Source organism: Saimiri boliviensis, chromosome 1 (genome assembly GCF_048565385.1).
Source record: "Saimiri boliviensis isolate mSaiBol1 chromosome 1, mSaiBol1.pri, whole genome shotgun sequence".
NCBI lineage: Eukaryota > Metazoa > Chordata > Mammalia > Primates > Cebidae > Saimiri > Saimiri boliviensis.
This window is the reverse complement of record NC_133449.1, coordinates 215,945,458-216,017,546: the sequence shown is the minus strand read 5'-3', so window position 1 is coordinate 216,017,546 and position 72,089 is coordinate 215,945,458. Positions and strand designations below refer to the sequence as shown.

At 38.6% G+C, this 72,089-nt stretch overlaps 1 pseudogene across 1 annotated transcript; it reads right to left on the bottom strand.

The window, feature by feature from the left end:
* Window positions 1-23,903: 23,903 nt before the first annotated feature.
* LOC101050799 (uncharacterized) lies at window positions 23,904-41,434 on the bottom strand (annotated as a pseudogene). The gene is made up of 3 exons (XR_012513160.1): window positions 37,157-41,434; window positions 36,293-36,405; window positions 23,904-25,555 (listed from the first exon to the last, which is right to left on the bottom strand). The product of XR_012513160.1 is annotated as an uncharacterized LOC101050799 (transcript).
* Window positions 41,435-72,089: the final 30,655 nt, after the last annotated feature.

Sequence of the window (72,089 nt, the reverse complement as noted above, 5' to 3'; positions counted from 1 at the left end):
CTTGCCAGAGCAGAGAAATAATGGTGCCCCCCAGGATCACTGTTAGTAAGAACAGTAAGAAAGCTACTGTTATAATGACCTTTACTATTAACTTCCATTTATTGAATCACCACTATTTTCCAGGCACAGAGCTAGGCACTTCACTTGATTTGCCAGCCTGATAGCCATGGAGCCATGGAAGGGCTGGTAGGCAGTGTTATTTATTCTATTGTTTACTGTTTACCCTGAGTGTGGACCCAGTTGAGAAATATGTCTCCAAGATCACAACAATTTAGATTAAAGTGTCAGTTTTAAGCCTGAAGAACAGAACCAGAAAATGTGACTTGGATTTGTTGTCAAATGGGCTACCTAATGTACCTCTCCAAAAAGGAAAACTTTCCCCACAATAACAAGACTATATAAATCCTATAAGCTTAGTTTACAGCAAGAAAAAAAAGTCCACATTCTTCAGGAGAGACAGAGAGGGAAAGGAAAAGAGACGAAACAAGCAAACTACCCAATCAATAAGTGACTCCCTGTTCCAATGAGCAAAATGAGAAAGGGAAAAGATGGAAAAGTTCCTCTGCCACTTTTTCCTTAAGAAGTAGAGGCCAACTTCCCCTCTTTGTATGAATGAGTATATGGGAGAATTGGGACAAATAACATTTTGGTCTTTTTATATCCATTTTCACAGGCAACTCAACTACAGTTCTGAAGCGTAAGTAACTTGACCAAGTGATAGACCTATGAGATAAAAGAGAACTCAGGATTTGAATTCAGGTCAGTCTGACTCAGAAGTCCTAATTCTGGTGAGGTGCAGTGGCTCACGCCTGTAATCCCAGCACTTTGGGAAGGTGAGGCTGGCAGACCACAAGGTCAGGTATTTGAGACCAGCCTGACCAACATGGCAAAATCCCGTCTCTACTAAAAATGCAAAAATTAGCCAGGCATGGTGGCAAATACCTGTTATCCCAGCTACTCAAGAGGCTGAGGCAGGAGAATTTATTGAAACCAGGAGGGAGAGGTTGTACTGAGCCAAGATCACACCATGTCACTCAAGTCTGGGCAACAGAGCAAGACTCCGCCTCAGGGGGAGAAAAAAAAAAAAAGTCCCAATCCTGGGGGATCCCAAGATGGCTGAATGAGAGGCAGCTTCAGAAAGCAGCTCCCAGCGAGAGAGATGCAGAAGCCAAGTGGTCTCCACAGTTCCAAACGAGGTACCCGGTTCATTTTGTGGCTCTTGTCAAACAGTGTGTATAAACCAAATAGGGCAAGTTGTGGCAAGGTGGGGCACTGTGCAACTGGCTGGAGGACTGGGGGATCTCCCCCTCTGGGAGTTTGGTTCGGATGCAGCACTCTACCCAAGCCCTCTACAACCCACAGAACAGGAGATATTCACCAGGTGAAAAGCCTTAGCAAGCTGCCCGAACAGTGCAAAACAGCAACTTTGGCCCTGGGGCTGTCATCATAGATCTAGGTGGAAGCACTGGCTGACGCTGAGAAAGCCAAAAAGCCGGTAGGATGGAGCTACCCACACCCCAGTAAGAAGGGAAATGGAAAGCAGGGAAACAGCCCAAATGGCAAGACGGGTCCCCCCACCACTGCACAAAGCCCAGCATACTAAAAAACTCTCACTCTAGAGTTTCGCACCCAGAACGTCAGTTAGAGAGCAACCAGGAATGCTCCAGCTCAGCAGAGGAAGGGAAGCAGCCATTACAGAAACCAGCCTAATTTTCCTGAGTAAATAAAAGACTCAGCAGCTCCACTGAATCTGTGGCAGCCCAGCAGCACCTCCGCAGGCAGACAAAGGAAAGGCTGCCTCCCCAAGCAGCTACCTGAAATCAAAAACTATATAAATCCAAGAGATGGGGAGAAACCAATGCAAGAAGAATAAAATCATCAAAAACCAGAATGTCTCTCCCCTACCATGAGTTCAGGACTCCCCACCAGCAAGGAAACAAAGCAGGAAGGAGAATGAATTTGACCAACTGACAGAAGCAGGCTTCAGAAGGTGGGTAATAACAAACTTCTCTGAGTTAGAGGAACATGTTCTATCCCAATGCGAAGAAATTAAAAACCTTGAGAAAGGGTTACAAGAAATGCTAAAGAGAATAACCAGCTTAGAGAAGAACATAAACGACTTAATGGAGCTGAAAAACACAGCACAAGAACTTCATAAAGCATACACAAGTTGCAATAGCCAAATAGATCAAGCAGAAGAAAGGATATCAGAGACTGAAGATAAAATCAATTAAATAAGACAAGAAGGCAAGCAAAGAGAACAAATAGTGAAAAGAAATGAACAAATCCTTCAAGAAATATGGGATTACATGAAAAGACCTAATCTACGCCTGATCAGTGTACATGAATATGATAGGGAGAATGAATCCAAGCTGGAAAACACTCTTCAGAATATTATCCAGGAGAACTTTCACAACATAGCAAGGCAGGCCAACATTCAAATACAGGAAATACAGAGAACACCACAACAATACTCCTATGGAAGAGGAACCCCAAGGCACATAATCGTCAGGTTCACCAGGGTTGAAACAAAGGAAAAAATACTAAGAACAGCCATAGAGAAAGGTCAGGTCACCCACAAAGGGAAGTACATCAGACTCACAGCAGATCTCTTGACAGAAATCCTACAAGCCAGAAGAGAGTGGGGGCCAATATTCAACTTCCTTAAAGAAAAGAACTTTCAACCTACACTTTTATATACAGCCAAACTAAGCTTCATAAGTGAAGGAGAAATGAAATCTTTTATGGACAAGCAATTGCTGAGGGATTTTGTCACTATCAGACCTGCCCTGCAAGAGCTCCTGAAGAAAGCAGTAAATACAGAAAGGAAAAACCAGTACCAGCCACTGCAAAACAGAACCAGATAGTAAAGACCAATGATGCAATGAAGAAATTATGCCAGCCAAAGGGCAAAACAACCAACCAGTAATAAAACGACAGGAATAAATTCACACATTAAATGTAAATGGACTAAATGCCCCAATCAAAAGACGCAGACTGGTAAATTGGATAAAAAGTCAAGAACCATCAGTGCGCTGTATTCAGGAAACCCACCTCATGTGCAAAGACACACATAGAATCAAAATAAAGGAATGGAAGATGATCTACCAAGCAAATGAAGAGCAAAAAAAAGCAGGGGTGGCAATCCTAGTCTCTGATAAAATGGATTTTAAACCAACAAAAATCAAAAGAGACGAAGAAGGGCATTACATAATGACAAAGGGATCAATACAACAAGAGCTAATGATCCCAAATATATAGGCACCCAACATAGGAGTACCTAGATATATAAGGCAAGTCCTTAATGACCTACAAAGAGACTTAGACTCCCGCCCAATAATAGTGGGAGACTTTAAAAGTCCACTGTCAATATTAGACAGATCAACGAGACAGAAAATCAATAAGGAAAGCCAGGACATGAATGTAGATCTGGACTAAGCAAACTTAATAGACATTTACAGAACTCTTAACCCCATCCACAGAATATACATTCTTCTTGGCACCACATCGGACCTACTCTAAAATTGACCACATAATTGGAAGTAAACCCCTCTTCAGCAAATGCAAAAGAACAGAAATCATAACAAATAGTCTCTCAGACCACAGTGCAATCAAATTAGAACTCAGGACTAAGAAACTAACTCAAAACTGCATAACTTCATGGAAAATGAACAACTGGCTCCTGAATGCAGACTGGATAAATAATGAAATGAAAGCAGAAATAAAGATGTTCTTTGAAACCAATGAGAACAAAGACACAACATACCAGAATCTCTGGGGTACATTCAAAGCAGTGGCTAGAGGAAAATTCATAGCAATAAATGCCCACATGAGGAGCAAGGAAAGTCTAAAATCAACACTCTATCATCAAAATTGAAAGAGTTAGAAGAGCAAGATCAAAAAAACTCAAAAGATAGCAGAAGACAAGAAATAACTAAGATCAGAGCAGAACTGAGGGAGATAGAGACAAAAAAATCCCTTCAAAAAAATCAACAAATCCAGGAGCTGATTTTTTGAAAAGGTCATCAAAATACATAGACTGCTAGCCAGACTAATAAAAAAGAAAAGATAGAAGAATCAAATAGATGCAATAAAAAATTATAAAGGGGACATCACCACCAATTCCACAGAAATACAAACTACCATCAGAGATTACTACAAACAACTCTATGCACACAAACCAGTAAATCTGGAAGAAATGGATAAATTCTTGGACACTTGCACCCTCCCAAGACTAAATCAGGAAGAAGTTGAATCCCTGAATAGACCAATAACAAGGGCTGAAGTTGAGGCAGCAATTAATAGACTACCAACTAAAAAAAACCCAGGTCCAGGCGGGTTTACAGCTGAATTCTACCAGACTTACAGAGAGGAGCTGGTACCATTCCTTCTGAAACTATTCCAAACAATACAAAAAGAGGGAATCCTCCCCAACTCATTTTATGAGACCAACATCATCCTAATACCAAAACCGGGCAGAGATGCCACTAAAAAAGAAAACTTCAGGCCAGTATCCATGATGAACATCAACGCAAATATCTTCAATAAATACTGGCAAAGAGAATGCAACAGCAAATCAAAAAGCTTATTCATCATGATCAAGTAGGCTTCATCCCAGGAATGTAAGGCTGGTTCAACATGCAAGTCTATAAATGTAATCCACCACATAAACAGAACCAAAGACAAAAACCACATGATTATCTCAATAGATGCAGAAAAGGCCTTTGGCAAAATTCAACAGCACGTTATGCTAAAAACCCTCAATAAACTAGGCATCGATGGTACATACCATAAAATAATAAAAGCTTTTTATGACAAACCCACAGCCAATATCATACTGAACAGGCAAAAACTGGAAGCATTCCCTTTGAAATCTGGCATACGACAAGGATGCCCACTATCACCACTCCTATTCAATATAGTATTGGAAGTTCTAGCCAGGGCAATCAGGCAAGAAAATGAAATAAAGGATATTCAAATAGGAAGAGAGGAAATCAAATTGTCTCTATTCACAGATTACATGATTGTATATTTAGAAGACCCCATCGTCTCAGCCCAAAATCTCCTGAAACTGATAAGCAACTTCAGCAAAGTCTCAGGATACAAAATCGATGTGCAGAAATCACAAGCATTTCTATACACCAATAACAGACAGAAAGCCAAATCAAAAGTGAACTCTCCTTCACAATTGCTACAAAGTGAATAAAATACCTAGGAATACAACTAACAAATGATGCAAAGGGCCTCTTCAAGAACTACAAACCGCTGCTCAATGAAATAAGAGAGGACACAGACAGATGGAAAAACATCCCATGCTTACGGTTGGGAAGAAAAAACATTGTGAAAATGGCCATACTGCCCAAAGTAATTTATACATTCAACACTATCCCCATCAAGCTACCAATGACCTTCTTCACATAACTGAAAAAAAAAAAAAAAAAACACTTCAAACTTCATATGGAACCAAAAGAGAGCCCAAATAGCCAAAACAATACTAAGCAAAAAGAACAAAGCCAGAGGCATCACACTGCCAGACTTCAAACTATACTACAAGGCCACAGTAATCAAAACAGCATGGTATTGGTAGCAAAACAGAGACATAGACCAATAGAACAGAACAGAGGCCTCAGAAGCACCACCACACATATCCAATCATCTGATCTTTGACAAACCTGAGAACAACAAGCAATGGGGAAAGGATTCCCTGTTTAACAAATGGTGTTGGGAAAACTGGCTAGCCATGTGCAGAAAGCAGAAACTGGACCCCTACCTGTCACCTTACACCAAAATTAACTCCAGATGGATTAAAGATTTAAACATAAATGCTAACAACATAAAAACCCTAGAAGAAAACCTAGGCAAAACCATTCAGGACATAGGCATAGGCAAGGACTTCATGGCTAAAACACCAAAAGCAATGGCAACAAAAGCCAAAATAGACCAATGGGATCTAATTAAACTCCAGAATTTCCGTACAGCAAAGGAAATAATCACTAGAGTGAAGTGGCAACCAACAGAATGGGAAAAATTTTTTGCAATCTACCCATCTGACAAAGGGCTAATATCCAGAATCTACAAAGAACTAAAACAGATTTACAAGAAAAAAAACAAACCCATTGAAAAGTGGGCAAAGGATATGAACAGATGCTTTACCAAAGAAGACATATATGAAGCCAACAAACATATGAAAAAATGTTCGTTATCACTGATCATTAGAGAAATGCAAATCAAAACCACATTGAGATACCATCTCACACCAGTTAGAATGGTGATCATTAAAAAAATCTAGAGACAACAGATGCTGGAGAGGATGTGGAGAAATAGGAACACTTTTACACTGTTGGTGGGAGTGTAAATTAGTTCAACCATTGTGGAAGACAGTATGGCAATTCCTCAAGGACCTAGAAATAGAAATACCATTTGACCCAGCAATTCCATTACAGGGTATATATCCAAAGGATTATACATCATTCTGTTATAAAGACACATGCACATGTATGTTTATTGCAGCACTGTTTACAATAGCAAAGACCTGGAACCCTGGAACCAACCAAAATGCCCAACATCAATAGACTGGATAAAGAAAATGTGGCGGGGAATGCTGGGAAGATGGCCGCCTAAGAACAGCTCAGGACTTCAGCTCCCAGTGAAAGTGCAGAGGGTGAGTGGACGCCGCATTTCCAGACGAACTCTTATTGCCCACAGACCAGGAGATACCCAGGCAGAGGGGTCGCCAGCGTCGCAGTCCCAGCCGGTGCGGCTGTTTTGGCCCCCGTGGGGCTGATTCCACCCGCGCGGCTGCTGTGACCTCGCCCTGTTGCTGCGGTTCTCCGTACAAAAGCCACTGGTCTGGGAGCCCTCTTAGCTGGCGAGCAGAGCCCTGAGACGGCAGAGTTGCCCATTCATCTAAAATAGCGAGTCAGGCCAGGAGATTCCTAGGCAAAAAATCCTCCAGGAGCCGGCGCCACAGTTCGAGCCGACTCCGTGAGTCGCAGCACGGGAGATCCTGGTGCCTTTTCAACAAGCGACCAGAACGCGGGGTCGTTCAACTTAAAAGAAAAGACTCTGAGTCAGGGAGCCAGGTGATCAGGCTCGGTTGGTCCCACCCCTCCACCCCCAACAACAAGGAAAACAAAAACAGTAATTGGAAACCCTCTGGGTTGAGCCCTTCAAACCAAGCACAGCTGAACTGGGACGGTGCGGCTCCGCGGGGGAGGGGCTTCCGCCATTACTGAGACTCTCCACCACTACAGAGGCAGGCTGCCGTTGCCGAGGCAACCTGCTGTTGCCGAGGCAACCTGCCACAACAGAGAGAGTCCGCCATAACAGAGGCGGGGCCACCGCTGCCCAGACAGTTCTAACTACGCCCATATAAAAAGGACTGCAGGGAAGAGCTCAGGGCAGCTGGGCGGAGCCCACAGCAGCTCAGCAAAGCCCCTGCCGGCAGGCAGTGTCTAGGCGTGCTGCTAGCTGGGCGGGTCAGACCTGAAAGAAAAATCAAAAAAGGCAGTAGTGCAACGGAAACTCATAAAGCTCCAACTCCCTGGGACAGAGACAGACAACAGGTGGATAAACCCACAAAAATGGGAAGAAACCAGCGCAAAAAGGATGAAAACTCCCGAAACCAGAACACCTCTCCTCCTAAAAGGGATCACAACTCCTCACCAGCAAGGGAACCAGACCGGATGGAGAAGGAGGGTGATGAAATGACAGAATCAGACTTCAGAAGGTGGGTAGTAAGAAACTACAGTGAGCTAAAAGAACAGGTTCTAACCCATCGCAAAGAAAATAGGAACCTTGAAAAAAGATTGGACGAACTGCTGACGAGAATGGACAGCATAGAGAGGAGTATAAGTGAATTGATGGAGCTGAAAAACGCAACACGAGAACTTCGTGAAGCATGCACAAGCTTCAAAAGCCGAATTGGCCAAGCAGAAGAAAGGATATCAGAGGTCGAAGATCAACTCAATGAAATAAAAAGAGAAGGCAAGAACAGAGAAAAAAGCACAAAAAGGAATGAACAAAACCTTCAAGAAATGTGGGACTATGTGAAAAGACCTAATCTACGTCTGATAGGTGTACCTGAATGTGATGAAGAGAATGAATCCAAGCTGGAAAATACTCTTCAGGATATTATCCAGGAAAACTTCCCTAACCTAGCAAGGCAGACCAATATTCAAATCCAGGAAATGCAGAGAACGCCACAAAGATATTCCTCAAGAAGGGCAACCCCAAGGCACATAATCGTCAGATTCACCAGGGTTGAAATGAAAGAGAAAATGCTAAGGGCAGCCAGAGAGAAGGTCGGGTTACCCACAAAGGGAAGCCCATTAGACTCACAGCAGATCTCTCAGCAGAAACCCTACAAGCCAGAAGAGATTGGGGGCCAATATTCAACATCCTTAAAGAAAAGAACTTTCATCCCAGAATCTCCTATCCAGCCAAACTAAGCTTCATAAGTGAAGGAAAAATAAAATCATTTGTGAACAAGCAAGCACTCAGAGATTTCATCACCACCAAACCTGCTCTACAAGAACTCCTGAAAGAGGCTCTACACATATAAAGGAACAACCAGTACCAGCCACTCCAAAAACACACCAAATGGTAAAAGAGCATTAACACAATCAAGAATCTGCATCAACTAACCAACAAAACAGCCAGGTAGCATCAAAATGACAGTATCAAATTCACACATAACAATACTATCCCTAAATGTCAATGGACTAAATGCCCCAATCAAAAGACACAGACTGGCAAATTGGATAAAAACCCAAAACCCATCAGTGTGCTGTATCCAGGAAACCCATCTTACATGCAAGGATACACAAAGGCTCAAAATAAAGGGATGGAGGAAGATCTACCAAGCAAATGGAGAGCAAAAAAAGGCAGGAGTTGCAATTCTCATCTCTGATAAAATAGACTTTAAAGCAACAAAGATCAAAAGAGACAAAGAAGGACATTACATAATGGTAAAAGGATCACTGCAACAAGAAGAGCTAACGATCCTAAATATATACGCACCCAATACAGGAGCACCCAGATACATAAGGCAAGTTCTTAATGACTTACAAAGAGACTTAGACTCCCACACAATAATAGTGGGAGACTTTAACACCCCATTGTCAATATTAGACAGATCAACCAGACAGAAAATCAACAAGGATATCCAGGACCTGAATACAGACCTGGAACAAGCAAACCTAATAGACATTTACAGAACTCTCCACCCCAAATCCACAGAATATACATTCTTCTCAGCACCACATCACACCTACTCTAAAATTGACCACATAATTGGCAATAAATCACTCCTCAGCAAATGCAAAAGAACAGAAATCATAACAAACAGTCTCTCAGACCACAGTGCAATCGAGTTAGAACTCAGAATGCAGAAACTAACTCAGAACCGCACAGCTTCATGGAAACTGAACAACTTGCTCTTGAATGTTGACTGGATAAACAATGAAATGAAGGCGGAAATAAAGATGTTCTTCGAAACCAATGAGAACGAAGACACAACATACCAGAATCTCTGGGACACATTTAAAGCAGTCTCTAGAGGAAAATATATAGCAATGAGTGCCCACATGAGAAGAAAGGAGAGATCTAAAATTGACACCCTATCATCAAAATTGAAAGAGCTAGAGGAGCAAGATCAAAAAAACTCAAAACCTAGCAGAAGACAGGAAATAACTAAGATCAGAGCAGAACTGAAGGAAATAGAGACACAAAAAACTCTTCAAAAAATCAATAAATCCAGGAGCTGGTTTTTTGAAAAGATCAACAAAATAGACAGACCACTAGCCAGATTAATAAAAAAGAAAAGAGAGAATAACCAAATTGATGCAATAAAAAACGATAAAGGGGATATCACCACAGATTCCACAGAAATCCAAACCATCATCAGAGATTATTACAAACAACTCTATGCACATATACTAGTAAACCTGGAAGAAATGGATAAATTCCTGGACACCTGCAACCTCCCAAGCCTAAACCTGGAAGAAGCCGAAACCCTGAATAGACCAATAACATGGTCTGAAGTCGAGGCAGCAATAAAGAGCCTACCACCCAAAAAAAGCCCAGGTCCAGATGGGTTCACAGCTGAATTCTACCAGACATACAAGGAGGAGCTGATACCATTCCTTCTGAAACTATTCCAGACAATCCAAAAAGAGGGAATCCTTCCCAAATCATTTTACGAGACAAACATCATCCTGATACCAAAACCCGGCAGAGACTCAACAAGAAAAGAAAATTTCAGGCCAATATCCATGATGAACATAGATGCAAAAATCTTCAATAAAATACTGGCAAACCGATTGCAACAGCATATCAAAAAGCTCATCCACCATGATCAAGTAGGATTCATCCCGGGGATGCAAGGCTGGTTCAACATACGCAAGTCCATAAACGTAATTCACCACATAAACAGAACCAAAGATAAAAACCACATGATTATCTCAATTGATGCAGAGAAGGCTTTTGACAAAATTCAACAACCCTTTATGCTAAAAACCCTCAGTAATCTAGGTATTGACGGAACGTATCTCAAAACAATAAAAGCTATTTACGACAAACCAACAGCCAATATCATACTGAATGGGCGAAAATTGGAAGCATTCCCTTTGAAATCTGGCACTAGACAAGGATGCCCTCTCTCACCACTCCTATTCAATATAGTACTGGAAGTTCTAGCCAGAGCAATCAGGCAAGAAAAAGAAATAAAGGGTATCCAAATTGGAAAGGAGGAAATCAAATTGTCTCTATTTGCAGATGACATGATTGTATATCTGGAAGACCCCATCGTCTCAGCCCCAAATCTCCTGAAACTGATAAACAACTTCAGCAAAGTCTCAGGATACAAAATCAACATGCAAAAATCACAAGCATTCCTATACACCAGTAATAGACTTCAAGAGAGCCAAATCAAGAACGAACTGCCATTTACAATTGCTACAAAGAGAATAAAGTACTTAGGAATACAACTAACAAGGAACGTAAAGGACCTCTTCAAGGAGAACTACAAGCCATTGCTCAACGAAATAAGAGAGGATACACACAGATGGAGAAACATTCCATGTTCATGGTTAGGAAGAATCAACATCGTGAAAATGGCCATACTGCCCAAAGTAATTTACAGATTCAACGCTATTCCCATCAAGCTACCAATGACCTTCTTCACAGAACTGGAAAAAAGCACCTTAAACTTCATATGGAACCAAAAGAGAGCCTGCATAGCCAAGTCAATTCTAAGCAAAAAGAACAAAGCAGGAGGCATCACACTACCGGACTTCAAACTATACTACAAGGCTACAGTAATCAAAACAGCATGGTACTGGTACCAAAACAGAGATATAGACCAATGGAACAGAACAGAGGCCTCAGAGGAAATACAACATACCCACAACCATCTGATCTTTGACAAACCTGACAAAAACAAGCAATGGGGAAAGGACTCCCTGTTTAATAAATGGTGTTGGGAAAACTGGCTAGCCATGTGCAGAAAGCAGAAACAGGACCCCTTCCTAACACCTTACACCAAAATTAACTCCAGATGGATTAAAGACTTAAACATCAGACCTAATACCATAAAAACCTTAGAAGAAAATCTAGGCAAAACCATTCAGGACATAGGTGTAGGCAAGGACTTCATGACCAAAACGCCAAAAGCAATGGCAACAAAAGCCAAAATAGACAAATGGGACCTAATCAAACTCCACAGCTTCTGCACGGCAAAAGAAACAGTCAGTAGAGTGAATCGGCAACCAACAGAATGGGCAAAAATTTTTGCAGTTTACCCATCTGACAAGGGGCTGATATCCAGAATTTACAAAGAACTAAAGCAGATCTACAAGAAAAAAAACAAACAAGCCCATTCAAAAATGGGCGAAGGATATGAGCAGATACTTTACAAAAGAAGACATACAGGAGGCCAACAAACATATGAAAAAATGCTCATCATCACTGGTCATCAGAGAAATGCAAATCAAAACCAAATTGAGATACCATCTCACACCAGTTAGAATGGCGATCATTAAAAAATCGGGAAACAACAGATGCTGGAGAGGATGTGGAGAAATAGGAACACTTTTACACTGTTGGTGGGAATGTAAATTAATTCAACCATTGTGGAAGACAGTGTGGCGATTCCTCAAGGACCTAAAAATAGAAATCTCATTTGACCCAGCAATCCCATTACTGGGTATATATACAAAGGATTATAAATCATTCTACTACAAGGACACGTGCACACGAATGTTCATTGCAGCACTGTTTACAATAGCAAAGACCTGGAACCAACCCAAATGCCCAACGATGATAGACTGGATAGGGAAAATGTGGTACATATACACCATGGAATATTATGCAGCCATCAAAAACGATGAGTTCACGTCCTTTGTAGGGACATGGATGAACCTGGAAACCATCAGTCTCAGCAAACTGACACAAGAGCAGAAAATCAAACACTGTATATTCTCGCTCATAGGTGGGTGTTGAACAATGAGAACACATGGACACAGGGAGGGGAGCACTACACACTGGGGTCCGTTGGGGGGAAATGGGGGAGGGGCGGTGGGGTGGGGAGGTGGGAAGAGATAGCATGGGGAGAAATGACAGATACAGGTGAGGGGACGGAAGGCAGCAAAGCACACTGCCATGTGTGTACCTATGCAACAATCTTGCATGTTCATCACATGTACCCCAAAACCTAAAATGCAATTAAAAAAAAAAGAGAAAAAAAAAAGAAAATGTGGCACATATACACCATGGAATACTATGCAGCCATAAAAAAACAGTGAGTTCATGTCCTTCATAGGGACATGGATGAATCTGGAAGCCATCATTCTCAGCAAACTGACACAAGAACAGAAAACCAAACACTGTATGTTATCACTCATAGGCGGGTGTTGAACAATTAGAACACGTGGACACAGGGAGGGGAGCATCACACACTGCAGTCAGTGGCGGGGGGCTAGGGGAGGAACAGCAGGGGTGGCAAGGGTGGGGAGGGATAATGAGGGAAGAAGTACCAGGTATGGATGATGGGGGGATGAAGGCAGCAAACCACCTTGCCGTGTAGCTACCTATGCAACAATCCTGCACGATCTGCATGCACATATACCCCAGAACCTAAATTACATTTAAAAATAATAATAATAATTTTTTTTAAAAGTCCTAATTCTTTCCACCATGTCACTTAAGTTAAATTATTCAATTTCTTTAATTCTTACAAAAAATAACAGAGGATCACTGTAGAAAGTACAAATTAGTAAAGAGAATTGAGAATGCCCAGATCTACCCATAGCCTTTGCGTTTTTCTTGATGTAGAGCCTTCCTCTTTTACATTAGCAAGCTTGTGTGAGAAAAATCTCTATAAGTAGATTATGACTGGGAAATTTCTGAGGGGGTTTCAGGACAAGGACCAGTATGGAGACAGGACCCGGGGCCCATATAATGGGGCTAAAAAGTAGTTCTGACAAACTCCTCAGGCCCAGCAGTCCTCAACATCTGCCCACCAGAAGTCAGTTCATACCTCGGCAATGCCCACATCCAATTCCCTCACCTGTTCCCTCCTCCTGCGTTTCTGATTGAAGTCCCTCCCTTCCTCTGGCACCTGAAGCAGGAAAGCTGCCTCATCCATCATGGTCCTTTCTTGTTTCCAAGCCCTCATACCTAAGCTTTTTCTTGTTTGGTCATTCCTTTTCAGTTCCCAGAACACCTGGTTACTGGCAGTTGCCTGGTTTTGAATGACTCCTCATTTATACATCTGGAATTTGAGGTTCCCTCTTTCTTAAATGTCTAGCTGGCTTCCAGCTCACTGCTTTCACAGACCTTCATTCTTTGGTTGCTTCCACAGGTAATTCTATCACCTGACTTTCAGAACAAGGCCATTCCTGATCTAGTACACTGACCTACTCAAAAACACATTTTACCCAGAGTCTAGCCCATTCTCACACCTAACGTCTATCCAGACTCTTATCCAGGCCTGGATTTCACAGCCCCAGTGCCCACACAACATCCACAACCAGTAGCCATCTGTATCTGCAGGGTGACACTAGTCTTTTCCACTTCTATCAATAATCTGATTGGCCAACAAAGCTCTAAGACAGTTCCAACCCCATATGTCCTATACAGTAATTTGTCGTACCTGCATAGTTATTCTACTTAGATTTAGTATTACTTATGATTCGTCAATTAATGTGTCTATCATCACTTCTTCAAAAAAATAGAAATGTATCTCAGTTAATAGAATATGTATACAAGGCACATAAATTTTAAAAATTTAAATTTGTTTTCAACTGTCTTTGATATATATTCCATGAAAATTCTCAGCCAGGTGTGGTGGCTCATGCCTGTAATCCCAGCACTTTGGGAGGCTGGGGCAGGTGAATCATGAGGTCAGAAGATTGAGATCATCCTGGCTAACACAGTGAAACCCCATCTCTACTAAAAATACAAAAAAAATTACTCAGATGTGGTGGAAGCACCAGTAGTCCCAGCTACTTGGGAGGCTGAGGCAGGAGAATCGCTTGAACTCAGGAGGCAGAAGTTGAAGTGAGCAGAGATCATCACACCAGTGCACTCCAGCTTGGGCGACAAGAGGAAAATTCTGCTAAAAAAAAAAAAAATTCTATGATGCCATACGTTTTCCTCTTCTTAAAAATAAACCATCAACTTGGAATAACACCATAACCCAATTGCCTTGGACTGTTACTTACAAGATTACAAACACTAATGAAATAATTCTTATTGGACAAATTCAAATAGTTAAATAAAATCAATTAATTAAGTTAAAATATTGATTAAAATGAAAAAAAGAGCTATAAAAAGTATTCAAATCAGTGTCTGCGCTTAGAACTTGACTAAAATGTCCAGGTTTTCTAGGAAGAACTTGAAAATTGTTTCCCTAAGTCCACACCTTTCTATGTTCATTGTCATTGCTATGGCAATGAAGCATTCCTGTTGGACATTACTAGTTAGAAGCCGATAGGATGCCAGTGCACATACACTGTCTTCCCCCTTCTAACACGTGTTTCCATTTTGCTAGCAAGGGAGATCAAACCACAAGATCAGAATCCAAGTGGAGGAAGGGGGATGAGTCAAGAATTTTCTGACTGTTCAACTTTTCAGATTCAGGAGGCTTTGGCGTGTGTACCAAAGATCTTAAGGGGATTGGATAGAGCATCAAATCACTGGAATGCACTCTATTCTAAATTCAACTTTGAAATCACTTCTTGGAATTGCATTAAATAGGCATACCTTCAAACGTACTATATACAAACATATATTATTAGGTAAGTACTAGATGTGTTCAGACTATAGCAGAATAAATTGGTAGCGTGATTTTACTGAGTTAACACATAGCTTATTAAAGCCTGATGCCTGACACATAACCAGCAGTGTCACCATTTCCAGGGGCCAGTGTGATCAAGGAGCTAAAACCGCAAGTTTCTGAAACCAACAAAGAGTCAAAGATCTTTGAGATCTAGCAGGAGGTAAATTTGTCCTTGGGCACTATTGAATCAAGCTGAAGAAGGACCCCAGGGGATGTGTTTATCACTATTACAGTGTTCTTTAAACACGGAGCCCCTGACCCAAGAGAATGCAAGATGGAGCTCTAGAAAATCATATGGTCTTCGTGGCCAGGAAAGTAGTCTTCGTCCATCCCAATAACTAACATCAACAGCACCATATTCACCACATAGTAGTGACTGATATACAAAAGAGGCCTTTCTTTGCGGTGAAAAAAAAATCTGCTTTTTCCCCTGTTCAAATGTGTGGGATTTTATAGCACAGCGCTAGACCAGCTCAATACCTGATTGAAATAACCCAAGAGGAGGATACAGAGTGAAGGCTGAATTCAGAATGCTCTGTGAAAGTACATCTGTTTTATATGAGACACACAATCTGTCTCATTCCAACCTGCATTTCTGGGTCACTTGAGACATTTAAACTGCACTTATAATTAACAGCTATTTTTAAACAGTGAAAAAATAGAGCACTGGTAAGGTACAAAAGCATTAAAATTGCCCCAGTTTCACTTTTCAATAGGACACACCACCGCAATATGCTTCAAGATCAAAGAGAGCTCAGAAAGAGAGAGAGAGAGAGAGAAACAGAGAGAGAGAGAGAGAGAGAGAGAGAGAGAGAGAGAGAGAGAGACAGGCCGATCAGTGGGGATAAATTGTTCCCATTATGGTGGTATAAGAATAGAGTTCTTTCAATTGAAACAATTTAATAACCACATTCATTATATTGGTGTCCACTTGGTTTTATCTGAGCAGTTTTTGCATAACTGGAGAACCAGTTCAATTGAGCTTATTCTCTAGAAATTAAGATGTGCAGGGTTTGACATTCAGAAATTAGGCACTAATAGTCGACAAAGAGTTGTCTCGAGATTCCCCCTGGATATAGTGAGATCTGCATACCACTAATTATGTCAAATGCAAATGCATTCTCTAAAAGGTCTGCCCAAAATTTTCATGAGCTCATTTCAAGGTTTGTAAGGTTACATCAGGGTGATGATGGAATATCAGTCTCTTCTTTGGAACATGTTTATAGAATCACTTTGCAAACATCACTTATATAGGTATAGCGATGCCATCTGTAAACTTGTTTTTCCCTCAGCTATCACCAGAGGAAATCTTTTGGAGCACTCCTCTGATATTCTGTGAGATCAAATAGAATCATGACAAACACAGGAACTGCCGATTTGACAAATAACAAGGGGATCATTCATTCAAAGGGGGGAAAAGTCACTAATTTCCCAGGATTGACTTCAGCTGTAGATATCTGCATACTAGAAAAAGTGTCAGATTTTCTGCCAACCAGCTTTCCTGAGAATGGTTACATGTGCTGGTTCTCAACTGCACTATGGAGCATAATGTGTCATTTGAAGAGTAGTTTATCCTAAAGTGCTATTTTAAAAAGATATTAGGAATGGAGCTGTAGAAATGCATATAGAAGAAGAAAAGGCAGGGTTTACACATGATGTATTAGATACACACAATCCATTTCTGTCTGCTTCTCTCACTAGGAACTAAATCATGTACAGGAACATTGAAGAGACATTTCCCAGTGCACACTAAATCCTTCTTTGTTTTCTTATTGCTGCCAAACAAGTGGAGAGTAAAGAATTGTTAAAGCATAGATTGGGTGGCAACTTCATAATAGCCGCACTTCTTCTTTCCTTCTTTTCTCCAGAAGACAAAGTGTAAAAACTGAGAAGTTACCCTGACTTCTACAAAAGCTTTTAAATAATGGTTTTTCCAGGAGCAACTGCACTTCTCTCACTAGACCATTTCCCCAGATGGGATTTGCAATATAAAACCACCACAGATTGGCTTATTGAGGAAAGGAGATAGACTTGTACAAATCACTAGAAAGATAAATAAGCTATAGAGATCAATAAATAAAAGCCGGACAGAAAAAAAATCAAACTCCGGCATTCCAGACCAATTAAGATGTTATTTACTGCCCATGTGATTGTAACTTCGATGCTCTCCTTCCTCGTTTTCACACCATAGGCATTTGTTTTGCTGAGAGAAAGATATATAACTGATGTGTAAATAGAAAATGATTTAGATAGATTTTATGTCCCATAAAACTGTTAATCTGTGCTCCACATTAAATATAAAGTACATTTTTTATTTAGACACTGCACTGGTATAATTAAAATAAAGTATGCTGGCTTTATTTTTTCAGTAAGTCATTTCCAACCATAGAGATCAAATAACAGTGCAACAGCAGCATGAAATGTGGTTATAATAGCCTGGGACCACATTTCCTGAAACTAAAACATGGGAGATAATAGTGTGAAGGTACAAATTAAATGCAAATAAAACAGATTCCCTATTGTTGCTAATCCCTGGATTGGATTTCAGTGGGAAAATTTAGCTGTAATGTTTAACTTCTTTGTACAGCAATCATTGACATGTTATCTGTTGCATTTTGAGATCATTCATAGAAACTCTGAACAAAGAATTTAAGGAGACTATCTGTCCACCTTTCAGGAAGAAAATGGAAGTGGCCTGGGGCAAATCGAATAAAAATATACTGCCCAGACTGCCTCTGGGACATTTATGGCAGTTGGCAAACACTGATTGACTTGTTTCGTAATTAATATACATTTTTGTGGCAACCTACTTTCATTTACCCACCAGAAGCTTTTTTATTTCAGAGTTATGTCAACATGGCTTAGCAAGTACCCATTTTTGAGGGTGCCTGCTCTGAAAACATCTCAAATTTTAACACAAGGGGACTTTACAGCAGGCTTTTGTTACAATTTCTGGTTTTCCTATGCTGTGATAAGCCTACATGCCATGGCAATAAAGTACGGCTGGTAAAATACAGATTTTTTAACAATTGAAAAATATGATTTAAAGCGAACTTAGCAAAATCACCTTTTCTCTCAGCCCAGTTTCACAAGGATCTTGCTACTGGTGTTTAAAATGGTCATTGAGCAATTTGTTTCTTAGAATTTCCAAGTGCACTGACATAAGTAGTCATTCTGATGAGCTATGGCCCTTTTCTAGACAAGAAACTAACTCATGTTTTGATAAGCCATCTCTTTCTAGTCTTTTATAAATTGGCATTTGTCTTATAACTCCATAATTTGCAGCTCTCGACTTTCAGGAAAGTTCTGGGCATGTTACACTCTGTCTTTTACATTCTGCAACTACAGATAACAGTAAGAGTGCATGCAAAACAAATACATAACTTTCTTCCTCACTTCCAAAAACTGTCAGGGATTATCAAAAATTTTCTGTAGTCCCTTCCTCACCTGGAAGCCTTATAGTTCTCAAAGAAGAATTCAGAGACACATTTACACAGGCTAATGAAAAACAAGGAGCACACAGGAGCACCCAAGATGATGCACTGGGATGCAGAAAGAAACCATGAGATCTTTTATTCATTTATACACTAAAAAGAAATGAAGCTTTACTAACAGTAAAAACATAGAGCTTAATGGTAGCATAACTTAGAAGAAAATGTACATATTTGGGGGTGCATACTGTAAATTTTTAAAGCATTTTTGTGCATAATTTCTATAGTTTGAAGACAATTGTCTTGGTGACTGCTATTAATCCTCCACATATTGCTATAGAAAAGAACTTTCAGAGACTCTGTGTGGTAAGCCGACTAATAGTCCCACAGAAATGTTCATGTTTTCATCTCCAGAATCTGTGAATATGATATCTGGCACAGCAAAAGGGACTTTGCAGATGTAATTTAGGGTGTGTGGACCTTGAGACAGGGCAATTTTCCTAGGTTTTTTCAGGTGGTCTCAATCTAACTACATGAGTCCTTAAAAGCGAAAAACAATTTCCAACTGGACTCACAGAGTGACAGATGTGGTGATGGAAGAGGGTCAGATAGATGCCATGTGAGAATATTCTACTTGCCATTGTTAGTTTTGAAAGTGGAGGAAGGGGCCACAAGCCAAGGGAAGGCAGGTGGCCTCTAGAAGCTAGGAAAGACAAGGAAACATCTGCCCAGGAGCCTCCAGAAGTAATTGCAGCTCTGTTGACAAGTGATTTGGCCCAGTGAGACCTCTGACCTACAGAACTCTAGGAAAATAAATTTGTGTTGTTTTAAGCCATTAAATTTGTGGTAATTTGTTATGGCAGCCAAAGGAAACGAATACATTCCATCTGCCCTAATTCTGAGTGCTGGAGTATTAGGAAAAATTCAAGTACAACACCAGATAGATTCAAGTTGCAGTTGTTGAAACATTTTTGCCCAACACCTCCTGATTTCACACTATTAGAGGAACAAATAGCAGCAAAACATGACATTGATAAGTTGACTATATTGTTTTTACAAAATTGGAAATAAACTAGGAACAAGCTCTTTGGTCAAGAAGAGGTGAGAGTCTACAGACATGATCTTTGCCCATTATCTGAACATTATTTGCAATGCCAGCAAATTTTTTTTTAAAGAGTGAAAAACCTGATTTGGGGTATGTTGCATTTGCCCCAAATCTAAGGTACTTAGAGAATTTTAAAACTCATTCCTCAATATCTGAACTTCAGAAGGTAAAATTTCCAGGGATGACAGTATTGTGCTGGAAACATTAATGTGCCAGCATGAAATAATATCATTCTGTAGGTGGTAATAAAGGCATGAATTATGTCAAATTCTATTTAGTTCATGGATGTTACTATGCTTCTTATGGGCAGATACAGCTAACAGGCACAAGAAACACCTGCCCGTCTCCCTCAGAAAATTAAAGTCGTGTGCACAAACATCAGCCTGAGAAATTAGAGGACTGTTTGTGGCAAAATGAAAATGTGCAGTGTTTTAGATATATCTCCTAAAGATAAGGAATATCTCTTGTTACAGCAGAACATAAATTTTCTCCTGGTCCTCATTGTAGAAAGAACCATTAAGCATGTGGTGGCTTCTACTCCTGTTAGGTAATATAATATGCTAAATGAACTTGCTGCTATGCTATATAGTGCTACCATTACGGACTCTAGCCATTAATTGGTTTGGGGTCATTGGCCATCTCAGTTAATGTGAGGAAGCTATTCTTAAGTAAAATGTACAATGGCATCTCTCATTGAAATGGACCAGTTTCAAATGATATGCATCATTATGCATGTGTCAATGTACACGTGTACAGGTTTTCCTGCATTTATTCATTAGGGGAAGAAAACCATCAATTTTGTAAAGTTTAAAGAAAGTATTTACAGGTGCCATTGTGTGCCAAAGTTGTTGAAAAGTCTGAGAAAAATGTGGCCTAAAGAAAATGTAAAACTCTATTAGCCTCATTGTGATTTAACCGTTTTGGAGCCAAAGCACTAACAGGGAAAATCTGCCTTTCTCTTCTTTCACTCTCTCTGCAGATGCATATAGATGACACCACAAACAGAACCATCGCTCCTGCTACAACCTTGATAATAATGTGCTCAGTTAATCTACACAATGTAGTCATCCTCTCCAAAAGTAATTCACTTCTTTAAAAACTGGAAGGAAAATAAATATGGTGCAGTAAAATTGTTGAGTAGAGGAATCTATCTGGACATTTCACAAAACATTTCATTATGCTGACAATTCCCAGAAGTACTCTCAAGAGTGCTTTAAGCTGAGGATTACTGCTCTGGAGCTGATGGACTTTTTTTGTAGCCCCTTTAAAAGGCAGTGAACCGTTTTTCTATTTTATTTAAATAATGCCCCTTAAAATGGATTTTTAGAGGTATAATAACTCCTTAAGAGTCAGTTATGCTAAACAGTTTCTCTTGATAGAAATGTTGTAAAACTCGTTAACTGCACAATTTCAGATGCCGGCTTGGTGAACACTAACTGACATGTGAATGACCGGAGTTTGTAAAATAAATTGCAATAGTTGTTGTATCACACAGCTAGCATTGCACAAGCTGGAGGCCACGAGGGGCTCCAACCTGACAGAAAATTACTTCAAGATGAATGAAAAGTGCTTGTTTCTCTTTATTAGTTTTTAGAGAACAATGAAAATGTGGAATTGTTTACAGAGAGCTGATTAAATGTGGTCAGTGGGGCCCCGTCCCTATTGCTAACTGTTGGCCTCCCCCTCCCTCTGGCCCCCAACCTACATACTCACACACTACACCACTGCAAGCACCCTCCTCACCCTGCCCCCACTCGCAGCCCCCTGCCACATGCATCTTCTTATAGGCTATTATGGCTGCACATCTGTGTGTGAAATGTGCTCATTCTGACATTCCACTGCTGCTCAGTGCTGCAGAGGCCTTTGTTAGGTAAAACACTGTTGTCAAGCCTAACGAGCAGGTCATGCAGTTTGCTGGACACTGTGGCAGAGAATAGCCCACGATGGATTGCTTCGGCTGCAGACAATACTCAGTTCCATATTGGAATACATACATGTTTCTTTCATTGTGCAGCACTACAAAAACTCAGGACATTTTGGTTTTCTTAAGGCTTTGATTTTGAAAAAAAAAGTAAGTTCCTTGTATTAGACTATCCCAGAATAGCCTGTCTGCTGTATTTACTTAGGATAACTACTGTCTTATGGCTAAAGGAAAAAGGCATGAAGTGCTTTAATTGGTCATTTGTGGCTTAAATTCCATTTATGTTTGACCAGAAAGCACAGCAGAGGAAAGGCACTAGCTACCACCTTACCTGACTGACTTGTGTATTAATACTTAAAGGGATGGTCATTTAGGAGGATGTTGTGGAGAAGGATTCTCACTACATATTTCCACAAAGTAAACAGACCTTGATGGAAAGAAATACGAGAACTCATTAATAAGCATATGTCAAGCACAGAGAAACTAGTCTTTTTACCAGACCAAGCTAAATGAATTAGATCCAAAAGATGTTTTGGCAAACAAGAAAATTAAGGAAAAGCAAATCACTACCATTCAGCTCAAAAAACAGCCTTCCATGACCCACAAACTACCTTGGACCTAACCTCTCCCTTATACACTTATACACACGCTAGAAAAATCAGCAGTAACAGGGAGTAGTTCAAATGCTATTTGTGGCATCCCAGCACAATACACAGCACACACCCCAAATGTGCAAGTAGGATTCTCTCCCGCTCTGTGCAGAACATGCATTCTGAGCCTATTATGTGTATAAACAATGGCATATGTAATTACCTTTCTAGGGTGGCAATTATTCCTCAGAATCAACAACCAGAGTTAAAGCATGTTACCCCAAAAGACATTTGGGGATCAATTCTGGGTCAATTACGTCAGGCTTTGATTTATCATATGGTGTCAGGCCATGTTAAAAAAAGTAAGTTGAAAAAAAAAAAGCTGTTTAAGGTAAAGGCCGGTGGTTTGACTCAAATTGGTTTGTTTCCAACTTTGCTTTTTCCCAATTGCTCTGCCCTTCCTCCATTCTCAAAACAACTGTGATTTGCTGGGTTTTATCTATTAGACAGTTGGCTGTTCAGGAATATTAAACGCAGTAAATCTGGACTACATAAAGATTTTGTCTACCCTACACACGCGCGCGCACACACACACACACACACACCAGGCAATGGTACTCTCTCCTAGGATATGGCACAGAGTAGGGATGATTAGCTCAGGCTTTGGGTCTAAGAGGTCTGGATTTGGAGTCCCACAACTGAAGCAAGATACATACCTCCACAGCTCACAGGGCCTACTTCAAATTGTTATTGTGAGGTTTAAAGGAGATAATTGAGGGAATATATGTAAAGTAGCTCCGTGCCTGACACACCATGGGTACGCTGTGAATAGAGAGATTGCTATTCTATTGACAGATGGGCCAGTGCATGAGAAGTGGAGCAGCCCCTCCAAAAGCCTTGTCCATGCGTAGAGAGTGGGCCAGGGCCCAGGGCAGCAGAGTGGACGTTGGTACAAATAACAGGGCTGAACTGGCAAATCCAAGATACCAAATAAGAGGCCCAGGGGACTAAACTATATAAAAATATCCAGTTTAGTGCTCGCTTCGGCAGCACATATACTAAAAAATATCCAGTTTATTTGGATTAATTCTAAGTAGATTGATTATAAACTACCAAACCCTAAATAGCACCAATAAAGGTACTATTCCATTAGCAAGACTACGCTAGGCACCAGGAATATACAGATGGACCCTCCAAGAAATCTTCCAGAACAGGAAATAAATACAGTTTATTATAACACAAGTTAATAACTAAGACTTCCTGGAAGATACTTCATGCAAACTCAAAGTGGCATAACAAATATCCAGTATCGCTACCATGAGTTTGGGGATGAGGCAATTCAGCCTGTTATGGATGAATCATATCATTAAAGTTACCAGTCCAATTACAGCTATTCTTTTCTGAGGAACAAATAATATTTTTTTAGAAATTAAATTAAAAGGGATAATATGAGAATTCTCATCACATTATTTATGGAGCAATATAATCCCTCATTCAAAGAAGACTTTAAATCCAGTTTATACGGAGCAACATTGTTTATTTAATAAGATGGAAATAGCACTTACACAATGCATTTCTCAGACAGCACACAGTGCTATTGGCAGTATGTATTGGCAGCTTAATTAAGAAGTCTGTTGATGATGTTAAAAAAAAAAAAGCTGACACATTTTCAATTCAGATGGACACTCCTCAAGACAAAGACGTGTCTATTGTAGGCTCATACATACCAAAATGTGTCACAGACACTACATAAAATGTCTCGTGTCTACAGTTACATCAGTGTCTTTACACTGGGAAAATCATGACACACTTGAGTTTTGGAAAACCTGGACAGTCATTTAACTTACGGAACACAAAGGCCAATACAATGAATACTGAAATAATTACTTAGCCAAATTTTCATAGAGCCATTGCCCAGATGGGTTTTGTTCCATCCCTGTCCTATCTTGGGTCTCTGAGTACCACCACCCACGTTTGACCAAATCTTCCTCTTCTTCATGCTAATAACTCACTCAGAATGGCAGGCTCCTGGGACAGGGGTCCTCAAACTGTGGACCAGTCTGTGGGAGTCCATGGCCTGTTAGGAACCAGGCCACGTAGCAAGACATGGGCCAGTAAGCATTGCCACCTGAGCTCTGCCTCCTGTCAGGTCAGTCGCAGCCTTGATTCTCACAGCAGTGCGAACCCTGCTGTGAACTGCACATGTGAGGGATCTAGATTGCGCACTTACGAGAACCTAACTAATGCCTGATGAGCTGCAGTGGAACAGTTTCACCCCAAAACCATCCGCCACACCATCAGTGGAAAATTGTCTTTCAGGAAACTGGTCCCTGGTGCCAAGAAGGTTGGAGACCGCTGCCCTAGGGGGCATGGAAGGTAGCGGACTATAGAGACAACAGGTAAAATTCACCTCCCCACTCGCCAAGAAATCCACAAACGATATATTTTTCCAACAGACAATCTATACTTAAGAGGAGAAAACAGAATTTAATGCAAATTAACTCAAACTACAATGTATTAATATATCTAAAGTCTATTAAATATTTATGGAATCAATAAAATGGATCTTAGCAGAAGTCCAACAAAAGAAAAGGGATTAAAATGTCTTGAGTTGCCCATGTTAGGAGTTTTGGGGTTTTGTTTTGTTTTGTTTTTTATTAAAGAGACTTAAAACACAGAATATACTTTTCCATTCATTTATTTCTTGTCTTAGGGATAGACCTAATCAACAGCAGAAGGAAAAAAAATGTACCCTGAAACTAACTCTAAATTCACTGGAGACAGGCTCCACATCTTTGTTGCCCTCATTTTCTTCCCCTATTTTGTGCAGTGGTTCACACATAGAAAGTACTGAATTAAGTTGAAAGGCAATGCATGTTTTAATTCACATTAATTTGGAGGGGTTGCACTGATTTAAGGAGCCGCTGAGATAAAAAGGCTAGCTTCGATCTTTTCTGATTTCTAGCTAGTGTGGCACACCGTCTTGTAAACTTCCTCTGCTGAACCACTGCTGTCCACTGTGGCATTCTAAATGTCTTGATTTGTTTCCGCTTTTGCTGAAGGTAATGAGATGGTTCTCCAGTGGTTATCTTTCCAACAAGAAAATGTGCAAGGTGATTTGAAGCAGGTTCTCAGTGGCTATCTGTCCAAGTCCTAGAGGCAGTGTATCTGTGGAAAAATTGAAACCAATTATTAATCCAGGCCTTTCTGAGAACTTTTCAAAAATACAAAGGTTAGCCTTTCACTGATCACTAAAATGTTATTTAGCTCAACATTTCAAAAACACAACCAGGATCTCTTAGGGTGGTGATACTGTCTAAAGCTTTACCTCCCTACTTTAAACAATGATTTTGAAATCTATCTCACCCTCAGGCACAGATACAAGCCTAAGGAAATCAGAAATATCACATACCTGCAGATTTGGAAAAGAAAGTTTCCCTAACAGGTAAGGATTCTGCATTTTCATTCCTTGCCTTTATAAGTAGGAAAAGCCCCATTCGAGGTCCCAAGCCTTACCCCTTTGTGAATTGTAAAGTCCCTGCCTGTGTCCCATCCTGTGACACCATATGGATGGCTGAGAAACAACAGCTGCAGATAGATAAGTGTGCTGTGAAGCAATCAGCCAGGCAGAAGCACACTTTCTGCAGCAGAGGCTCTGAACCAGCCAGGTGGGTCAAAGACAGAGGCATACATGAACACTTCAAACATCAGCTAGGTAACAAGGGCCCCATGAGAACACTATGGAAGAATCCAGTCATACCTTGTGTATTAGTTACATCATCATGGACCAGAAAAGAGAGACATCTTTACAAGAAATATTTCGACTCATTCACATGCTCAGGGGCTGCTTTCTCTTTGAATTGTCTTACTGCAGACGCTGCCTCTACGACCCCTCCTTGCTAAGGCCTCTTCTCCTCAGCCTGGAATCAGATGGCCTCCTAGCTAGGCCTACACCACCTCTGGTATGGTCTCAACTCCTTCCAAATGATGCTACCTCCTCTGGGCCTCCACCGCAGTTATTCATTCTGGGCTCCCTCTGAGCTTTGGCCCCTGACATCTACACTTGAAAGGCCAGCACTTCTGTAACCTTCAACCCATCCTCATCACAGTAGGCCATAGGGAAGTAACTTCAGCCCAGCAGATGGTGAGACTGGAATTCTATAGTTGACCACAAATGCATTCAGTTGCACCAACTTTACACTCCTTCTTCATTTCTCCCTGTTTTCCTAGCTCCAAACATGTTGGCTCAATCCTCACAGCTAGCGTCTGACCTGACTGGATTTTCTGTTTCCTACAATGCCTTATGCCTTGCCCTGAACATAAAATCTACTTGACTAGGGCTTTTATAAAACTCTTCCCTAGATTCCATTCCAGGCCCCCAGCTGCAGGCTGGGATCCAGCTGTGAATAGACTGCCTCCTTCCATGATACCACCCCTCCTGACTCAAAATCTCACCTGACATCTACAATTCTAGTGGCCCAAACCTCCTGCTAAATTAAGTCTCCTCAGGTACCAACACCTTCCCTGAACCAATCCCAAGATCATCACATCCACTTGGTCACTAAGGATTGGGCGGCTGCCTCACCCTAGTGAAACGAGGTTCCCAGTCCCTAATACACCTAATCTTGGCTTCCTCCTGTTTCCTGGAAACCTATGCCACTGAGACCCTTCATAGGAACCTCCTCTGCCCAGCCTAGACAAATTATAGCACTATACACATGATCATTCAGTCAGTTATTAATTTATTCTTACCACATTCCATTATTAATGGCCTCTCCTATAGCCTAACCCCTGCCTGATCTTTGACATCTTCCAGTTTCTTATTTCACTTTACTTGCTAGTCTCCAACATGAAGTCTCTGTTTCAAGCACACAGGTCTACTAACCTCTAAGCTCGTTCTGAATCTTTGTTCACATTCTCTTTTCTGCCTTCTTAATTAGCTCCTTTTCATCCCTTGACCTGACACTTGTGACACAATCTAAAAAGTCTTCCCCAAGAAACAAATCCACATGAATTTATCCCTTATCTGGATTCCTTCAGAATAATCAATATCATACAGTTTAGCACTTGATTTTAACTAAATGTTTGGTATTCATTACCTTCCCCAAAAGACTGTGCTAGTCCTTTGAGAACTGGGATAAAGGTCATGTCTTGTACTTATTATGCTTTCTCCAAAGTGCCTGGTGCTGATCTCTAGAAGGAGAAGGAGAGGAAAGTTCCACCCATCTTCTCCTTACCTCTACCCAATCCCATCCCCAAGGAGGAAAAGACACAAAATGACTGAATCAAGTTACCCAACTCAGTTAAACTTTTTCTTTTTTTTTTGTTTTGTTTTGTTTTGTTTTGTTTTGTTTGAAATGGAGTCTCACTCTGTCTCCCAGGCTGGAGTGCAGTGTTGCAATCTTGGCTCACTGCAACCTCCGCCTCTCCGGCTCAAGCAATTCTCCTGCCCCAGCCTCCTGAGTAGCTAAGTGGGAGAAGCTTTTGGTGTACTAGGAGAAAATGTTAAAGCTTTTAACCTCTGTGGGCTCTCGCCTTTTTGGGGTTCATCTCTTTAAGGTTCTCACTCTCTTTGGATTGCTTCTTTCTACTTCCACATGGCCAGTGTGATAAAACTGGACTGAAACTGCCTCTGAGCTGAGCTCAACAGAGACTGCTTTAGGTTTGGAGTAGGAGGGCCGGGGCCCAGGTAGCCTAAGAACATATGTGTATATATTAAACGCTTGAGGTATAGCCTGTGCTCATCTCCTCCAAGTCCCTGTGGCCGTAAGAAACACGTAGGCAAGGATCTGAATGCAATTAGTATCTAAATATCTTCTCAATGAAAATGTACTGATTTTTCTATAGTAAACGTCTAAATTACATCAGAATATACCAAGAATTCTGAGAAAACTTGAAGTTCTGGGTCAGTGTTATTTATAATTCATGCATTGAGTACATCCTTCATTCAAAACCTTAATTTTATTTTTATAAAAACTTAGAGGCATTTCTCTAAGAACACACTTCTTACAACATAGACCTCTCAGTCCAAGATCTTTATGAGAGTTAGGATGCAAGCAAGACAAATCCTGGGGGTTTTGTAAGCCTTCCTGCCAACAATTAAAGCCAGTAGACTTCTACCATAAAATGTTTCACAGGCTCTTACAGATGACCACAGTCCACTGTAGAATCATTTAATATTCATGATGCACCATATATTTTGAATATTTAAATACACCACACTGCATACATATACACATAACCTTACTTGAAAAGAATTGGATAATGGATTTAGGCATACCCCAAAGTGTTAAGGTCTTTCATCACTTGGACAAGTCTGTGGGGAAAAATCCACTTTGAAACAATGTTTTGTGACTCAGAATGACAACTGTCTCCTAATACCCACTATCTACTTCTTTTTATTGATAGAATCCTTGAATTTTAAGGGATGAATGGCCACAAAAAACTGTATTTTCAGGCCCTCCTTGTAGCTAGGTATGACTGATGGGATGTGAGTAGAACCAGGAATACCTGTGATTTAAACTCTTAATACTAATACATGTCACTCAGTCACTTCTGTAACTGAGGTGAGAACATGCTTGTAGAAGATAAGTCTGTGGTTTGGTGAGTGTGCATGGCCAGCAGTCTCCAGTCTGTGCAGGTTATTAATGTGTCAGGGCTGAGTGTTCCAGGATTTCTCTAGAGGCTGGCAAGGGAAGCAGCTGTCATTTCTGTCTCACCAGTATATCCGGGTTAGAGAAGTCCAAGCCTTAGGACCCAGTTTCCTTTCTACCTGGTGTTTTCCTGCCAGAATACCATGGGCTATAACTTGCTTTGAGTTGGAAGCAGTTTGCATGTACACTTGTAAAAATTTATTCATCCTTTTAATTTATACAAGATTTCTTTTGCACACAATTCTCAATTATTTAAGCAATGACGACAAATTTTGGTTTTCTATTGTTATTCTATTGTTACGTGAGAACATCAGGCCACAGCAACATGCTATTGTGTAAGGAAAAATAAACTGTTGCAGTTAAAAAAAAAAAAAAAGTCAGAAGTACAATCTCCAGGGAGTGCCCTTAAAGAGAACGCTTATGCATCTTCAGACATATTAATGAGGCCAAAATCCAGGGATAACAGAGGTATCAGACAGAAGTTTACATCTCCCTGAACCAACAATCTAAACATAAGAAACCAGAACTGCTACAGCAGCTTTGTTGTGTCAAGGAGCTCCTTCTTTCTTAAGCCACTATACTTTAGTATCTCTTAACCAGAATATAGGTTAGGTTGCTTTAACAAATACAGCACCATAATTCCGGCTCTGTCACTTTATAGCTGACCTATCTTGGATAAATTACTTAAATTCTATAAACTTATTCTTTTGTCTGTATCTACTTCACAGAGTTGTTGTCAGCAACATGAGACTGTGTCTTTTTTGGGGGAGGTTGGTGGGAGTCTCATATCCCCAGCTTCTAGCACAGTACCTGCACATAGTAAGCATTCAATAAATACTAAGCTATTACTGCTGATCTTACTCATATGCTAGATCTAGACAAATAATGCCAGACCTTAACAACTAACCAGCCAGTATTTCTAATAAAGATCTGATATAATATAAATAATCAACATGGTATGCATTAGAATGATCACATTTTCTGACCTAAATCTTAGAAAACATGGTCTGACAAAAAGATATTTTCTGACTTGTGAATTTATTTTTATGAAAACCCTTATATGTAGAACCACTGGTCATCAAATTAATGAACTGACTTAACTTTTTTAAATGATCCACTTGAATTGGGCAGTACTGGAAAGCCAAAGGCACACTGCACCAAGAGTACTGGCTGCGTCCCTGCCAGTTGTTATTGTGAGCTTCCACTGTTCATGCATACACTGAAGAAAAGCCTGATTTTTATAACACATTTATGATTGTGAATTTCTATTGTAATAGTACAGATTCTCAAGAGAAATAATACTTCCGTTTTCTCAAAGGAAGATGGGCAGTTTTTTTGCTTCTACAAAAATAGCATGGATGAGAGTTTTCAGGAAAACACATTTCTCCTATTGAAGAGCACTTAATAAACACACACCTGACTGCTTTCATTTCACCACAAGTGGTGCCCATTTGCCAGTCATCGAAGTAATTCAGTCTGCTCTGTTGAGGTGATGGATTCTACAAACTGTATAAGGCTGTCATTAAGGGGAGGACAGATTATAGTCTCTATGCAGGACATTACAGTACTTACATTTCTCACTCATACAGCTTATGAAACATAGGGGAAAGAAGAAGATGAAAATCAAGTTGAACATGGACTTAATGCCTTTCTCTCCCAATGAATGGAAGCAGCTGATCACACTTTTTGCTACTTATATATAAAGTTCCATTTCCTTCTAGTTAATATAAAAAGATTTGATAAAGGACACAAAGATTATGCACAAAATTCATTATGCAGTAATTTAAGTCTAACTTGAGGCCTTTGTGCCTCCACTTTTAAAATATTATTCTTTTTTTCCACACTGTTTATACAGCCATTTTTGCTTCTCTATAATTTTTACTTACCTACTTAAAATTCTCATCTAGAATGGAGATTACATCTAGGGTAAAATTCATTAATTTGGGTGAATTGAAAAAGACAAGCCTGAATGAATGAAAAGTCTAAAGTATGGACAATTATCAAAAAGATCATGATAACAGCAACAGCTGACATTTGGGAGTTTATTACATGAAAATCACTGGGCTTTTTACCTTACATGCATTATCTCATTTAATCCTCAAAACAGTCCTGGAGCAGGTATTATTATCCCCTTTTTACAAATTGGAAAACAGACTTTAAGAGATGTTAACTTTCCTAGGGCCACACAGCTATTAAGTGGTAGAGCTACTTCCAAATTTGCAGTTATCTGACTCCAAAGCTCGTGCTCTTTACAGTCATACCAAACTGCTAGGATTTTCCTTCAATCAATAATAATAATAAAAGTAATACCTCCGAGGAGGTTAACAAAACTATAAAGTGCCAAGGAACCCTGGTTTAGTAAACAAAATATATTAATACATATTTAAAATTAGCTCACCACTTATTTTAGGTAATACTTACCTGCCATTTATGAAGTAACTAATTCACACAAGGCATTTCTATACATTAAAACTGACTTTCACAACAACCTCATAAAGTAGATAACTATCTCCATTTTACAGATGGAAGAAAATACTCAGTGAAACTAAGGTCACATAACTTGTAAGTGGCCTAGTGTTTGCACTATGCGATGCTACTTCATTACCTCTCTTATAAGGTCTTTCTCTAAAGTGCTGGAAAAGTCTGCTTTTTAAAGTTATAGTGCCATTGCCCTGCAATTTTATTTATCCTATTTATTAGCTCAGCGAAGCTTTAGTTCAGAGACAATGCAAAGGTAAACTTTAACCCAGGCCCCAACCTCATTTTCATAAATTCCAAATTTAGTGAGGTCCATGTTAATGGGTTTTACTGTATATGGAAAAGAGTTTAATAGTCACTTAGCACTGCTCTATCCATTAATAAATCTAAAAAGCCACACAAAGGTGAAGGAAGGAAGAACAGTGACCTCAAAACTAAAACAGATAAAGAGTGCCTATAGTTTGTACTCCAGCAAAAAAGTAAGAATATTAAATAGCCAATACATAACAACAAATTCAGTCTTACAAGTTTATATGCTCATTCATCAATTAAAGAAAATTAACCTAATCAGATGCTCATATTAAGGAATGCAGCCTTTAATTATGATAGCAAATCAGCAATCATAATTAAAAGTCCATTTCAAATCTCTTTGGTGTGCAGTGGAATGATCTAACAGTGAGGCTGCCTGGCTCTTTTCACAGTGTTGTGTAAAACGTGCACAGTATGTGGTCATTCCTAGCTGTTGAACATGTTCATCTTTGCTACTCATGCTGCACTTGTTTCTGACATAGATATGCTTCTATGTGCACACTGAGCGGGAAACATGTAAAAGATATGACAATGAAAAAAGCACATGTCTGCAACACTGTTCCCACCAGGCCTACAGCCAGTTCCATAATATACAGGAGTTTTTTTTTTCTCCTTGTAGGTCATCACCATACTGAAAAATATTCTAAATAAATCCTACATGCTTCAGAGGGGGGCACCTGAAGCACTCATTATCCCACAACTCTGTCAAGTTGCATCATGCTTTTTTCTTTTCTTTAGGCCAGCTTGTGAAAGAGCTATCACATGCCTCTCTGAAAGGGACACAGCCTTGGGACACAAGCAAAGTAATCCAGGTAAAGGACAGCCAACTATTCTTTAGGCCTGATGCACTGTGGAAGGGGTGGCAGAAGCAGATTTCAGGTCCCTTATAGTCTGGCCAGACTCTCAGTAGGTCAGCTACCATTTCTTTTATAATCGATTTTGATTTCAAGTCACTGGAAAGCATTACTGAAAAAGAATATGGAGTCTTACCCTTTGGAGTATTTAATGTCATGGCAAGAAAAGAAACTTCCTGGGTGTGTTAGATAAATTGAGCATTCTCAGAATCCTTCCCAAACTATGAGTTCCTCATTATTATTAATCAGATACCTAGGAGTTCTACTTCAAGGAATCTATCTTACAGAAATAGCAGCACAAGTTCACAAAAACAAAAACATTACCATGTTCACTACAGTGTTATTTGCAATAGCAAAAGTATTAAATGACCTAAATAGCCAACAGTTGAAGGATGATTCATCATGGACCATCCATGCTCCGGAACACTGTGGAGCCATTAAAAATAACATAGTATGCCTCTATTTACTGGCATGAAGCTATGTTCAGGGGAAAAAGGATGATGGACAAAATGTATAGTGTGATACCACATTTGGAAAAAATACAACTGTGTATATACACAAATATATGTGTATAAAGGGAAATTATATGAAAAGAAATATATCTGTCTTAGAGATATATAAGTATAAATATGTAGTTATGTGTATTTCTGTTATGTGATACTCAAGTAAAAACATTTCTATTGCCGGGCACAGTGGCATGCACCTGCAGTCACAGCTACTCAGGAGGCTGAGGCAAGAGGATCACTTGAGCCCAGGTGTTTCAAGCTATAGTGTGCAAAGACAGTGCCTGTGAATAACCACTGTGCTCCAGCCTAGGCAATACAGCAAGACTCTGTCCTTAAAAAAAGTTTCTATTATATACTTATATAAACATATATTTGCATATGCATAGAAAAATCAGAAAGGATATACATTAATAGTGGTCACTTCTGGAAAGTGAGTTTGGAAAGACAAAAAATTTAACTTTTTACTTGTACAGATATGTGTCGAGGTTTCTAAAGGATTCTGCAAAATTGACACCCCTTTCCTTTCCTAGGTTCTGAACAAATAAAAAAAATACAAAAATAAAACAGATGGCAAACCAGAATATAACCTTTATTACTGATTGCAGCCAAGGTGGAAGAGGTAGCTTAGTCTGAAATCCGAAACACACTTGGCTATGCTATATAATTATATCATCTTGGGGCCGGGCATGGTGGCGCCTGCCTGTGATCCCAGCACTTTGGGAAGCTGAGGCAGGTGGATCACTTGAGGTCATGAGTTCAAGACCAGCCTGACCAACAGGTGAACTTCCATCTCTACTAAAAACACAAAAAGTAGCCAGGTGTGGTGGTCCACACCTGTAATCCCAGCTATTTGGAAGGCTGAGGCACAGATCAAGTGAACCCGAGAGGCGGATGTTGCAGTGAGCCGAGATTGCACCACTACACTCCAGCCTGGGCAACAGAACAAAACTCTCTCTCATTAAAAAAAAAAAGAAGAAGAAGAATTATATAATCTTGGAGGCCAGGATAGAAAAGCTGGGATGAGCCCCTAGCCTCAGGGAAAAATGTAAGCTCTTGACAGGCAGGCCCTTCCCCAGATAGAACAAGCACGGCAGGCAGTAAGCTGAGCTAGCCCACTTATTCACCCCAAATTTACCAATTAGGTAAATCACTCCCCTATAGGGTAGAGTGAGAAAAGCAGGTCAAGTAGGAGTATTATCTTTGTCCGAGAAAGTAGTTTTAGTTTGGGGTGGCTGAATACAGACTGCAAAGGGTTAAGAGTAAATGGTGAAAAGGCAGAGGCTACAGGGTAGACAAGTCAAGAAGAACTGAAAGAAAGGAGGCTGGGAGCAGGGAATTTAAAAAAGGATTTTTTAAAGGAAGAGGCCAACAAAACGTCAAAGGTGGAAAATGGAAGAGACAAAATAATTTACAGGGAGAGTCTAAACATAGTGATGGAATCATGGACATAAGTGAATGTGGCCACCTTTTACTGAGACATGAACAAAAGGGAAGGAAGAAAAGTTGAGTTCTTATCACAGTACCAATTCTGTAAAAAGAAGGATAGATCCTAAGGCTAAATCCAGAAAACAAAAAATAAACTTGCAGACTGCCAAAGAGCTGGCTGTGCTGCAGTCATGATAAAACTCAGCAGAATCAAGACTTACTTGTAAATGTTTTATCAAACTGGGAAAGTTACAAGAAATAAGTGATGTATTATTTGTAAGACGGCTTAGATTAGTATTGGTATGTACATACTCTCCATATTATCCAAAATCATGCATCATGACATCAGTTGATTTACATGCTCCTTTGTTCCTGGGAACCTTAAGGAATGAAGTTTTTCATAAGAAGCGCTGAGTGATTTCAGTTTGACTGGCTCTGTGCAATTTTTCATTGCAATTCTGGCTACCATTCTACCATATGCCCCAAATCACAATGCAGTATAAAGTAAAATCAAACAGACCAAGGATTGGTGGGAAGAGTCCTATTCTACAAGTCTGGCTCCATACTTTTAACTGATAGAGACTGAAACGTCTGCACTGCAAACGTTTCTGTATTTCCACTGATCTATTTTCATGCCATGGTTTCAGCAGCCTCAGAAGTTCCAGTAAGAAAAGGCTTCTTCTGGTAAACAGATTCCTTTGAGTTAAAAAAAAAAAAAAAAAAAAAAAAAAAAAAAAAAAAAAAAAAAAAAAAGAGGAAAAGGCTTTGTATTTTTCAACAGCCCCCTTGATATTCTTTATCAGGTTTTAAGGTTATGTTCCAAGTCTCTATTCTTCGATGTGGTTTAGCTTTACAACCAGCTGCCCCCACTTCACTAGCAGTTTTTGACGTCATCCAGACTTTGCAAAATGTGTGCTACAGCCCCTACTCGGGCTTCTCAGCTGCTGTGAAAGTTATACTGCATTTGGTTAAGTGTGGAGGCTGGCATCAGAGAGGATCCATGATGGTGATTATCATGCAAATCAGCCTCCTGCAAGTCAAACTCCTCCGTGGAGGCCTTCCAGCTCTGCTTCCCCCAGGGCCGCTCCATTGTCCCCAGCATAAAGCTAACCATCTTCGCTGCCGACACTAGACGCCGCTGAGATTGGTTCTCCTGACAGAGATTAGCGGGCAGCAATGAATCTTTCACTTGGGGTAGAAATATGATTTTATTTAAGAAAATAACCATACATAATTGGGCTTCTGTCACTTTAAATTTTAATGGTGAGAGTAATATGGAGGCTTCTGGAACTTTAAATTACAGCTTTCAGAAGCTTCACACTGAATCTTTCAATTATTCTCTGTAAGTACTTTCTCAAAGCATGTGCCACCATGACATTGATATCACAATTCAAATCTAAATTCAAAACTGACTGCAAGGCTATGAGCTATGTGCTGGCGTGCATGCTGCCTCATTTTATCTTTGAACATCTGACGAGGCGAATCAAGAGGCGTTCTCCCGGAGCCCAGCCAGCTGTTTGCCAAATATTCAAATGCCCTGACATGCAGAAGAGCCTTTCAGATTTCCCCACATCAAAATTAGCAACGACCCCCTATTCTTCCCATTAGCTTCTGGCTCACCTACATCCTTTCACGCAGGCCCGCCTGACTCACTCAGCTTAAGTGCTTGCTCTCGCTCACCTCTCGGATTCCCCGACTCCAGCAATTGGATCTGGTGTGTGCTGCAGAATGGCAGCCAGTTCAGACAAAACCATGGGGGAGAGTTTTCAAGTCAGTGTTTCCTTGAAGTGGATCTGAAAGAGTGGCTGAGCTGATATTTGCAGTAGTAGGAAGGCAGAGAGCAAAGACAGCATGCAGGTTTTACTTACAATACATTCATTAGGCCGGAACAAAAAATGAAATTGGAAAGACAGTAGCCAGGGGAAAGTGAAAAGGCTTTCCTTTTCCTTTTATTTTGGTGTCAACTTCCTTGTTATATATCCATTTTATCATTTTTAATATTTTTATCTTCATATTAAAACAAGTGGCTCTCCTTTCCCAAAAAGGCACCTTTTTCTTTAGAGGTCTGGCTTTAGACTGCTTCAAGTATTTTTAAATGTGTCCCCCTACCTCAGTAAACATAGAACCACATTTACAACTGTAAATAACTAATCCAGCTGCACATTGGTTAATCTACAATGAAAAACAACCCTTCTTTCACATTTTAAAGGTCCTGGCACAACTGTCCTCAGCTGGATGACTTAGAACAGAGGCTGTGGACAGCACCTGGGGAGTTTAGAATGGAAAAGGGACTAAGGTACCAAGTGTCAAGACAACAGCCCCTACCCCAGTGGGTGGCAAAATTTCCTGAAGCTGGACATCAAAACACTAGGCCAGCTGGGTGAGGTGTTCCTTCATTCCTTCCAGATAAGCTGGGTCTTTACTTGTTCATTTCCTATAATGTGTTTATACTTGGACAGAAGGGGCACAGCAGGAATGCTTTCAGGGCACATTTAGGGGGAAGCCACTCTCACAGGAATCGTGAATACCAGATGTCAAATGAACCTGTGCTGCTGAGAATTCTCTGAGCAGTATGCAAGAGGCACCACTTCTCGTCTGAGGAAACTCTGCTGTCCTGATCCGGGGCCTTTCCCTAGCTGCAGGCGAAGGCAGGTAGAAATTCTTTCATTTTTATAATGATAATAAAAGAAGCTGCTAGTGTGAGCATAAAATTGCCTAAGAACTAGATAGGCTGATGGCATTCCAGTTTTGCCAGTAAAGTCTATTCACTCTCTCAACCGAAAACAGCATAAGGCAAGTAAGTAACTCGCCTCTGGGAACCATGGGTGAGAGAGGCAGGATGACCACATGCGGAATGGCCATAAAACAGACATCAGTCAACACCCTTGCCCCAGCATTATTTCCTCAATACAGGCTCAAACATTGCTTTGCCCTGGGATCAGGATTACAGTGCCCAATAGGCACTCTTCTAAGCCACTGACCGTGGACAGAGAAAATTTTTTAAATCCACATTGATTTCCAAGTCCAAAGCAGTACAATTACAAATCTTGTCTTAGTTTAATACTGAAGGCTTACGCAGTATTTCAAATATAAAACAGTCCTACATAAATCATTCATTCAAACCTTTACCATGCTCCTATCATATGCCAAGTACTATACTTTCATGAGTCAGCACTGGCTAAAGAACAATGTTAATACTACTAGATTTCTCTGCAAAATTTAGCACTGTGGCTTACCTCTCCATATTAAAGCTCTCTCTTTACTAATTCCTCTTCCTCAGTCCTTGTTGGTTCATTAAACCAACAAGGGGTGAGGAGCAGTATAGCAAAATCCCCTGGGGAACATATTTTTCACACTGCACAGATCCCCTTCACTCCCATTTGAGAATCATTACATATATGCCCCTCAGTATTTCTAGCTGCAGCAAGTTATTTCTCTTAAGAGTTTGGGGATGAACAAAACAAAAGTTGAAGATCTCTGTACCAAATATTTTCTCTAGATGATGTCATCTACTCTCATGACTTCAAGTATGTACCAACTACATACTGATGACTTCAAAAATAATATATTTTTTTTTTGAGACGGAGTTTTGCTCTTGTTACCCAGGCTGGAGTGCAATGGCACGATCTTGGCTCACCGCAACCTCCACCTCCTGGGTTCAGGCAATTCTCCTGCCTCAGCCTCCTGAGTAGCTGGGACTACAGGCATGCACCACCATGCCCAGCTAATTTTTTTGTATTTTTAGTAGAGACGGGGTTTCACCTTGTTGACCAAGGTTGGTCTCGAACTCTTGACCTCGTGATCCACCCGCCTCAGCCTCCCAAAGTGCTGGGATTACAGGCTTGAGCCACCGCGCCCGGCCTCCAAAAATAATATTTTAAGCATAAATCCATATGTCCAAATGCCGAGTACACCTGTTTTCAAATGACCTACTATCACAAACTCTACAAGTATAACATCATTATATTTTCTAATATATATAATTTTATAACTTACATCAAATTATAAATTGTATAACATATTTTTTTCTTTTTCTTAATAGCATTAGTATTTACTCTATGATCCAAAATAACTAGCCATATTTATACTCCTCCTCCACACTCCCCATTCTCACCCCATATAGATCAAATCTGTCACCAGGTCCTTTCTCTTCTTCCTCAGGAACACATTTCAAATGTATCTACCTACCATTTATCATACCCCACTTGGACCCCTACATCAGCCTCCTCACTCCTCCCTAGCAGCAGCCTCTGCACTTAAAACTATTCTTCGCATATTCCTGATTCCTACTGATTAAAGCAGGAAATCCTTGAATGCACTATTCATAATATACAGATGATTTCTGATAGCAAACAAACCAACTTCTTAAATATTCATATTTTAATAGGTTTCAAAAAACAGAATTAACACATCAAACCGGGTGTCAAGTTAATAAGTTTGCTTTAAAAATAAATTTCAGTATAAAACTCAGGCAATTTAAAGAAAAATTAATCTATTCAGGTAGTGTGAGATGTTTTAAAAAAGATAAAAGCAGTACATGAATCAATGAAGTGGGGAAGCTTGGTACTAGAAAGTAGGTCTAAACTCCTTAATACGGTATCAGATATCTTAAACTCCTTGACATTCTCTTCATTTTCAGCTTCTCCCTCTTTCTATATTCTCTGTATTTTACATATAACTTCTGTGTATCATCTTTGCTGCAAAACAAAACACCCCAAATTTACTAGCTAAAACAACATTTTACTTAGTTCCTTTGTCTGTGAATGGGCTGGGCAGTTAGTTCTGTCTGAGCTGGCACCCCAGAGAGATGAGGGAAATCTGGGCTAACTGATTTTCCCTGGATTCTCCCGTGTGTTTGTGATCAAATGGTGGCTCAGCTGGTAACTAGATGATCTCACTCGCATGTTTAGCAGTTCAATGACTGTCAGCAAGAGCCTCAGTTCTTCTCTGGGTGGCCACTCATCCTGCAGCGCAACAACCTGGGCTCACTGACATTACAGTCACAGGGTTCTAAGTGCAGAGGCCCCAGTGCATGAATCTCTACACTATTTGCTAATATCCACTGATCAACGCAAGTCATATGATCAATTCCAGATTTGGAATAGAGAAAGAGGACTCCACCTCGCTCTTTTTTTTTTTTTTTTTTTTTTTTTTTTTGAGACAAAGTCTCACTGTGTTGCCCAGGCTGGAGTGCTTCACTCTGTTGCCCAGGCTGGAGTGCAGTGGCGCAATCCTGACTTGCTGCAACCTCCACCTTCCTTGTTCAAGCAATTCCCCTGCCTCAGCCTCCCGAGTAGCTGGGATTACAGGTGCACACCACCCCATCTGGCCAATGTTTTCGTATTTTTTGAAGAGATGGCGTTTTGCCATGTTGACCAGACTAGTCTTGGACTCCTGACCTTAGGCAATCTGCCTGCCTCGACTCCACCTCTTAATGGATAGATCTGCAATATCACTTTGTGAGGAGTTAAGACAGGAAAGGGAAGTTGGTGACTGTTTTTACAGTCAACCAACTCTTATCATCCACCAAATATGTCAGAATATTCACACACATGCTCATGCTGTTCCCATCACTTAAAATGAATGCTCAACTTCCTCCCATCCTTCTGGAAAATCCTTATTTCTTGTCCTTCAAGGCTCTGATCAAATATAGCATTCTCTGACATCTTCCCTCAAGGCATAATTAATTATTCCCTCATATGTTCCCATGATCCTTTGTGTTGCCTCTATTATATCATTCAGTGAATTGTATTATAGTTATTTATAATGTCTTATAAAGTCTCTCTCCTTAAATAGACTGTCTTTGTACCACCAGCATGTAACACAATATCTGGCAAAGAACAGGCATTCAATAAATGTTCAATAAATTAAATTTAATAAATTTAAAACAAAGCTAAAGTCTCCCTGCAATATGCTTACAGGAAAAAAGACTTAAGGTACAACTATACAAAACTGGCCTCATGAGTTAGCAGAACAAATTAGATTCACCTCATCTAATTTTTTTTGTTTTTTTAAGATAGAGTCTCGCTCTGACATCCAGGCTGGAGTGCAGAGGTGCCATCTTGTCTCACTGCAACCTCCGCTTCCCAGGTTTAAGGGATTCTTGTGCCTCAGCCTCCTGAGTAGCTGGAACTACAGGTGCATATCACCACACCTGGCTAACTTTTCTATTTTTAGTAGACATAGGGTTTCACCATGTTGGCCAGGCTGGTCTCAAACTCCTGACCTCAAGTGACCCTCCCACCTTGACCTCTCAAAGTGCTGATATTACAGGAGTCAGCCACCACACCTGGCCCACCGCATCTGATTTGAAGTGCACCAGGCAGAGCAATGCTCCTACCCAAAAGCATTTTTTCCTGTGGGACTGGCACAAAGCCTGAACTTCCAGCATAGTTTATTCAAAGTCTGAACATGTTTTAATGTAATACAAACAACACAGGCTCTAGAGTCAAAAATACTACTAGGACTCAAAACCTAACTACCTGTGTGACACTGACAATTCATTTTGTATATGTCTCTGCACTACTTTTTTCATTCATACAATTATCTGTTGCAGTAACAACAGCAGCTAGCACAGTGCCTGCCATACATTGGACACTCACCTCAAATCACTAAGTCTCCTGTTTAAAAAGCAAATGCTCCTGGCAGGGGGTAACCTCAAGCCCTTTTTATTGCCTTCTGAGAAGAGTGGGAAAAGGGTAAAAGGAAGAAGAGTGTGAAAGTAAAGAGTAGCAGATAAACAACTTCACAATTTTACTGACAGCTAGGCTTTTGGCTAGTAATGAAACAGTTACATCAGTTTTCAGAGATCAAACCAAGGAATAAAAGTACCCCCCCACCCTCTACCCCTCCGCAATCTCAGGACATAAAATGACCATTTCTGGTAATATAGGACTTGGGAACTGCATGATTTAGGACTTTGGGACTTTTTGCTGGGTATCAATATGCCCATACTTGCATAATTTTTCTGGTATTCAATATGGAATCACCATTTATAAGTATGCTTAGACAAGATTACTGAAGAGTTAGTTAAGGAAGAAACAAAATTATTTAAATGTTACACTGACCTTTTTCTTGTATATTCCCTCACCTTTGTCCCCCATTTAAAAGGGGCAATTGTAATTGTAATAAACAATTTTTTTCCTCCCTACCTAAGGATACAATTTTTTTAAGTGAGAAAAATTTAAAGGATACTACAAAACACACAATTACAAACTTTATATCACTTCTAAAGGAAATATTGCCATTGAAATCAAAATAAAGTGAGTTTTAGACACACTTATATCCTCTTTCAAAGTAAAGCCAAGTTTTAACAAAATGTTTAAGTTTCCAAAATCCAAGCAGGAAGTCCCATGAGAATTCCCTATATTTGCCCCTCCTGAGGCTATTCTCACATCTCAGTGGCAACCCTGAAACACTTCTGCACTTAGGGAGCACTAAACCAATCTACATTTTTTGACATCTAGCCCTGTAAATGAGACTCCATTGTTATCCGTGATCTTTCACCCTAGCTACATTGTGAACTCCCTGGTACCCAAGATTCTGTTTTCTGTAATTTCCTAGTCCTCCTCTCCCCACCGTCAGCACCCAGATTTGTACTCAATAATTGTTCATTTACGGCTGAGAAGGAAATGTATAAATAGCATTTGCTGACAATAAATTCTTTGGTTTGTTCAAGTTCAGACCAAGACCTCTAGAGATCCTAAAGACTGAAATGACTACTGTGCCCCCCATCCACTTGTAAATTTAAAAAATACTAAACCATAAAGGACAAAATTTACATGTATGTTTTTAAATTAAAATAGCTTCAGATGGCAAAATTCTAGGTAAGCTCATCAAAGGCTTAACTCTTCTTCATTTTTCCCTCCCCATTGTAGGAGCATACATGTGTATGTGAAAGAGAGAAAGAGAGAGAGACAGAGAGAGAGAGAGAGAGAGAGAGAGAGAGAGGTGGAGAGAGTGAGGATGAATGTGTCTGTGACTTCCAGCACTTTGTCTGCTACAGGGTACTCCAATTCTGGGTCCACTTCATAAAACTATGTCAAAATACTAATTATGGTTATGGATGCTATACAGTACAGAATGAGAAATCAAATAATTCCCTAAATCCATATGTGTATTTGCTGTTCTCTTGTTAAGTATCCAAATTCTATTTCAGGTTTGTAGTAAGACAGCTTAACATAATATAAATAGAAGCAATGTAATATATTGTTTCACCTGCTCTTACAATTGTATTATGGTTGCATGTAGAAAAGGAGATACAGCAAGTGATTGTCAGCAAATCACTCATAAAAATGTGAGAAGCCCAAGTTCTTTGCACTTTATTTCATTAGACACCAATATCTGATAAAAGCAGTAAGCACCAAGTTATATTTAGATGAACCTTCCATAAGTAATGTTCACAGTAGTCACAAAGTTTACGATGTAGATGCTAATTACAGTGCCAAATCAAAACAACCGCATTTCAATTAAAACTATTTTGACATACAATGTGATTATCATATTCATAGTAACAGATACTATTTATATTAAACCTGAATAGATTATGCTTAGCCATAATTGTTTCAATGGATCTGTTTCCACTGTTGTATTTTAAAATCCAAGTGTGTTTCATAAGAGTCGAATAGTTTATTCTGAGGTATGCAGGTAGACTTGTCTTAGAAAATGTTTGGATATCTAGGGAAATGGCATCAGAAAAATCAGAAAATGCTTGTGATTATATAGGTAATTCACTTCTGATTATATAAGTACTTTTAAAACAGTAAAAATTTTACAACCTATACTGGCATTGAAGTTCAGCTAGAATGCAAATTTAATAATAAAATGGAATAATTTAGTAGTCTGTTTTGTGATCAGATCTGATTGGTCCTAAGACATATCCAATTCTTAAAAATTCCCTTTGTGGCTTTGATCTAGGGGTGGAGTGCATATTATGTTCTTTAAATAGGAAGTCAAGGATTACTTTAACAAATAATATTATGGCTTTGTAGAATGACTAATGGTCTTTGCAAAGGCCCAGACTGGTTTCATCTTTCTTAAGATTTTATCACTGATCTGTTCTTAGTCATGTGCAGTCACTAAAGGCAGCAGAGGTAACCAGTGTTTGATGTATGATACTCGAGCCACTTTTGTCAGAGCTGCATTTATTTTTATGCTACACTCATTCTTGGTACTCTTATATGTACATGGTTCTTTTATTTTTTCTTGTTTCCAGTGATGGGTCAGATATAGCAATTATAATAACACTAACCTCTAAAACTCTACAAAATAACAAATATACACTTCCTTGCAAGGGATGACTTTCCATTGCAGATTAAATAAATGACCACAGAAGCAAGCATCCTAATATCAGAGCTTAACTCTGTTCACTGCCATATTTGCACAGCTTACAAACTATCCCTTACCTTTTAGCACATATTATCAATTTCAATTCAATCCATCCTTTACAATCTGCAGCAAGTCACAGAAGTACTCTTCTAGTTGAAAGGAAATTTCAAGGGAGGAGGGATGTGGAAAAACACATTTAATTTATTCTATTGAAAGGGGACATTCTAAATGGTTTCTGAGCACTTCTGCATCTTCTTACACACTGTAAATCAGTTCAGATATCTTAATCAGTGGCTACAAACATATCCTTATCAGTAACATATTCATGAAAGATGGTATGTGTATGAGCTGCAAAACGTTTGGCAGAAACCCAAGAATACAAAAGAAAGAATATGGTAAAGAATTGATGGAATATATTTGTGTTTCAACCCTATTCATTTTGGGAATTTTTTAGCATCTCTGTTTGTTCCATTTGGAAGGACAATAGACAAACCAACAGAATGTCAGGTTTCTGTGACTTGACTTCATCTATATACAGTTACACATATTGTACAATGATCCAGGATGGAAGCATATCTATACACACTGATGAATGTAAGTACATAATATATACCTTCTTGTGTCTCTCTCTTTTTAAATTTTTCTATTCATGGTATTATTTCACGCAGAATTTAGTGCTTTTCTGTTTTGACAATCTAAGCACTGACTAAACACTGTTTCACAAAATCAAGAGTAGTCCTTGACAATTAATTTTTGCAGTCAATGGTCTTCTCAAAATGGGCAACTCCCCTTGGAACTCAGGAGCCACAACAGCAGACTGTGTGAGTGAGGGAGCGAGACAATTCATTAGCCGATTCTGCAGCAACTCAAAGTGGCGGGGGATGTCAGCCCCTGCTCTGGTGCTTCAATACTAATGAGAGTCATTGCATATTCATAACCCCAAATACAGTCAGCTTCTTGTAAAAACTTTTGTCACCCAGGCTTCATGGCAAGAGCAAAGCACTGCACTCTTCTTGTCGTGGCACTTCCGCCAAGTGAGAGTGAGAGCAAGATTGATTGTTTTGCAACGCTGCCTGACGGGGAACTAAAAGATGCTGCCCCAAGGGTCCTAAAACTGCTTAGTTTGATTGCAAAGCTCCAAATAATCAAAGAAACAAAACGGAGGCCTTGGTGGTAAATGTGTATGCTGATATATACATATACACACATACACACCATTGCATTAAAAATATGTCAAAAAATACTCCAAACAAGACACTTGGCTTATTCAGAATTCAGAGTAATTATCTGTTAGGAATATAAAATTCTCACATCAATTCTTATTATGCTGAAAGAAGAATGGTGTGCTGCAGTAAACTTGTTCTTATGTTACAGAAACGCCATGGCATATCTTAATAGAAACAGATTTCTAAAACTGTCTGAAGTTTCTTGTCATTATCAATACCAAAGCCTAGTGAACTGAACCTGTCAGTTCTGCCAACTCTAGAGCTACCTGGAATCGAGTTCCTCAGGTGCCTTTCTGTGTTGTCAATGTCTCCCTTGCTTTATCATCATCATCATCATCATCATCATCATCATCATCATCATCCTCATCATCATTATGAGTGTCCAGAAATGAGCCATCCAGTGTGCCTGCCAGGAAATCCTAAGGGGCCAGCACTATACCATCTGACCCCAAAATACCTGTCTGTTGGGGGTAGCTACCAGCATCCCCTGGAGTCAGAGAAGGGAAATGTATGTTTCAGCACCCACTTTGAAAAAGCCTTGAGCATTTTTTCACTCATAATGATGTCTTCAGCTGGAATGCCAGCACAGTTACACATTTTTCTGACAGGCATACAGGCTATAAACTACTCATAAAAATTAAATAAAACAGGACAGTGAAAGAAAACTTTCTAAATTTGATCACACTTGAGTTGTTAAAAGTTATTTCCAGATGCATAATGTGTATAAATATCTGCATAGCTAAAGACAAATCAGGACTACTGAGATGATGGTGGGGGAAAGATGATGTGTTGTGGGGGATGGGTCTCACCAAACTGTTTTATATCTTAGTCACAGACACACAAGCTTTGAAAATAGACGGATTTGTGTTTATGATTGATTGAGGTAACTGATTATCCACAGATATTTTAAGTGTTGAGACATTAAATTGTCAGCTCTATCAGTTTGATTGCAGTAAAACATGAAAACATTGACTTTTGTCTAGTTAGAGAAATTTATTTTTCCCAGAATGACAATCCTTTAAGTAGACGCCAGGCAGCTTGCCAGATTTCCATGTCATACACTGAAGTTTGCAAATGCAACCCATATTTTCAAGTGTTTTTCAAGGTGCAATGAATGGTGCATAGGTCTTTTGCAAATAGTCTTGTAATAAACAGAATCCTGCAGTATCCTTCATTCTGTAAACCCAAGAAAACTATGTACTCATTTTGAAGACAAAAAACACACTGTAGCTTTGTATCCATGGAGTATATGTTAACGGTGCTCTTTACTTACTTAAAGTATCTCTCAAAAATAAAATAACCCTCTTTGGACCACCACACTGTGAACAAGTTTGATTAATATGTTTTATAAGCCTGAAATAAATGCTCATCATAACTGTCAGTAGGCTGACAGCTTTCAAAAGTCTTTGTTCCCAGAATGAGTAATTTGTCTGATCTTCTTTAAAATACCATATTCCCGTCTAAAAGGAAGATGTTAAAATCAAGTAAATTCTACTAAAATTTGATTACCGTTAAAGCAGCCTTGTATTCTGAATCCCTGTATGCACTATATGCATGTATACTAATTGTCAAAATAAAAATACCACATCTTACTTATTATCATTGCTTGTCAGAACACCTGTGCTTTTCACTGGGCAGAACTGTGGTTCAGTGTTTATTCTTATAAACACTGAACCACAGTTTTTATAAGTTTTTATTCGTCCATTATAAGAATAAAAAATGTCAGATGTTATATATAGTCTATCTTTTTAATAAAATTTGACTAGGAAATCATTACTAGGCCTGATGATTTTAATAAAAACACCAGTCAAAAGACAGATATGGTTATTAATTCTACTGAAATACCAACATCTCCATATTTGCTGCGTACTTTCCAAGCACTTATCATGATCATTAAAATACAGGATGTTCCAAAGACCAGGGGACAGCATTGAGCCCTTCATGTCTGAATTCTGCAGACAGCAGTAGATTATACCTGGTGCTAGGAAAGGCGCACATAGAGGGTACCTAAGTAGCTAAGCAAGGCTACACTAACTAGAACAAACACTTCTTCCTGACTCCATTTGTCAATCATTTGTGTCCTGGAGCATTGGATTTGGTTACCCTTCTTACCACATCTTATAGAGAGTAAAATAACTATTATAAATGGTCATTAAATTATCCATTCCCCTATTTCTTCATTTTAAATATAGCTGATGCTTCATAGCTGTTCCATGGCAGAACTTTACAAAGCACCCTGCCTGTATGCTGCCTACAATTACAGCTTCTTTTGTCAGCATGCTTTCCTCCTTAATTTGGTATTACCTGCTCTCATACCATGACCACAAAGGTTTAAATTACAGATCATTTCTCACATCTTTTTTGTGTAATTTCTATTTTTCCTAATCTCTAAGAAAGGCTCATTTTATAATAGTATATCACATTTGTCCGTAAGAAGTCATTTTTCATTTTGTTATTTTTCAAATAGCTAAGAAACCACAGGCTTTGTACATGCTATCACTGGGGCACTGTGAGCATTACTGCTTTTCTTGTCCATTTTGATACATGCATTATTCAACTTTTAATCAAGTTTATTTTCATGCTTCATCTATGCTACGACCAACCCTTATAATTTCTAATACATTGTGGCAGTTTTCAAAACAAAGTTTTCTCATAACTCATAGACTAATTTCCCCACTGCTGTTAATATCTTATCTCTTGGTGAGATATAAAGTTTTAGTATTCAGCATATGAATTAGGTCAAAAGATAATTTATTTTCTTCCTCTTTGTTAGGTTTTTTCCTTTAAGGAAACTAGAATTCCCTTGTACCCAACCTAAAACAATCTACATGCTATTTAATGCTTATGATAATTCCATAATTCCAGTCGTTCCACATTGTTTTCTAGACCTTCAAATTCTGTTCTTCTCAAAGTACTATACTGACTGGGGATTATGTTGTTAACTCTAAGAAACAGAGAAATGATACCTGGCTCAGGTATGGTTCCTCTCTTTTGACGTAATGAATGCTATTTCCATTTACAGTCATACATTGCTTAACAACAGGGATATGTTCTAAGAAATGCATTGTTAGGAAATTTCATCATTATGTGAACATCATAGGGTGGACTTATACAAACCTATGACATTATGTAGCACATGACCGTATACAGATGGTACTGACTCAGTACAAGTGTTAAAATGACCTTAATTAGGATGCCTTTGACCTTGCTCATTTGACTGCTTCTTTATCTATTCTGAATCATTTTTCATCTGTCTTCTAGCTTTTAAAGGTCACTATGACGTTGTCATTTAGTGATAGCAGCCATCCTTACTATGATTATAAACTTAAATAATTATGCTGATCAGAATTTCCACACTTCACTCCTTCCTATGCCTCACTTCAGTTGCATGTATTTACTTTTACCAAAAGTAAAATTTATTGCCGCTTCTTAAATTTCTTCCTAATGACCTACAGGCAGCCTCCCTCACAATTCCCAGAGCCCTCAAGTCAAGTACAGACTTTGCCTTATTTTTTCCATATGCTCTTTTTTCCCATATGCTCTTTTTTAAGCATCTATCAATATTTACCAATAATATCTGCACATTAGCAATATCTAAAAGGACAAGTAGTTTCTTCTTACAGCTAATGAAATATTAGCATCTCCTTTCTTATTACCTATAAAACTGTTGGCTTTTGCCTTTTTTCATTGCTGAAAGGGAGGATCAGTTCAGTGCAGTGATCTTCAAATTATATTCAGGAGTCCCCCAGGGTGCTTCTTAAAAGAAAATGGATGAAGGGGGACACCAGACAGAAGGAGAGCTCCAGGCCCAATTCATCTAGCCCACTATAACTTTTTGTTTTCAACTTTTTAGTTTTCAAATAATTTTAAACTTACAGAAAAGTTGTAGGCATCGTATAAAGAACTCCTGTATGTGCTTGATCCACATTGTTAACATTTTGCCACAACTGCTTTATCATTTTTTCTTGACCTTCCCCTTCCCTCTTTGCTCTTTATGTATAACTTTCTTATCTAAATCGTTTGAGAGTAAATTGCAGATACCATGTTTCGTTACCTTTAAGTACTTCTTTGTGCCTTTCCCAAGAACAAAGACATTCACTTACAGGGCCAAAGTATAATAATCAAAATCAGGAAATTTAATATTGACAAGATGTTATTATCTAATATAATATATAGAACTTATTTAAATTTTTCTAATTGTCCCCAAATGTGCTGTATGGAAATTTTTGTTTTTCTGGTCCAGAATCATCCTTATCTTGTTTTTCACAACATTGACCTTTGTAAATAGTACATGCAATTTCCTTTGTAAAAATCCCTAAATTTAGGCTTGTCTAATTTTTTTATAATTAGGTTTGGGTTATGTAGTTTTGATAGCAATATTATATAAATGATGTTGTATTCTTCTTAGTGAATCACATCAGGAAGCACATGACATTTTTTTGTTTGTCCAATTATTAGCAATGTTAACTTTGATTACTTAAGTTGTTAAGGTAGTATCTACCAGGTTACTCTACCATAAAGGTCTTTGTAATTAAAAAACTATTTTATCCTTTATAATTAAAAAGTAATTTATGGGTAGATGCTTTTTAAGACCTTGTAAACCTGCTGGTCCTCATCAGATTCTCATCCACTGGATAGCATCCACTGATAACTTGTTTAATGGTTATACTGGTTGCAAAATGATGATTTTCTAACAGTATCATTCCTCCTACATTTATCAATTAGTATCCTACTCACTTGTTTAAGTGTGAACTCACGATTTTTTTATTTTTATTTAATGAATTGAAACCTATTATTCTTGCTATTTTGAAATTCAAATTGTCTGAGTTTGGCCAGTGATAAGCCATTTGGTCTGACTCACATGGTTTTCTGACATGTCCCATCATAATTGAAGCTGTATTATCACTTTTATTTGTCTTCTATTTTGGGACTTATTTCCAAGCAATGCTTTAAAAAGTTTAAAATAGGTTGTTCCACTATAACACTTTTTCCCCAATTTGCCTCATTTCAAGTCAGGTTTGTATAAATAGTACCTAAAAAATAGAGAAGACAATAAACAATAGTAACCCCTTTGTTTCTGTGGCCACTTGATCACCATACTCTTCCTGCAAACTACCAGGTATGCTCCTACAGTAGGGGCTTAGGACCCACCATGCCTTCTGCCTGGTATGTTTCTCCTGATGCCCCAGTAGGGTTCACTACCCCATCTCCTTCAAGTCAGTTCTACCATCCTCATCTCAGGGAGGCCTTCTCTGACTACTTTATTATAGTAAAACTCATTTGAAAACAACCCCTTCATTTCTAAGGTTTCATCCCAAAGCAAGACATTCACAATTGGTTTAACTCATCAATGGCTAAGTTGGAAACATAACATTAACCCTTGTTGGATTATTTTACCATAGTGGATTGACAAACTCCCTAACGTGCCTAATGGCATACACATAGTCCTTCTGGGTCATGAAAACAAAATAGAGTTAGCCACCCTACTGCTTCTGGCTTCCTTATTAAATACTATTCCCCACAGCATATCCACTTTTGTATCGCTTTGTTATAGAATTAATCTAATGTTTAAAGCTGTTTGTCTCAATAAATATGAAATCAAATAAAAGCATCAATGAACAAGGATAAAGTAGAACTATCTGTCTTTTCCTAGGGAACACTCTCTAAAAGAAAATCTTTTTTAAATTGTAACACTCACCATTTGCTTTTCCCAAGTTAGCCTGTTAAAAAACAAACAGATTATTATCTGTTTGTTTTTTAACAAACAATCAACAAACAATCACAGATAATAATCAACATCAAAGAGATACCCACAGGCTTTACAACTAGTCAAGTGCTTTCACTCAGTCATTCAGCACAGAAACTCACTTTTCCCTGAGCACATTCCTTCAATATACAATTCAAAGCTGACTGCATTTCATCAATTAAGATTAAAGGTATCCTCACTAAAATGCACAGCAAGCTCCATGACTTACTGGGTTTACCCAAAGCAAACTTAGTGAGTTATTACCATGTATTGCCAGTTTCTTAGAAGGTCTTGTTTGTCAAACAACTTACCTAGTCTTTTTCTAAAACCACTAACATACTTCAGACATTCAAAAGTATATTATTTCCAACTGCTGTACTGAGGGCATGTATGGTGACTGACTTTTCCCCTCAATGTCTGTTTTTCATTAAATTACTTAACAGAAATCTTTTAGGTTTTTGAGATGCTTCTGAACTACAGAGCCAATACATTTATCAACACAGTAAATAAGTAAATGTTCACAAGCCACAAAATGATGAGGTACCTCATTACATAAAATAATGAACAAATTCTACCAACATGTAATATATTTCCAAGGGTAAAGGATGAACATTTAACTATACTTTAAATCCTGGCTACCTGGTCCACTTACGGAAATCCTGGAGTGTCTTACACTCAAGGACCTAATGATACAACCTACAGGCCAAATTTACCTTCAAGATGCCTATTTTAGAAATGGTAATATCTAACTGCTTTTAAGTGAAACTCATGATCTCCTAAAAAAAAATACCATGTAAATTCATTGGCCATTTGTTTTTTCATTATAATGTTAGCTATCCTTAGTATTCAATTGTTTAAGATCAAAAGCATAACACAGTATTTAGTCTTCTGACATACAAAGAAAAACTATATTCATCATACATGATAAAATATAACTTCTTGTTCTTGAGGTCTAGAACTGCACTGTCCAATACAGTAGTCAATAGTTACACCTGACTACTGAGCACTTGCAATGTGCCAAGTCCAAATTGAGATAAGCCATAAGTGTAAGATACCCACCAGATTTCAAAGATTTAGCATGAAAATAATCTAAAATATCTCACTAATAATTTTCTGTTGATTACATGTTGAAACAATATTTTGATATATTGGATTAAATAAAGTATATTATAAAAACTAATTTTACCTGCTTATTTTTTCATTTTTTTAATGTGGCTACTAGAAACTTTTAAATTATGTATGTGGCTCACATTTGAGGTTTGCATTTATCTTATTTCTATTGAAGAGGGCTGGTCTACATGAAAGCAGGCAAAAGTCACAGTTACAAGGCTCATTCCATAGTGTGTTATAAATATCCTGCCAACACACAACTCTCATTTTCTGAGATTGTTAGTAGATCATCAAACCTTATAAGCAGCAGAAGACTAAGCCTAGGTGAATTCAGTTTGTGATGAATAAAATTATAAATATTACACATATTAAAATGCTATCATGATGGTTAATTAGATCACACAGTAACCATCTGCTGCAACTATCTTACAAGTAACTATCATATTATTAATGTAGCCAAAGTTTGTATATTTTATTATCTCATTTCTATAAAAACTATACCAAATATTCCTAAAAACAGCTTATTATACACTAAATATCTTTATTTAGATATCATGAGCAATTCAAATACATTATATACAAAACTGAAAGAATTCTCTTACTGTTGAGAGGCAATTGTCTATGGTGTTTTTGATTGTCTCTGAGTAAAGATAGGATATGCTTCTGAGTTAGAAGGTACATTTGTTTCCTGACCAGCATAACAAAGATAATGTCATCCTCCAGGACAATGATTTTGGGCAAGTTTGGAAGTAGCCTCTTATAAGAATGGGAGGACACAGGTCCACTGTGTACACAGCATTTATCTGGACCTCACTCTGTATCATGGGACTTGGGGACTCCATAGAAGCATAAAGATCATGCTGCTTACTTTGCTTTTAGTAATAAATCTATCTAGGCTCACTGTTTCCTTCTCACGAGAGCCTACAGGAGTATGGTGAGCCAGCCTAGCAGCTGACTGTTGCTTGAAACTGCTTGATACTCACTTTTGCTTTTACTTTCTCAGTCTTTTTACAAGCATCACTGTGTACCCACTGCCCAAGTCAGACACCTGACCATCAATCTTGACTCCTGCCTCTCATTCACCAGGTCCACCATATCCAGTCAATCGTCAAGTCCTAGTCATTCTATCCTCTTAATTTCTCTCAAATTATCTATTTATCTCCATTCCCACTGATTTAACCCTAGTCTAAATCATTATTCCCTCATGTAGATGCTTAATTTGTGCCACTACATCAGTGTTACCTCACTTGACTCCATTTGTCATATTACAGCTGGATTGATCTAATATGTCGTTTCTTTTTTTATTATTGCATTTTAGGTTTTGGGGTACATGTGAAGAACATGCAAGATTGTTGCATAGGTCCACACATAACAGTGTGATTTGCTGCCTTCCTCCCCATCACCTATATCTGGCATTTCTACCCATGCTATCTCTCCCCAGCTCCCTACTCGCTGCTGTCCCTCCCCTATTTCCCCCTGACAGACCCCAGTGTGTGATGCTCTCCTCCCTGTGTCCATGTGTTCTCATTGTTCAACACCTGCCTATGAGTGAAAACATGCGGTGTTTGATTTTCTGTTCTTGTGAACCTGGAAACCATCATTCTCAGCAAATCGATTTGTCATTTCTTTGACCTCAGGATAAAGTCCAAGCTCCTTACAATGACAAAGTATTTCAAGGCTAGGACTTACATAGAATGTTTCTTGAAATTCCATTTGTGACTATTTCACCTGAAGGGGAAGGAGGTGGAAGAGAAGGAGAAAACAATAGATTGGTCCCACTTCTAACATAAAAGACTTGGGAGCAAAGGATAAGCTGGGTGCTATGACCTGGAAAGAATACTCTAAGAGAGCTGAACCTTAGTGGAACTGCCAGAGTTCCTTTCTTCCTTATTCATATGAAGATTTGATGGTTACTATATATGGTGATGAATAAGCAATGATTGTAATAATTATTTCACAATGTAAACATATATCAAAGCATCATGTTGTATACCTTAAATATATACAATTTTTATTTGTCAATTATATCTCAATAAAGCAGGGAAAAAAGATTTGAATCTGATTAAACTCAATGACTTATTCTGTTAGAACTGGTAACCAAAAGTTGACCCAACATAGCCAAGAAGGGACATTATTACTTTACTCACTGCCAACCACATTTATTTTGATGAAGATAATGTACCATCTGTAAGCAATATTAATTCCTTGTTATTAGATGTTTGAATGGACAATGAGTGGCACATCTTTTCCTTTTAGTTCATGGCACCCAATAAAAAAGTCTTTTCTTTTCAAATGCCTGATATTAAGCATGCTCAAATCGTTGAATCATGTAGATGAAATGGGGAAAGTTCAGACAAGCCTCCATCCTCATCTCTCATCCATGATGTTTCCTCTGCTGTGAACAGGTTTTCCTGATTTTTTTGTCTGATTAAGCCCTTCTTCTTCATTACTTAGCTTAAATTTTATCTCCTCCAGGAAGCCTTCTCTGAATCTCAAAGTAGAATTAGATGGCTTTCCTTTGAATTCCCTTAGCATTTAATACTTGCGCATCATGTTTCAATATTTAGTACACAGTATTTAAACTATATATTTGCTTATCTCCCTAACTAGAGGGTAACTCCTTGAAGACAATGTGTCTAACTCATTATTTTGTCCCCAGTGGTAGCATCATGCCTAGTACACAATAGACACCCAATCGGTAATTATTGATTACAAATAGATAAATAAATAATTAGGTAAGTCTTTGGTAAATAAAAAAGGGAATTATAACCTTTTTTAAAAGAAGGAGAAGGAGGGTTTAGGCTGTGGAGTTTTTCTTGTCTCTATCCACATTGTTTCTTTCCCTCAATCCTTTTCTCTTTCTCTCTCTCTCTCTCTCTCTCTCTCTCTCTCACACACACACACACACACACAGACACACACACACACTTAATTTTATGTATCAAGTTGACTGGGCCCATAGGGTGCCCAGATACTTGATTGAACATTGTTTCTGGGTATGTCTGCAAGGATATTTCTAGATGAGATTAACTTCTAAATCAGTAGACTGAGTAAAGCAGGCTGTTCTCTCCAATGTGGATGGGCCTCAGGCAACCCACTGAAGGCCTGAATAGAATAAAAGACTGAGTAAGAAGGAATTCTTTCTCTCTACTTATCCTCAAACTAGGACATTAGTTTCTCCTGCCTTCAGACTTGTACATAGACTGGAACTTACACTATTGGCTCTTGTTTCTCAGGCCTTCAGATTCTGGGTGGAACTATACCATGAGCTCTCCCTAGTCTGGATTTCTCAGACTCCACCATCAAGTAAGCCAGTTTTTTAATAGTAAATCTCTCACTCACTCACTCTGTCTCTGAAGATACCTATATCTTATTGGATCTGTTTTTCTGAAGCACTTTAATACACACACTGACATGCCATGTCACTGATGTGTTTCCTAATTTCAGCAGCCTTCCCACTCCTACGGTTGCAGTTTCAGAGCTACCAGCTTTTAAGAGGAAAAATAAATGCATTTTTTCAAACACTTGTAAGGCAGAATTGAATATAATTTCTACATAAATCAAGTTTGTTTCTAGGCAAGGAACACTAAGATGGCAAAGAAAAGATGACAGCTAAACTGAGCAACTTGTTCATTAACTTTTCAGCATCGAAGATTTTACCTGTGCCCACTATCCTTCCCAAAGGCCTGAGGTACCTCCAGCCTCTGGTTCTGAATTTTGGAAAGAGAAGCTTAGAATGCTGCTAAGCTTTCTTCCAAGACCTTACCTACAGTGACCAACACAGCCCCTCAAAAAAGTCAAAGAAGAGCGACCTTCAAGCCAACTGATGTACCATGGCAGGTTTCAAGAATGCCTGTGACTCCCAACAGTGCAAGCAGCTGAGGGAAATTCTGGTAGCCTGGAGGTCATTAGCTGGTTGCCCTCAATTTAAATTGTCAGAGTTTTCTTTGGCCACTATCTGAAATCAAACGATTTTAGAAAGATCGTGGTAGCTCAACTTTATAACCAAGTTATTTCATAATATTGAAAACAAAGTTCTTAAACTTGCAGAGCCTTCTACTTCAGCATAAGAATAAGTATATCATCACTGTGGAGATAAATCTGTGTTCTAGGAATGACTCGGCAACTTTGAAGCCTTCTGAGCCTCGGATTCCTCTTCAGCAAAAAAGTTAGTTAAAAAACAATGCGATGTGCCTACAACATTACATAATATGTTTAGATGTTCAACAGAAGGCAGCTATAATTTTGTAAGATTCTCCAGACGAAGTGAGCAAAGTACAGCCTGCCTGGCAAACTACCAATCACCTGTTTTTGTAAATAAAGTTTTATTGTAATACAGCACACTTATGACTACTTTTGTGCTACAGTGACAGAGTTGAGCAGCAGAAAGAGTAATGACAGTTATAACAGAGACCATATGCCCACAAAACCTAAAATATTTACTCTCTGGCCCTTTATAGAAAATGCTTGCTGACTCCCACTTATAACACAGATTTCACCATAACTTGTAAAATAATATGATCTCATGTTAAACCATTAATAAACCCAATAAACTTTCCTGCCTCTCTCTTCACAGGGTTCCAAATCATCTGACAAGATAGACCCAAAGTGTTTGATAGGGTGAAAAAAAATCAAAAGCATTTTAATAGTCTTTAGGATGCTCAAAACGTGGTCATGAAATGCACACAAAGACAATGGCTGGCTCTTTCTCCTTGTCTAGCCTCAATTGTGAGTGGATATAGCCAAAAATGTCTGATGGGGTTGGTGATGCAAAACAATATGCAAAATCCAACTCTGTATAGCTACCTGATAGCTTAGGTGTAGTACCTGCATAATAAAGAATTGGCTCACATGATTATTGAAGCTGACAAGTCCCAAGATCTGCTGTCAACGGAAAGCTGGCAAGCTTGAGACCCAAAAAGAACTGATGTTTCAGCTCAAGTCCAAACGCATGAAAAGACCACTGTACCAGCTTAAGCAATCAAACAGGAATTCCATCTTATTCAGCCTTTTTGTTCTATTGAGGTCTTCAGTTGACAAGCTAAAGCCCACTGGCATCAGTGAGGGCCACTTGCTCTACTCAGTCTACCAATTCAAATGTTCATCTCATCCAGAAACTCCCTCACAGAGACACCAGAATTCAGTTTGACCAAATATGTGGGCACCCTGTGGTACAGTTAAATTAACACCTAAAATGAATAATCATAGTAGGTAGACAGCTGTGAATCACATTTTCTATCAAGTAGAAAGTTCAGGACTCTTGCAAATACCAACATATTTATGAAGATTTTTTTATTGTAATAGCACAGATGGATTAAAAAAATGAGGATTTTAAAAAACTGTTTATATAAAATGTCTAAGGGAGAAACTGTACACTCTAAAAAAACTAGAATTCTATGTTACAATTAGTACTTCCTGAAGCTACATACACTAATATGTAAACAAGTTTATATATGACAGAGGGTAAAAATTTATCCAGTACTCTTGAAAATAGTAGGTTATATGCTAGATTATATCCTTCTCTTGAAGGCATCATAAAGTAGACCATACCAAAAACTCTCACTAGTATGAAATGAGTTTATATTTCCCAATATATTCTTTTCCTCTCAACTAGCACTCCAAACATTTCTTACAAGTGTAAAGGCCTGGATACAGAAACAATGTAAATCATCTTACTTTACTCCTTAACTCCAAACACCCAGTAGGAAAACATGTTTTAATCTTGCAAAATACCAATACCAAAACATTTATTAACTATATGTGCCTAATATTCACCTTCACATATTTTTACTAAACCTAGTATTTTTCACCTTTGAAAACTTGAGATAATATAAAGTACCGTGATTATGGAAATTAATCATCTATAGACAATTTACTATAAATCTTGCTGCTTTATTTTAAAATTCTTTTGTAAACCTCACATTTTATAAAGCGTAAGAGAAGTATTTTTACAGAATTGCAATGATTTCTTCTGTTTTTCAAACCCAGCAGAGTAAACACAAGTTAAGAAATTCTACTTCCAGAGGCCTGCTGACATTACTGATTACTGTCTTGCATAAACAAGGAAATACCTATTAGAGCTCTTTACTAAGACCAACATCAAATAGTTGGGGGGAGATACCTAATGGAAACAATAACTGTTTAAAGACCCTTTGATTTATCCCTGTTTGACACCAAAAAGAAATAAAAAATAATATAGCACGTCTATATTTCTAGGAGATTAGTGTTTCAACTTGGAATTTCAGTATGTAGTTCTGATAGACTATTAGGAAGGGTTGTGAGGAGATTTTAGTGACCTCAGAGAACTTGTTTTGTAGCATGTTGAAATCTGTTAAGCACTTTCTGAATACAAATGTTCATTTTCTAACTCTTTTCTAGAATTTTAAGTTAGAAATAGGTGCCTTTTTCATAAGGATCATGCACATACTGAACGTTTTAATATCTGAATTTAGCAAAACCCAAAACACATTTGGTCAAAGCTGATTTTATGCCATTTCTCAAATTCTATACACAGGCATAATTCAAAAGCAATTTATTGCATGTGTTGTTTCTGATGCAGTTACATTTCACTTTTCTCATCAAAAGTTTATTTTATAAGAGTTTAGTTTTGTCCAAAATACCTTATGAAATTTCATTTTATAACATTTTGAAACACTCTTATTTTGAAAAGAGAAAGTAACTATAAAAACTTGTGCCTCCACAACAAAAGCCAAAATAGACAAATGGGACCTAAACTCCAGAGCTTCTGTACAGGTAAAGAAACAATCATTAGAGTGAACCAGCAACCAACAGAATGGGAAAAAATTTTTGCCATCTACCCATATGACAAAGGGCTAATATCCAGAATCTACAAAGAACTAAAACAGATTTACAAAAAAAAAATAAACAAATCCATTCAAAAGTGGGCGAAGGATATGAACAGACACTCTTCAAAAGAAGACATACACGAGGCCAACAAACATATGAAAAAATGCTCATCATCACTGGTCATCAGAGAAATGCAAATCAAAACTACATTGAGATACCATCTCATGCCAGTTAGAATGGCGATCATTAAAAAATCTGGAGACAACAGATGCTGGAGAGGATGTGGACAAATAGGAACACTTTTACACTGTTGGTGGGAGTGTCAATTAGTTCAGCCATTGTGGAAGACAGTGTGGCAATTCCTCAAGGACCTAGAAATAGAAATTCCATTTGACCCAGCAATCCCATTACTGGGTATATATCCAGAGAATTATAAATTGTTCTATGATAAAGATATATGCACGCGCATGTTCACTGAGGCACTGTTTATAATAGCAAAGACCTGGAACCAACCCAAATGCCCATCTATGATAGACTGAACAAGGAAAATGTGGCACATATACATCATGAAATACTATGCAGCCATAAAAAAGGATGAGTTCGTGTCCTTTGTAGGGACATGGATCAATCTGGAAACCATCATTCTCAGCAAACTGACACAAGAACAGAAAATCAAATACATCGCATGTCCTCACTCATAGGCAGGTGTTGAACTCATGGACACAGGGAGAGGAGTATCACATACTGGGTTCTGTTGCGGGGGTGGGGGGTGGCCAGGGGAGGCACAGCAGGGGGACGGGGAGGTTGGGGAGGGATAACATGGGGAGAAATGCCAGATATAGATGACGGAGGAAGGAGGCAACAAACCACATTGCCATGCATGTACCTATGCAACAATCCTGCATGATCTGTACATGTACCCCAGAACCTAAAGTACAATAAAAATAAATAAATAAATAAAAACTTATGCCTCCAAATTACTAATTTGGTTTAAATTGACTCTACTCTTAGCGAAATATTTTCATATTCTCAATGATCTTTTCCTTAAAATTTCTTATAACTCTACTGGGCTAGATATAGCTTGCAATGTAACTAAATGATCTATATCACCATCATTGCAGCATTTACAAAATTATGTTCTCTGGGACACTAGTGTGTCAAGGGAATTTAAGAGGTATTCATGAGCAGAAAGTGGTTAGGGGTGGTAGTCAAATAAGAATGGAAAATGCTGAGTTAAAATCAAACAGGATTGTTTACTACAAGATTTCTCAGAATTTGGATATGCAAAATGAATACTCAAGAGCAAGATACAGGCCAGGTGGAATGGTTCACGCCTGTAATCCCAGCACTTTGGGAGGCTGTAGCACAAGGATAACTTGAGTAGAGGAGTTTGAGGCAGCAGTGAGCTATGACTGCACCACTGCACTCCAGCCTGGGCAACAGAATAAGATTGTTTCAGAAAAAAAAAAAAAAAAAAAGAGAGAGAGAGAGAGAGAGAGAGATAGGAAGCAATGTTTCTCAAATTTATTTAACCATGAAACTCTTAACAAACCTCTTAACTTGTTGTAGATCATTAATATTATGTAAAAACAATTTGAAAATCTGATCATATGATCTCAAACACTAATGAGGTGACTGAATTTATTATCATCCACCTGTCACTGAGATAATCTAGTTAACATTTTCAGGAAGGTAATACCCCAGGGTTTTTTGTTTGTTTGTTTGTTTGTTTTTTTGAGACGGAGTTTCACTCTTGTTACCCAGGCTGGAGTGCAATGGCGCGATCTCGGCTCACCGCAACCTCCGCCTCCTGGGTTCAGGCAATTCTCCTGCCTCAGCCTCCTGAGTAGCTGGGATTACAGGCACACGCCACCATGCCCAGCTAATTTTTTGTATTTTTAGTAGAGACGGGGTTTCACCATGTTGACCAGGATGGTCTCGATCTCTTGACCTCGTGATCCACCCGCCTCGGCCTCCCAAAGTGCTGGGATTACAGGCTTGAGCCACCGAGCCCGGCCATACCCCAGGTATTTTTAAAGTATTTCTAATAACTCCATTTTAACATGATAGAAACAAGTTGGAAATCTGAGTTTTAATTAATATAGTAATAACCTGAAAGCCATATTGAAAATACTGTCTAATTCACAAGGTTTTAGAGCAAGGTTTTTGGGGAAAAAAAAAAAAACTGACAACTATTAAATTTTTGGTGAATTAAAAGTATAATGCATAGTTATTTATTGATTATGACTTTACCATTTATTTTTTGAGATAGGATCTCCTTCTGTCACCCAGGCTGGAGTGTAGCTGTGCCATCACAGTTCACTGCAGCCTCAACCTCCTGGGGTCAAGCGATCCTCCCACCTCAGCCTCCCAAGTAGCTGGGACCACAGGCATGCACCACCAAGCCTGGCTAATTTCTGTATTTTTTGTAGAGAGGGGGTTCCACCATGTTACCCAGGCTGGTCTCCAACTCCTGAGCTCAAGTCATCTGCCCACCTTGGCTTCCTAAAGTGCTGGGATTATAGATGTGAACTACTGCACCTGGCCTGACTGTAACATATTTAATTCTACATTGGTTTCTTCCTACCACTGAGCACATTCATCTCTCCTTTTTTCCCTACCAAGCACCTGGTATATGTTCAGTAAATAGAAAGTAATTTAAATATTAGTTTAATCAAGACATAATTTTGACATCGTTAAGCATGCTTGAGGGCAGTGGGCCCTCTGTCTTGCTTATGGCTGAGTCTTCTGAAGGCAAGGACTTCACTGACATGTATTTACATAATTGTGAGGTCATTCTACTGTGTTGTAAAGTGACATAATACATTTCAAAGACCACCGGAAATTAATTTAGGATATCTAATGTTTTATACAATGCATACTATTTCCTGCCTTCGATTATAAAGATAACTGAGAACAGTCTCTATTAAGAAATATGTTTTAAAACAATAAATTATACTAAAATGTGAAATACTATAATTTTGTTAAAATTCATAGATATGGCCGGGCGCGGTGGCTCAAGCTTGTAATCCCAGCACTTTGGGAGGCCAAGGCGGGTGGATCATGAGGTCGACAGATCGAGACCATCCTGGTCAACGTGGTGAAACCCCGTCTCTTCTAAAAATACAAAAATTAGCTGGGCATGGTGGTGCGTGCCTGTAATCCCAGCTACTCAGGAGGCTGAGGCAGGAGAATTGCCTGAACCCAGGAGGCGGAGGTTGCGGTGAGCTGAGATCGCGCCATTGCACTCCAGCCTGGGTAACAAGAGCGAAACTCCGCCTAAAAAAAAAAAAAAAAAAAAAATTTATAGATATACTTAGCAGAAGTACAAAAAAAGTAATAACACTGTTACTCTAATGGAACATTAACAAAAATCTTAAAACAGTTTGACAAGGACTTTGATTTTCACCTATAAAGGATTAACCATGAGAACTGCCTTCCAATCGTAAACATCAGAAAACCGAATAAAATATATGAAACAATAATTTTCAGACATTGGATAATAGGCAGCATAGAACTACAATTTCTCAAAGAAGGAAAACAAACTACCTGAGCCCTCTGACTGCCCCCGCTTATCACCCAGAGGCATTTTCCAGGCTGTAGAGCAGAGACAGGGTATCCACACAGAGCCCGGCAGTCACAGTGAGTTCAGGAGACAGAGACAGGAACCTGGGTAAGCTGATACAACTAGAATTTGTGGAAATTATCAGACAGTGGGTAGCTAAATGGAAAGAGAGTTCTGAAGATTTTACAGAGGATTTTCTCTAATCTGTGGCTATTTATCTGCACATGCAAGAAGTGAAACTCCTCAAGGCTGAGGAAAGAAACACCAGGAAGCAGTATACCAAATAATTTCCACAGTTTACACAAAGCTAAGAATTAGTTCTCATTTGCCAAAGTGGAGAGCTCATATAGCACAGGACGTATTCATAGCAGTAAGGCTAACTTAGCCATAGGCTAAAGGCTGTTCTGGAACCCTTTAACAAAGCCAACAATAAAAGGATAAAACTGATCCCAGATAATTTAAATGTATGCCAAAACAAAGTCCAACACTCCTTAAAGGAATAAAACAAAACCCAGTTCCCAACAACATAAAATTCGTAATATCCATCATCTGTTCAGAAAAATATTACAAAGCAAGAAATATTATCAATAATCCAAAGAAAACACAATCAATGGAAACCTGTAGAAAAGGAAATAAATAGAATGACAGAAGTGGTAGAATTGACAGAAAAGGATACTAAAACAACTACCATAAATATGTTCAAGAATGGAGTAGAAAACATGAATATGTTTAAGAAATAATAAAGATTTTTTAAGATCGACTAAAAATGAGAATTACAAAATATAAAATGAAAATTACACTGGATCATATAAACAACAGACTAAAAGTGACAGAAGACAAGATCAGTGAACTTGAATACATCACAATAGAAGCTAACCAGAACAAAACACAAGTAGAAAAAGACCCCCCCAAAAATCTCAGGTACCTGTATAACTATACCATGCAGACTAATATACATGTAACTGGAGTCCCAGAAGGTAAAGGGCAAAGAAAAAAATATTTGAAAAAAATCACCATGGATTTTCTAAATTTTGTAAAAATAAATAACACATACAAAGCAGCTCAAGAAATCCTGAGCAGAATAAACCTGAAAAAAACCCACACGTAATAACATAACATAATAATATCATAACATTATAACAAACCACAACATAATCAAACTTCTAGAAATGAGAAATAAAGAGAATACCTTAAAAGCAGCCAGACAGTAGGACAAAAAGACAAATTTAGTGCAGAAGGATAAAACCAAGAATGATAGAAGACCTCTCATCAAAAACTAGGTAAGTCAGCCGGGCGCAGTGGCTCAAGCCTGTAATCCCAGCACTTTGGGAGGCCGAGGCGGGTGGATCACGAGGTCAACAGATCGAGACCATCCTGGTCAACATGGTGAAACCCCGTTTCTACTAAAAATACAAAAAACTAGCTGGGCGTGGTGGCGCGTGCCTGTAATCCCAGCTACATAGGAGGCTGAGGCAGGAGAATTGCCTGAGCCCAGGAGGCGGAAGTTGCAGTGAGCCGAGATCGCGCCATTGCACTCCAGCCTGGGTAACAAGAGCGAAACTCCGTCTCAAAAAAAAAAAAAAAAAAAAAAAACTAGGTAAGTCAAAAGACAATGGAGTGGTATCTTTAAAGTACTGAAAGAAAAAACAAACCGAAAAAAAAAGAAAAAAAACAAACCACATGTTAGACCAGAAAAAAATAGCTTTTAAAAAATGAAGGCAAAATACGGACTTTTTGCAGACAGACAAATACTGAGAGAAATTGATGCTATCAAACTGGTACTATAAGAAATTTTAAAGTTCTTCATAAGAAAGGATAAAAATTATTCCAGAAAGAAATATAACTCTGCACAAAAAAGAAAAAAAGTATCAGAAATGGTAAATATGTGAGTAAAAATAGTATGTGTTTTCCTCATATTTTAATCTTCTTAAAAGATAAAGGAGCTGGGTGCAGTGGCTCATGCCTGTAATTTCAGCACTTTGAGAGGTTGAGGCAGGATTGCTTGAGCCCAGGAGAGTTTGAGACCAGTCCGGGAAATATGGCAAGACCTCATTTCAACTGAAAATAAATATTTAAAAAATTATCTGGGCATTGTGGCACATGCCTGCAGTCCCAGCTACTCAGAAGCCTGAGACAAGAGGATCCCTTGAACCCAGGAAGTAGAGGCTGCAGTGAGACATGATGGCACCACTCCACCTCACTCCACTCCAGACTGGCAACAGAAGGAAACACTGTCTCAAAAAAAGAAGATAAAATAAAAAGATAAAGGAGATTACTTAAGGCAAAAGCAATTACAATGTATTATAAGATTTGTGATATAAAAAAAAATATATTTAATCTCTGCCTTCAGTTCCTGAGACAAAACTCCTAAAACCTTTGTAGCCAGGAGTACTAGAAGAATCTTTTGTTCGAATATTTGGTCTTTTACCCCAGTTTCTGCCACAGACCTCCGAAAACCTTTGTAATTTCCAAAGTAATAATAGTATCTTTTGCTCTAATGAGGTAACTCTTGGTGAGCTCCTGAATAGCCTCAGAACAGGAACTGGTTGCCAGGGGGATCCAACCATGTGAGTAGAATGTTGGAACTTTTAGCCCTACCCTCAGACCTCCAGGGATGGGGAGAGGGGTTGAAAGTTGAGTTGATCACCAATGGCCAGTGATTTAATCAGTCATGCCTACATGATGAAAACTCCACAACAATCCCTGAACTACAGGGTTCAGAAAGCTTCTGCACTGCTGAACACATAGAAGTGTCTGGAGGGTAGCATAGCCTGTGAGGCCATGGAAGCTTTTTGCCTCTTCCCACACACCTTGTCCTACACATCTCTTCCAACTGGCTGTTTATCTGTATCCTTTATAATATCCTCTAAATGTTCCCATTTACTAGAGTGTTTCCCTGAGTTTTGTAAGGCACTTCAACAAATTAATGAACCCAAGCATGGCATCATGAGAACCACTGATTTACATCTGGTTGGTCAAAAGTACAAGTCACAACCTGGACTTGTGGTTGGCATCTGAAGTGAAGTGAGGTCTTGTGGCTCTGAACTCTTAACCTGTGACAATCCCCACATACATTTTATGACCATAAGTGAAGTATTCAGTCTTCTGTTAAATAAATGAGAGAAGGAAAAAATAATTTATCTTTTTCTTTTACAGGTTCACAAAATATGAAGAAGTTAATTGTATGACACTAGCACCATTGAAAAGTTCTTCCCCTATATGGAAAGTAGTATGATATTATTTAAAGATAGACTGATAAGTTAAATATGTGTGTTTTAAACCCCAGAGCAATCACTAGAAAATTAAAACGAAGAGTTATATGGCTAATATGTCAACAGAAGAGAAGATGGGACAAACAGGAAAAAAAGCAAGATAATAAATTTAAATTCAACCATTTCAATAATAACATTAGAGACTGACAGACTGAATTTAAAATGAAGGAAAAACAAAAAGCAATAGAGAAATCTATTTAAACATAAAGACACAAATAGTTTAAAAGTAAAAATTGAAAATCGATAATACCATATAAACACTAATCAGAAGAAAGCTGGGCAGTATCTATTAATATCAGATGAGGTAGACCTTAGATCAAAGAATATTACTAGGCATCTTATTAACACACACACACATCTATACAAACACAAAGGATCATCTCGAAAGACATAGAAAAAGCATTTTTTTCCAGAAATGTAGTTTAACTTTTAAAAAAAATTAATGCATGTTCTTTACGTGTACCCCAAAACCTAAAATGCAATTTAAAAAAAACAACTGGAAAAAAAATTAATGCAATTTACTCTCTTAACTACACGCACGCGTGCGTGCACACACACACACACACACACACCCCTCTGAAAAGATGCATTGAAAGCATCTGACAAAATTAAACACCTACCCATAATAAACCCTCAACAAATTAGAAATATAAAGGAACTTCCTCAAACTAATATTTGAGAAACTGATGTCTTACAGAAAAAAGATTGAATGCTATCCCCCTAAGACTAGGAACAAAGCAAGGACATCCACTAACCACTTCTATTCAACATTGTACTTGAAATCCTAGAGAAAAAATAATAACAGGCACACAGATTGGAAAGAAAATAATGAAGCTATCTTTTTGATAGCTGACATGATTATTTATAATTATTCCAACGTAAAGAATCTACTAAAGAGCAAAACAGAAAACAACAACCTACCAGACTAACAAATGAGTTTAGCAAGGGCATATGATTCAAAGTCAATGTGCAAAAATCAATTGTATTTCTATGTTCTAAGAACAAATAATTAGAATTTAAAATTCAAAAATCAAGCAATTGATAATAGCAACAAAAAACTGAAAACTGGGAATAAATTTAACTACTATGTACAAGATCTATACACTGAAAACTACAAAACATTGCTGACAAACATTAAAGACATTCCACATACATGAAGAGAAGTACTATGCTTATGGATCAAAAGATCCAATACTTTTTAAAGATGTTAATTCTCCTCAAATTTAATCTATAGATTTGATACCATTCCAGTAAAAAATCCTAGTAAGCTTTGTTGTCGAAACTGCCATACTTATTCTAAAATTTATTTGAAAATACAAAATAATAGTACAACTCAAACAATTTTTTACACTTTTAATTTTTAAAGGAATTTTCAAAATTTCAAAATAAATTTTGAGGAAAAATGTTGGGAGGACTTATGCTATCTGATTTCAGTACTTATTCTTAAACAATCATAACCAAGATAGTGTGATACTTGCTTAAAGAAATACCTAAATTAATGGCATAGAACAGAATTGAAAATACACTTATGATCGACTGATTTTCAACAAATGTACAAATGCACTCAGTAGAGTGGTGTCTCTAACAAAGAGAATAAGAAGAACTAGAATGAAAATAAGGGTAGAATGAAATTATATAAAATACTATAAAATAAAGGTAGACTGTTGGGGGGAAATGGGGGAGGGACGGGGGTGGGGAGGTGGGGAGAGATAGCATGGAGAGAAATAGCATAGGTGAAGGGGAGGAAGGCAGCAAATCACACTGCCATGTGTGGACCTATGCAAAAATCTTGCATGTTCTTCACATGTACCCCAAAACCTAAAATGCAATAAAAATAAAAAAAAATTTAAAAAAATAAGGGTAGAATGAAATTATATAAAAATTCACTCAAAATGTATCATAGATTTAAATATAAGAGTAGAAACTATAAAACTCCCAGAAGAAAATATATGAGAAAGTATTTGTGACCTACTTAAATTCTAATAATAAAACTCAAAAGCCATAAGACATAAAAACAGAAAGCAAGAAAACTGGCTTTTGCCAAAGTAAAAACTTATACGCTTTTCAAAACACTGTTAAGAAAACAAAAAGGCAGTCCAGGCGCAGGCTCATTCCTGTAATCAGCACTTTGGGAGGCCGAGGCAGGTGGATCACTTGAGGCTAGGAGTTTGAAACCAGCCTAGCCAACATGGTAAAACCCCGTTTCTATAAAAATACAAAAAAATTAGCCTGTCGTGATGACACACATCTGTAATCCCAGCTATTCGGGAGGCTGAGACAGGAGAATCTCTTGAACCCAGGAGGCGGAGGTTGCAGTGAGCCGAGATTGTGCCATTGCACTCCAGCCTGGGCAACAGAGCTAGACTTCACCTCAAAAAAAAAAGGCAAGAAACAAACAAAACAAAAAGGCAAGCCACAGAGTGGGAGAAAATATTTGCAAAAGATGTATCTGATAAAGGACTTGTTTCCATAATATATGAGTGCTTACAACTCAAAAATAAGATAATAACTCAATTTTTTTTAAATAGACAAGCTTTAAACAGATATTTCTCCAAAAAAGAGATATATAAGAAAATAAGTACATGAAAACATGCTCAATATCACTATTCATTAGAAAAATGCTAATTAAAATCACAATGAGATATAACTAGTTATATCAACTGAAGAGACTACAATTAAAATATTAACAATACCAAATGATAAGACTTCGGAGCAACTGAAATTTCATACATCACTGGTAGAAATGTAGCATATACAATCACTTATAAAATAGTTTGAGTTTATTTAAAATTGGTGAACTTTATTTTACGTAATTTATACCTCAGTAAAGCTGAGTGTTAAAAGTCGACTTAACAAAACATTTTTAAATTAGTACAATAAAATCCTGATAATAACTTGTAATAGTTTAACATTTTTTAAATACTAGCCAATCTTTTCCCCAATTGTCCATAGATTCGTCATCCATTCAACCAGCAGATAGGCTCACACTGTCTCAGAGAAGGGGTGACAGCACAAAGCAGAAGTAGGAGTCTTTTTCTTGACCTATGAATTTCAAAATCCTGGGCCTATTTTCTGAGTGGAAAGGACTCAGAACTAACCTTATAAGAGCCAGGCAGGTGAAAAGGGAATGTGGAGACTGGAGTGAGCAAACCCTACAAGGAGCCACTGTGCAGCTCCAGCTGACTCTATCATATGGAAATGCTGCAAGATTGTGTTTTGCCCAAAAAGTATCCTGAAAATTCAAATCTTTATGTGAATTTTCCCGAATTTTAAAATACTGTCCAAACAAGATCACTTCTGTGGGTGAAATTCAGTCCATGGATTTGCAATACGTGGCATGGAAGACAGATTTTGGCAAACATCTTTAAAAAATTTTTTTTCACCCTCCATACTTGATGAAAATACCCTGGAATGAGGATAAGATGCAAAGAAATGATGGATATAGACATTATTTTTGCAAGAGAACAGAGCAATCTGTGTCCCATTTCCTAGGTATAGACTTAGGAAGGCCGAAAGATACCACAGAAGAAATGAAGGGATACTATGTGGGGCAAAGTATTAGCCTTATAGAGTTTCCCAGACCCCGCACAGCACCAGGAAGGCTTAAACAAATGGCAGTATCAGGGAGTTCTCCACATTTTGTGGTCTGAAAACCATAGAAATAACACAATGCAATCAATAGCATGAAGTTACAGAAAGAGTTGCTTTACTAAATAAAACCTGTGAATAAGAATGATGAGTCAGCAGCAACCTGCGATGATCAGCTAACTACAGAAATAAAATGAAGGACAAACATTTCTACAGACGCCACCACTGTGAAAAGATGAAGACAAATAGTACAATCTGCTACCCTCACCCAAGAATTATCAGAGCACCAGAAAGTGAGGCCCCTAATTGACATTAAAATTTCAGCCACCCAAAGGACATGAACAGACATTTCTTCAGAAGACATACATGCAGCCAAAAAACATCTGAAGAAAATAAAAGCTCAACATCACTGATCATTAGAGAAATGCAAATCAAAACCACAGTGAGATGCCATCTCACCCAGTCAGAAGGACTATTATTAAAACGTCAAAAAACAGATGCTGGCAAGGTTGTGGAGAAAAAGGAATGCTTTAATACTGATGATGGGAGTGTAAATTAGTTTGACCACTGTGAAAGACAGTGTGGTGATTCCTCAAAGACATAGAGGCAGAACTACCATTTGACCCAGCAATCCCATTACTGGGCATCTACCCATAGGAATATAAATCACTCTATCATAAAGATACATGCATGCATATGTTCATTGCAGCACTATTCACAATAGCAAAGACATGAAATCAACCTAAATGCCCATCAATGATGAACAAGATAAACAAACTGGTATATATACACCATGGAATGCTATGCGGCCAAAAAAAGGAATGAGATCATTTCCTTTGCAGAACAAGGATAGAGCTGGAAGCCATTATTCTCAGTCAGCTAACACAGGAACACAAATCCAAATACATGTTCTCACTTATAAGTGGGTGCTGAATGATGAGAACACATGGACACATTGATGGGAACAACATACACTAGGGCTTGTTGTAGGGTGGCGGATGGGAAGAGGGGGAGCATCAGGAAGAACAGCTAATGGATACTAGGGTTAATACCTAGGTGATAAGATGACCTGTGCAGCAAACCACCATGGCACACGTTTACCTATTTAACAAACATGCATATTTTGCACATGTACCCCTGAACTTAAAATAAAAGTAGGAAATTTTTTAAAAATTCAGCTACCTGGACAGAATAGGGGCTCAAAATAGAAACTGATTTATAAAAAGTAAGAAAAAGCATAATCCTTGAACATCTGACATTGTAGATCAAGATGTACATCTACAGACTGCTGTATTACCCTCAAAGCAAAGAAGTTATCAAAGGAAGGAGGAGGCATTTTATTTTTTAGATTAATTATGCCAAATAAATATTAGATTTTTAAACATGTCCTACAGATGGACCACCAGAGCACAAAACTTTGAATAACTGCTACTCAATAGACTACAGAAGTAGGCTCTCTGATGACATCTATAATAATTTTACTAGACAAGCTGAGTTATCAGAGTTTTTCAGTTTCCCAAACTCGCTTGTAGGTAATAAATTATCTCATGACAAGTCTAGATGATTGGCAACACTGGCCAAAATGAGTAAAACTTACTCATTCTGCAACTATTTAAATAAGTTCAGTAACAATACCACTAAATACACTTGTTTACATTGGGGAAAATATTGATCTGAGGCATTAACAGAGAAAGAAAAAGATCAGCATAAAATATGTATGTATGTGTATATGTAAAAAATTGTATTCCTAATTTTTCTAAAATGATCAGTGATATGGTTTGTCCTCACCAAAATCTCATCTTAAATTGTAACTCCCACAATTCCCATGTGTCATGGGAGGAATCTGGTGGGAGGTGATTGAGTTATGGGGGGCAGGTCTTTCCCATGCTGTTCTTGTGATAGTTAGTGATAGTGAATAAGTCCCATGAGATCTGATGGTTTTAAAAAGGGGAGTTGCCCTGCACAAGCTCTCTTTTCTTGTCCACCACCATATGAGATGTGCCTTTTACCTTCTACTATGATTGTGAGGCCTCCATAGCCAAATGGAACTGTGAGTCAATTAAGCCTCTTTTTCATTATAAATTATCCAGTCTCATGTATGTGTCTTTATCACCAGCATGAAAATGGAATAATACAGTAAACTGGTACCAGTAGAAGAGGGTGCTGCTGTAAAGATATCCCAAAATGCAAAGGCAACCTTGGAACTGGGTAACAGGTAGAGGTTGGGACAGTTTGGAAGATTCAGAAGAAGACAAAAAATGTGGAAAAGTTTGCAACTTCCTGGAGATTTGTTGGATGGCTATGACTAAAATGCTGATAATGATATGGATAATGAAATCCAGGCTGAAGTGGTCTCAGATGGAGATGAGGAAATTGTTGGGAACTGGAGTAAAGGTGGCTCTTGCTATATTTTAGCAAAGAGACTGGTGGCATTTAGCCCCTGCCCTAGAGATTTGTGCAACTTTAACCTTGAAGGGGATGATTTAGGGTATCTGGCAGGAGAAATTTCTAAGCAGCAAAACATTGAAGATCTGACTTGGATGCTGTTAAAAGCATTCAGTTTTAAAAAGGAAACAGAGCATAATAGTTCAGAAAATTTGCAACCTGATGATGTGATAGAAAAAAAAAAAAACATTTTCTGAGGAGACATTCAAGTTGGCTGCAGAAATTCACATAAATAATGAGAAGCCAAATATTAATTGCCAAGACAATGGGGAAAATGTCTTCAGGCCACGTCAGAAACCTTTGTGGTAGCCCCACCCCTCACAGGCCCAGAGGCCTGGGAGGAAACAATGATTTCATGGGTCATGTCCAGGACTCCCCTGCTGTGTGCCAC